The following is a 72,089-nucleotide window of genomic DNA, read 5'->3' on the forward strand; positions in this document are numbered from 1 at the left end:
CCTGCTTGGCATCATCGTGTCGCATTGTGTCCCTAAGGACAAGCAAATAACGATCATCATATTGTCGCTCCCTGATACGCTCAAACAAGTAAGACCGAGCGACTGTACAAGCTAAAACACGGCTGGGCTTAGAAACATCCAACCTCACAAACTGATTGGCCAAAGCCCTAACATCTAAAGCAAGTGGTCTCTCACCGACTGGAATATATGCGAGACTGCCCATACTAGCTGACTTCCTACTCAAAGCATCGACCACCATATTGGCCTTCCCAGGATGATACAAAATGGTGATATCATAGTCTTTTAATAGCTCCAACCACCTTCTCTGCCTCAAATTGAGCTCCTTCTGCTTGAACAAATACTGCAAACTCTTGTTATCCGTGAACACTTCACACGACACGCCATACAGATAATACCTCCAAATCTTCAGCCCCTGAACAATGGCTGCTAGCTCTAAGTCATGAACTGGATAATTCTTCTCGTGAATATTCAACTGTCGTGAAGCATATACAATAAGCTTGCCACCCTGCATCAATACCGCACCAAGTCCAATACGAGATGCGTCACAATATACTATATATTGCCCTGGACCTGTGGGCAACACCAACACTGGCACCGTAGTCAAAACGGTCTTGAGCTTCTGAAAGCTCACCTCACACTTATCCGACCACCTGAATGGGGCACCCTTCTGTGTTAACCTAGTCATCGGGGCTGCTATAGATGAAAACCCCTCCACAAACCGACAGTAATAACCCGCCAAACCCCAGAAAATGCGAATCTCAGTAGCTGATGTGGGTCTGGGCCAGTCCTTGACTTCCTCAATCTTCTTAGGATCCACCTGAATACCCTCTACTAATACAATATGACCCAAGAATGCAACTGAACTCAACCAAAACTCACATTTCAAAAACTTAGCATATAATTGGCTGTCTATCAAGGTCTGAACAAAAATCCGAAGATGCTGCTCATGCTCCTCTCGACTGCGGGAGTAGATCAAAATATCATCAATAAAGACAATCACAAAGGAATATAAGTAGGGTTCGAACACTCGGTTCATCAAGTCCATGAACGTTGCTGGGCATTTGTCAGCCCAAATGACATCACCAGGAACTCATAGTGCCCATATCGAGTCCGAAAAGCTATCTTAGGGACATCGGATGCCCTAATCCTCAACTGATGATAACCAGATCTTAAATAAATCTTTGAAAATACTTTGGCACCCTGAAGCTGATCAAATAAATCATCAATCCTTGGCAATGGGTACTTGTTCTTGATGGTGACTTTGTTCAACTACCGATAGTCTATGCACATCCTCATCGATCAGATCATTTTGACATACGGCATCGCAAGAATATTTCACTAGCAATATTTCGATCACACCAGATTTTGATCCATACAGATAGCCCCTCTAAGCGACTAAAATACGGGATTATAGCCTACCATCAACACCCCACACTTAAACTATTGCTCGTCCTCGAGCAATCAAACTACACTTTATATAAACGGGACCTTTTTAAACAACTCTCCTAACTCATCACACCAAGAATATTTAAAATAGACTAAGCACAATAGTGTAACATCTTCACCTTAATATTTGACTCACAAGTACCACACATTATTTATAACCCGCTCACTTACTCAAACATAGAGATCAACGATAGTACTTTTCCTTCATGAATCAAGTGCCTTCACACAAAAAAAAAGAGTAGTTCCACACAAAATAAAATTTAAGAACAATTAGGAACTCAATACAGAAAGAATTCACTCACTCTCAGAAACAACATTCATATGCCACAAAAGATGCACCATAGGCTTGCCCGTAGTGTACTACTCTACTAATTGAGTTCATTCAGTCAAAGATCAAGTAGGACTTTAATTGGTTGTAATGTAGGCTGCGGGACGGGTAGAATACATTTAGCTATAAGAGTGACTACACCTCCCTAAGCACTTTAATACATACATTTCAACATTCAAAACCCCACACTTATCTCAAACCAAAACTCTACCTTCACATCAATATACATCAACTCCCACATTATTTAAGCACAGTTACATCAAGAGTTACCACTTATCAATGAATATTTCTGCACAACAATATAACTATATTTTTTCTTTTTCAATTCAAGTGGCTCTTATTTTTTTCAAAACATTGAACCTTTCTCCATATTTCATCAATTCCACTCAAAAGCCAAACCAACCATCCCACACTTCAACTTTTACAAAGTTCATACAATTCAAGTGCTCACGAGAGGTACAAGTTTCAAATAGATAATCAATTCAAACAAATGGGTAAGACTTGTAATGTGATTGCCAACAAAACAGGATTACAGGCTCAACGGGGTTAACTAAGATACATAAAAATTAGGTGGGCAAAAGCATATATCTGGTTCAACAAAGAAATGCCTATATCACTTCCAAGACTGAACAAAACTACTATTTCATTTTGCGAACACACATGGCAAGTTCTAGACATCAAATGCAATGCACGGAATAACACACGCACACACACACATGGCACATAGCTAACTCCAGATTGGACTCATCAAGACACTCTAGTCAAAACAGTTAATCAAAGTTAAGATCATACCAATTAAGGCACTTACACAAGAGTCAAAAACTAAGACTAAGCATCACAACTAAAGCATTAACAACTCATGAGCATCATAACAACCTGTGCATAGCCTCAAAGCTCTCAGAAGTACAACTACTAAGCTAAAATGATTGAATATCTTTCCGCAAGGCGATGACAATAGCCCAATCAACTACGCAGGGAGAAACATCCCGCACCGCATTTGTAGTACCATAAAAATTCCTCAATTCTCGATCGATAGCAACCGCTTCACATTGCATAAGATTGAATGGGAAGGAAATGAAGGCATAAGCCTCAAAGGAATCAAATCGCGCGATGAGTAATCAAGAAGGGGAGTGCTCCTAACAGCCCTGTAGCCTCTCGAAGATAAGTACAGACATCTCTGTACTGATCTGCAAGACTATACTACGCTTGCTCATGACTCGTGAGACCTAAGTGAACCTATTGCTCTGATACTAGGTTGTTACGACCCAAAATCCATTAAAGATCGTGATGCCGCCGGACACCACTGTCAGGCTAGCCAACAGATGAACTTTACAAAATGAATAATAATGTTTCCCAAGCTCAAGACTGAATATCCCATAATCACCCTAGAACCCAGTGTCACAAGTGCATGAGCAATTGCTAAGAAATAAAATGAAATACAGCAACTGTCCGGAATATAAATTTGGATAGAACAAAAAATACAAATACTCTGAAGTTGACTCTGTTGGCTGCGGATCGTCTCAAGAGATGCAACTCGCCTAAGTCTCTGTATCAACCATGCTGTTGCGCCCACTAGGCCACTAGACATACATGTGCCTGCACAACAAAAATGTACAGCAAGAGTAGTATGAGTATGAAAACAACGCGTACCCAGTAAGTATCCAGTCTAACCTCAAAGAAGAGGTGACGAGTGGTCGACTTCGGCACTTACTAGTGGTCCAATAATATCAGGTACAGTAAATATGTGAATAAATATGAAACAGAGTAAATATGTGAAACAACAAGTATAAAATACGTGGTGCAATTCCTCTCTTTACAATTTACTCAAGCTCTCAACTAGCAAGTTCCCTCCGTAACCAGAGCATATATATAGATCTAATAGATTTCATCAAAGAGTTTGTCATAGTTCAAATTAGGGGAAAACCCTCAGATACACTAGCTTCTTGCCAAATATTACGCACGATTCCATGAGGATAATATATATATATATATATATATATATATATATATATAGGAAATGCCGAGANTATATATATATATATATATATATATAGGAAATGCCGAGACGGCCCGATCCAACATAAAAGTAAACTGTGCACTGCCGAGGGTCGAATGGCGCGAACCATAGATGCATCTATTAACCTACTGAGGCGATCGTCCCGCTCCCATGAGAGTATTAGAAAGAGATACCCCGCTCACGGATCATACTTGCGACGCGGTCAAATACAAGTTTAACAAATTACCCCACTCGTGGATCATACCTGCAATGCGGTCAATATAGGTTTAAAGAATTACCCCGCTTGGCGGATCATAGATGCGACGCGGTTACACATAGATTTCTTAAGTTATTAATGTATTCCTCAATTATTTTTAAATTACGAATTTCAAATGAAAACTTTTAAGTTCCCAGCCTTTCCTCAATTTCAACTCCTTTCAAATAATTTAATAAGCTAACTCAATCTCGCTTCTTCTCAAGACAAACAAAAACATAAATTAACAACAAAATCAACAAGGCATGATGTAAGCCTAAAACTACCCGGACATAGGCATAGCTAGTAGCTATGTACGGACTCTCGTCACCTCGTGCGTACGTAGCCCCCACAAATAGAAGCACATAATAATTTAGTTCACCTATGGGGTTAATTCCTTGTTACAATGTTAGAAAGGAGACTTACCTCGCTCTGAAGTTTCATAACCGGCTTCCAAGCCCTTCCGACGACTCAAACCGATGCTCAACGCTCCAAAACTAGCCAATAATTATGCAAACCTATTAATATACACTCAAATACTCATTTTAATCCAATTTATAAAAAGTTCCAACCCCGATCGAAAAGTCGATAAAAATCACTCTCAGGCCCAAGTTTCCGGATTCTGAAAATTTTCAAAATTAAACTTTACCCATGACACCAAGAACTCGAATATACAATTTATTCCAAATTCCTTGTCCAATTTCGTGTTCAAAATCAAAAAATATAATTTCTAGGGTTTTCTTCAAAAACCCCAAATTTCTACTAATTTCCATGATTAAATCCTGATACAAACAATGTATTTAACTTGTAATAAGCGGGAATAACTTACCTTGACATAGATGATGAAAATCACTTCCAAGAGCTCCAAAAATCGCCCAACCAAATGAAAAATGGAGGAAAAATGGCTAAATCCCGTCTTAAAAACAATATGTCCAGGCTAGGCCCTTCTTCGCGTTCGCAATCCCCTCCTCGCATTCGCGAAGGCCAAAAACCAGCTGCCTCAAATTCCTCTTCGCATTCGCGGTCCCACAGCCGCGTTCACGAAGGCTAAGCACCTCCAGGCCCAGCTCCCTTCCTTCTTTGCGTTCACGACCACTGCGTCGCGTTCGGGTAAGCTTGACAAGTTCCTGCCTCGCGTTCGCGTCCATTGCTTCGTGTTCGCAAAGGCCAAATCCCGTACCCCCAAAATTTCTTCTTTGCGAACACGGGACTTCCTTCGCGTTCGCGAATAAGGAAACCAGACACCAGAATTAGCAGTTCCAAAACAGCTCCAAATGATCCAAAACCACCCCGAAACACACCCGAGGCCCCGGGGACCTTAACTAATTATACTAACACATCCCAAAATACATTACGTACTTAGTCGAGCCTTCAAATCACATCAAACAACATCGAATTCAAGGATTGCACCTCATTCCATGCTTAATGAACTTTAGAATTTTGAACTTCTACATTCGATGCTAAAACCTATCAAATCACGTTCGATTGATCTCAAATTTTACACACAAGTCATAATCCACATTACGGACCTACTCCAACTTTCGGAATCGGAATCTGACCCGATATCAAAAAGTCCACTTCCGGTCAAACTCCTCAAAAACCTTCAAATTTCTAACTTTCGCCAAATGACCCCAAAATGACCTACGGACCTCTAAATCCACTTTCGGACGTGCTCCCAATACCAGAATCACCATACGGAGCTATTCTTAGACTCGGAATCCCAAACGGACATCGATAACATTGAAATGCACTTCAACCCAAATTTATGAGATTCTTCTAAAAATGCTAACTTCCACAATAGGCACCGAAACGCTCCCAGGTCACCAAAAACCCGTTCCGGACATACACCCAAGTCCAAAATCATCATACAAACCCGTTAGAACCTTCCAATCCCAATTCTAAGCCCGTTTACTCAACAATCCAATATTAGTCAATTCTTCCAACTTAAAGCTTTTAAAATGAGAATTTTCTTTCCAAATCAACTCCTAACTTCCCGAAATTCAATTCTGACCACGTGTACAAGTCATAATACCTGAAGTGAAGCTGCTCATGGACTCAAATCGCTGAACGGCATGCTAGATCTCAAAATGACCGGTCAGGTCCTTACACTTAATAATCCCCCTCAAGCTGGATCCTACAAGTTCAATGTCTAGACTTTCTACAAAATATTCAATACACGGACCTGTAAGGAATTTAATACAAACATCTGCAAGTTGGTAATTTGAGTTGGCTAAAGCAACGACAATACATCCAAATTTAATTTTCTATCAAATATAATGAAAATTCACCTTTAAGTTCTTACATGAAAAACCGGGGATGATCTATCAGAGAAAACAGATTAGTGACAATACTTTTTTCAGTTTCAAACATCTTGCTTTCTAACAAACCGCTGAATTAACAAAAATGTTGAACGTATAAAGATTTTCTCATAGCAAAATAGAACTATTAAAAGGATATTAATTGCAAGAACTCCAGGATGTATCACAATATGCGACATTGCAACATCATGACTTCTTACATAATACTTAACAATGAGTTATTTTCCAGCTAGATAATTGAAGTATAGAACAAAGAATAACAATTGCGTATATTTATCAAAATGGTAGGCCTCAAGAATATACTTATATTTACATAATGCATAATTTATTCAGAAACCTCAACATAAAGATCTAGCATTAGATTTAAACTTTTCAAAGGAAAGTTCAGATAGTATATATTATACTTATCATTCGTATCAACTATATCAATGTTCAAATGTTAGCCATATGATCTCTCTGGAAAGCAATTGGATATTGTAAATAAAGTGAGCCAAACTTCTGTTTGTTTCACAATATCAACTATCTTTTAAACTTAATAGAAGTAACTGTCTAACCACTCGATGCTTATTGACATTTTTAAGAGTCCTGGACTGTACATCTGAAGCCTTATTCTGTTATTGACCAACTACATAAGCAACCTCATGTTTTAACAGAGCAAACTTTGAACCTACAGATTGAATAATCGTAAAAATAGATTCCTCACCTCCATAATCTGTAATGCAAAAAGAAGAACATAGCAATCATACATACTCTATTCATAACTCTAAAGAACTTTCATCGGGTCCCTGATAGAGGAATAAGAAGCAGGAGCAGCTGAATATACGGACAGAAAGAGTGACGATAGCATTGTTCAAGAACTATCATCATTTCATATGTTCGTCAACTCAATGATGCAACTGAGAACTACTTCACATGTTTGTTGGAACTATTTAGCTGGATTTGAAGCTAAACTTCTATGTATAACTGAAATATTAAAGTAAATACACCAAGAGTGAGAAGAAGAATAAGAATGAAAAGAAACAGTGATGCGCTTATATTCCATCTGACATTAAGTCTTTCCAGCTGTAAGATTAGATTACAATAGGATTACCAAATGGAAAAGCCCTCATCAGCTGAAACATGGATTTAATAATACTTTTGCTGCCAAAGTAACAAAGAGCACAATCATGTAGCATAGCATATGGAAGAACATGACATAGCATAAATGCGACAGCTATTACATAAGTAATACTTCATTTATAAATGCCACAATATAAGGAACTTGCAATATAGTAATATTGCATAATATAAAATATAAAAAACAATACTAAGGCCTATAAAGACAAAAACTTTAGCACTATTTGTTAAAAAATAAAATATAATCTCTAATAAAGACAGACTTTCCACGAAGGATTCAAATTTGTTGATATCCTTCTCTTCCTATATGGGAACTGGACCTACAAATGTTTTAGGAATCGTCTCAGCAACTATTTTCTTAGTTTGTTCATCAATGTCAACAACAAAAGTAGTAAATTCAAGAAAAAGATATAATTATTTTTGCTATTTTGGAATCATCAATAGTAAATTTAACAGGTCATAGTGTGACCTATTACAGTAGATTCATAACTACTCATAAGATGAAAAGAAATAGAACAATAAATGATAGAAATTAAGAACTATCTTAAAAAGAATATATGTGTATGTTTACAAAGAATGTAAACCTGATATTTGTATATATTTTACTTTCCGAAGTTGTCTTTCCAACAGCCCAAAGGGATCGTGATTTCGATGTACCTGTAGAGAGATAAAATATTTTTAGCCAGGGCGTGCAAAGCTGTAAAAAGCAAAATGACATAAATCTATAATTAAGTTCAAAAGAATATCTGTATAAATATACAAAGAATCTGGATCTATTACTGTAGATCCAAAAGTTGTCTTTCCAACGGCATAAGCGGATCGTGGTTTCAACGTGTCTGCCGAGAAATATAATTTTTTTAGTCAGGACGCGCAAAGCTGTGAAAAGCAGAAAACTTGAAATTTGTAACTGAATTCAAAAGCATAACTGAATAAATCTACGAAGAATCTGGACCTGATATTTGTAGATATTATAGTTCTGTGGGTCATCTTTCCAATGGCACAAGCGGATCGTCATTTCGATGTGCCTATAGAGAGATAAAATATTTTTAGTCAGGGCGTGCAAAGTTGTAAAAAGCAAAATGACATAAATCTATAATTAAGTTCAAAAGAATATCTGTATAAATATACAAAGAATCTTGATCTGTTACTGTAGATCCAGAAGTCGCCTTTCCAACGGCATAAGCGGATCATTGTTTCAATGTGTCTTCCGAGAAATGTGATTTTTTTTGTCAGGACGCGCAAAGCTGTGAAAAGCAGAATACCTGAAATTTATAACTGAATTCAAAAGCGTAACTGAATAAATCTACGAAGAATATGGAGCTAATTTTTGTATATATTATAGTTCTACACGTCGTCTTTCCAACGGCACAAGCGGATCGTCATTTCGATGTGCCTATAGAGATAAAATATTTTTAGTCAGGGCATGCAAAGCTGTAAAAAGTAAAATGATAGAAATTCATAAGTAAGTTCAAGAGAATATATGTATAAATTTACAAAGAATATCGACCTGAATTTTTTATATAATGTAGCTCCAGAAATCATATTTCAACGGCAGAAGTGGATCGTGATTTTAACGCGTCTGCAGAGACATATAATGTTTTCATTCAAGACGCGCAAAGCTGTGAAAAAAGAATACATGAACTCTATAACTGAATTGAGATACATATCTGTATAAATCTACGAAGAATCTGTACCTAATTTTTGTATATATTATTGTTCCGGAAGTCATCTTTTTAAAGACAAGCGGGTCGTGATTTCGATGTGCCTATAGAGATATAAAATATTTTTAGTCAGGGCGTGGTATGCTGTAAAAAGCAAAATAACATAAATTCATAATTAAGTTCAAAAGAATATCTGCATAAATTTATAAATAATCTGGACCTGAATTTTGTATATATTGTAGCTCCAGAAGTTATCTTTCCAATGGCAGAAGCGGATCGTGGTTTCAATGTGTTTGCAAAGAGATATGCTTTTTTTTAGTCAGGACGCACAAAGCTGTGAAAAGCGGAATACCTGAAATTTATAATTGAATTCAAAAGCATAACTGTATAAATCTACGAAGAATCTAGACCTAATTTTCGTATATCATAGGTTCAGTAGTCGTCTTTCCAACGGCACAAGAAGATCGTGATTTCGATGTGCCTATAGAGAGATAAAAAAAATTAGTCAAGGCTTGTAAAGCTATAAAAAGCAAAATGACAGAAATTCATAAATAAGTTCAAAAGAATATTTGTATAAATTTACAAAGAATATAGACCTGAATTTTGTATATATTTTAGCTCCAGAAATTATCTTCCCAAACGGCAGAAGTGGATCGTGGATTCAACGCGTCTACAGCGCGATATGACTTTTTTAGTCAGGACATGCAAAGCTGTGAAAAATAGAATGTCTGGAATTTATAACTGAATTCAAATGCATATCTGTATAAATATATGAATAATCTTGACCTAAGTTTTGTATATATTTTTGTTCTAGAAGTTGTCTTTCCAACGGCATAAGGGGATCGTCGTTTCGATGTGCCTATAGAGAAATAAAATATTTTTTGTCAGGGCATGCAAAGCTTTAAAAAGCAAAATGACAAAAATTCATAACTAAGTTCAAAAGAATATCTATATAAATTTATAAAGAATTGTAGCTTTAGAAGTCATCTCTCCAACGGCACAAGCGGATCATGGTTTCAACACGTCTGCAGAGAGATATAATATTATTAGTAAGGACTCACAAAGCTGTGAAAAGCAGAATACCTAAAATTTATAACTGAATTCAAAAGCACATCTATATAAATCTACGAAGAATCTTGACCTCATTTTTATATACAATGTTGTTCCTGAAGTCCATTTTTTAATGGCACAAGCAGATCGCATTTTTGACATGAAAGTAGTGAGATATGATTTTTTTGTATATATTGTAGCTTCAGATCGCATTCTCAACTATGGAGCTTTAAATTTGAAAGAGTTGACCGAGTTTGGCTTTTTAGTATTTGACCTCTGATTGGAATTTTAAAGGTTCTGTTAGCTCCGTTGGGTGATTTTGGACTTAGGAGCGTGTCCGGATTGTGATTTGGAGGTCCTTAGTTGAATTTGGCTCGAAATGGCGAAAGTTGGATTTTGTGAAAAGTTTGACCGAGAGTGAAATTTTTGATATCGGTGTCGGATTTCAATTCCGGAAGTTGGAGCAGGCCCGTAATGTCAAATGTGACTTGTGTGCAAAATTTGAGGTAAATCGGACGTGATTTGATGGGTTACGGCATCGGTTGTGGAAGTTTCAAGTTTCAAGTTCATTGATTTTTGGATTGAGGTATGCTTCGTCGTTTCAATGTTTTTATATGTGTTTTGAGTCCTCGGATAAGTCCATATTATGTTATAGGACTTGTTGGTATGTTTGGACATGGTCTCGAGGGGCTCGGATGAGTTTCGGATAGGTTTGGATTGTATTGCGCTCGTTTTTTTATGTTTCAACGTTGTTTCTTCAAGCATAAATGATACTATATTAAGCAAATAAGCTCCAATTTCTGTTTTATTAAAGCACTAGATCTGTATCGTAATTACGGAGCCATAGAAAAAAGAATCATCAAATTTGGACATCGTATGAGGAGTTTATAGTCATTTTTCTAAGAATTGGGTTGCCAGATTTTTCAGATTAATTACGAAATTATCAGAGACTTCATATTTAATAATATGCACTATTTCCAAATATTGAAACCATCATATCTGCTTCAATAAAAGGTCAAATGGAGTGAGCCTAACTTGACTAGCATTTCACAAGAAATCCATTGGAGGCATCAAAAGTGAATTTCGAGATCATTTGGCACAAGAAACGAGGCAGAACAGTGTTAAAATGAGGGTTTTGTTTATTTAACATATTTTGAGTTTGGGAGCTCAGAATTGGGCAATTGTTTAGGCGATTTTCACCATATGAATTGGGGTAAGCTTTCTCTACTCGCTTTTGGTTTTATTCCATGAATCTATCTTCGATTTTAGCTTTTGGTTGATGAATTTTAAAGAGGAAATTGGGGGGTTTGGCCTAAAGTTTCATAATATGAATTTTTGAATTTTGAACATCGATTTGGAGTCGGAATTGAGTGAAACTAGTATGGTTGGACTCGTAATTGAATGGGTTGACGGATATTGTGAGTTTTGTTGCGTTTCGAGGTGTGGGCCCAGGTGTAATTTTGGGATTTTATTTAAGATTCGATCTTTATCATTTGGAATTGTTTTATTGGGCTTTATTTTATGTATTTGAGTTGCTTTTGGCTAGTTTTGAGCCATTCGGAGGTCACTACGCGCGTAATGGCATTTTTGGTGCATTGCTTGGCTTGCTCGGTATTGTAATTGGCTTGTTCGAGGTAAGTGTCTTGCCTAACTTTGTTGAGGAATTTTTTTCTCCTATTTGACATTGTTTGCTACATGAGGGGGTGATACATATATGAGATGACAAACGTATCTGTATGTGCCGGGGTTAATCATGTTCGGGGATAGATTATGTTATAATTATGTCTTGTAGAATAACGTCACCTTATTGATTCATGCCTCACTTGACTTCTAGATATTAAGAACATAGTATTAAATGTTAGAAATCAAGACTTAGCCAATTATAACTTGATCAAATTTGATGGAATTCTGAGAATACATTGATGTGTCTAATTCGGTCAACCCTATGCGTAATCATTAAAACATTGCTACAGCCGATGTTCTTGAGATACTAGATTTTTATACTTGTGTTGTGGATCATTTGTGAGATTTGTGGAAGTATTTGAATAATACAGTTCTTAAGGGTTTGTTTAACCATAGGAGATTTGCTACCAGCACCGGATTTCTTTTTGGGCAGTAATGGTGGTTATTAGTTCCTACTGTGAGTGCCAAAGTGATGGGGTATATCATATGAGTTCATCTTGGGTTATGGTTATGACTTGATATAGCTTTTTCAGGCTTATACAATGTGCAGATGAGGGATTCGGGTCTCGTAATGAATTATGGATGATAGAGATTGGGTTCTAGGGTTTAAGGACCAAGGTTGAAGTAAGGATCTCTAGTTATATTGTGTTGGCGGGCTTATATTGAGCAGGTGACGTGGGATCACCCCCGGGTTGATGCTTAGTAAGGTTACACCGTGATATGATAGCTTTGGAACGACTTCTAGCATGTTCGAAGACGAACGTATGTTTAAGTGATGGAGGATGTAACGACCCGACTGGTCATTTTGAGCATTTGCACTTCGCTCGGTAGTTTATGGGCGTGAGTAGCTCCATATGATGTATATTGAATTATTTGAATCGTCGATTTTGGTTTTCAGGTTATTCAGGACTAATTTGAAAAAATGATTCTCAATTAGGGAGCTTTAAATTTGAAAGAGTTGACCAAGTTTGACTTTTTAGTATTTGACCTCAAATTGGAATTTTTATGGTTCCGTTGCGTGATTTTGGACTTAGGAGCGTATCCGGATTGTGATTTGGAGGTCCGTAGTTGAATTTGGCTCGAAATGGCAAAAGTTGAATTTTTGGAAAGTTTGACCAAGAGTGGACTTTTTGATATCGGGGTCGGATTTCAATTCCGGAAGTTGGAGCAGGCCCGTAATGTCAAATGTGACTTGTGTGCAAAATTTGAGGTCAATCGGACGTAATTTGATGAGCTTCGGCAACGGTTGTAGTAGTTTGAAGTTTCAAGTTCATTGATTTTGGGATTGAGGTGTCATTTGTTGTTTCGATGTTGTTGTGTGTATTTTGAGGCCTCGAGTAAGTCCGTGTTATGTTATGGGACTTGTTGGTATGTTTGGATATGGTCCCGAGGGGCTCGGGTGAGTTTCAGATAGGTTTGGGTTGTGTTGCGCTCGTTTTTTTATGTTTCGACGTTGTTTCTTCAAGCGTAAATGGTACTATATTAAGCAAATGAGCTCCGATTTTTGTTTTCCGTATTGTAATTACGGAGCCATAGCAGAAAGAATCATCGAATTTGTACATCGTATGAGGAGTTTATGGTCATTTTACTAAGAATTGGGTTGCCAAATTTTTTTCAAATTAATTACGAAATTGCCACTGCCTTCGTATTTAAAAATCTGCACTATTTTGAAATATTGAAACCAACATACCTCCTTCAATATAAGGTCAAATGGAGTAATTTAAGAGTCTAACTTGACTAGAATTTCACAAAGGAATCCATTGGAGGCATCAAAAGTGAGTTTCGAGATCATTTGGCACAAGAAATAAGGTAGAACATTGTTAAAATGAGGGTTTTGTTCATTTAACATATTTTGAGTTGGCGAGCTCAGAATTGAGCAATTATTTAGGCGATTTTCACCAAATGAATTGGGGTAAGTTTTCTCTACTCGGTTTTGGTTATATTCCATGAATCTATCTTCGATTTTAGCTTTTGGTTGATGAATTTTAAAGAGGAAATTGGGGGGTTTGGCCTAAAGATTCATAATATGAATTTTTGAGGTTTGAACATCAATTTGGAGTCAGAATTGAGTGAAACTAGTATGGTTGGACTCGTAATTGAATGAGTTGTCGGATTTTTGAGTTTTGTTGGGTTTCTAGGCGTGGGCCCAGTGTGATTTTTGGCCGGATTTGGGATTTGATTTAGGATTCGATCTTTATCAATTGGAATTGTGTCATTGGGCTTTATTTGATGTATTTGAGTTGCTTTTGGCTATTTTTGAGCCGTTTGGAGGTCACTACGCGCGTGATGGCATTTTGGGAGCATCACTTGGCTTGCTCGGTATTGTAATTGGTTTGTTCGAGGTAAGTGTCTTTCCTAACTTTGTTGAGAAAGTTTTTCCTCCTATTTAACATTATTTGCTACATACAGGGGTGATACATATATGAGGTGACGAGCGTATATGTATGTGCTGGGGTAAACATGCGCGGGGGTAGATTATGTTATAATTATGTCTTGTAGAACTACGTGACCTTCTTGATTCATGCCTCACTTGACTTCTACATATTAAGAACATATTATTAAATGTTAGAAATCAAGACTTAGCCTATTATAACTTGATCGAATTTGATGGGATTCCGGAATACATTGATGTGTCTAATTCGGTCATCCCTATGCGTAATCATTAATACATTGCTACAGCCAATCTTCTTGAGATACTAGATTTTATACTTGTGTTGTGGATCATTTGTGAGAGTGTTGGAAGTATTTGAATAATACAGTTCCTGAGGGTTTATTTAACCATTGTTGGCTTGGAAAGTTGAGATTGGGATTTGTTTGGAATATCTATTAAAAACACTCCCCTTGATGTTATTTATGCTTCATGCCTTGTTTGTCATTGATATACATATGATTGCTAAGGAAGAGTATAAAGCACGATGGGTGATGCCGTGCCATTGTTTGTACATGTGAGGGAGAGTGTAAAGCACGAAGGGTGATGTCGTGCCATATTATTGAGAGTATAAGCACGAAGGGTGATGCCGTGCCATGTTATGTGAGTGTAAAGCACGAAGGGTGATGTCGTGCCATTTTATCTATACTGTTATGCTTTTATATCATCGTGAGGTCATGGCACGATGGGTGTTTCCGTGCAGGCGAGGATGAGGGACATGCATTATGTTGTGATATCTGTTTTCTCATGTATATAAATTTATATCTTTACCTTGAGCTGTTATTGTCGCAATTTCAGATCTGATGTGACTTGTTGCTATTGTTATGTCATTTATCTCTATATCGATTATTGTTGTGTCGCTCATATCTTCTGCAGGTTTAACTTGCAAATATCTTGCCTATTTTCCTACTTTTATAATTACACTTATGTCGTATCTAATCTGTTGCACTTGGTACAAGCCTTCCACCATGTTAGTCATTCATGCCTCTACTTGTTAACTTGTAAAGATCATGTGCTTCCTTCTTATTTGTTGTATCTGTACTGGCCTCCATCATGCTAGTTAGTTGAAGTTGATATTCCTTGTTTCCAATTGTTGTCATCACTCACATGCTTTCTGCCTAGTCTTTTACTGTTGCCCACATGTATATCCTCGTTCATTATAGCTACATGTATATTTCCTACTTTGTAATTCCTATTATCGGTATTTCTGACATCTGGTTGGTTCTGTTATACGTAAATTGGGTGAGGATGAGATAAAAGCACAAAGGGTGTTGTCGTGCAATTGACTTGATATCTGAGTGCATTCCTCATGCTTGGAAAGTTAAGAATTGACGGTTGTGGTTTATTGGTTTCATTCGAAGGAATGGATTGGTCGAGGTATTTGAAGATGCTAGATTGTGATCTCTGTTAATACTCGGTTATTGTTTTGCGTATCCATTTCATGTATTCATCTCTATTATATCGAAGTATTGTATTATTGCTTATTTACGGTGCGGGTTTTATCAGAAAGTATCTTTTAACAAAGAACAAAGCCTCGTCACTACTTCGACGAGGTTAGACAAAATACTTACCAGTACGTGGGATCGGTTGTACTGATACTACACTTCTGTACATTGCGTACATATTTTTTGAGTGGAGCTGCTGGTGATGTCGGGTGCTGACTCTTAAGATGCTCGTATATTCCGGATATAGCTGCCACTTGTCCTTGGTAGCTTAGATTTTGGAAATCTATTTATGTAAATTTCAAATAGGTCGTGTAATTATTTGTACCAGCTTTGTAAATTCCAAGTGTTGGAAGTTCATGAGTGGTACTACCAGTTCTTGGGTCAATTTGCAAATGTTTAGCTAATTCTTTACTATTTTCCTATAAACTCTTTTGGATTGTATTTTCTGTTAGTTGGCTTACCTAGCGGATCGAGTTAGGTGCCATCACGGCTAATGGTTTTTGAGTCGTGACAGGTACTTCCCACAGATAGACAACCCAAACTTTCAACTTGGATTGCATTTTCGAAATTGTTATATCCTTGATGAAGTTATTGTCAATGGCCATATTTTGCAAAAGCGATGTTACAACAAAAATCCAAAATGATGTTTAGCCATAAAGCGTGTAATCGCAAACCGAACATTAACAAAAGAAGTAGAAAAAACTTACCAAAAGAATTAACACGACCCAATTTCTATTACAGGCTGTGATGCCGACGGACACCGTTGTTAGGTAAGCCAACACTGATCAACTAGTGGTTTCCCGTTTTAATAAATTATTAAGTGGATATTACTTTCTCATTTATTAAAATGATTTAGAAATTTTTTTGCAAACATAACATAATTAAATGGAAACATGTGAGCACAAATCAAAAATCATGTAAACAAATCCAAAATCACAAGTCTACTAGTGTGTGTGCCAAGACCTGGTGTCACAAGCATGTGGGCTTCTAGTAGAATATTCAAAAGAATACTAGTCTACATAATCAATTAAAAATATAATCAAGTAATGGTGTCCACAAATGATGGTGTAAACCTAAAACTACCCGAACATAAACAGGAATAGTAGCCACGTACGAACTCTCGTCACTTCTGCGTATGTAGCCCCCCCCCCCCCCCCCGAAAAAAATAAAACACATATTAATTAAGTTCACCTATGGGAAAATTTTCCACTTACAATGTTAGAAAAGAGACTTATCTCGTCTCAAAACTTACTTCCAAATTCAAGAATGCGCTCAAACCCTCAAATCGGAGCCGAGCAATCCAAAACTCAAGGTGTTAGGTGAAATCCCCTCCCTAAGAGCTCCAAGAATCGCCCAAAAATGAAATAAATGAGCTCAAAAATGCCTAAGTCCCATATTAAATGAGGTTCTGCCTTCTGCGATTTTCGCACCTACGGTCACAAGGCAGCATCTGCGGTCTCGCACCTACGGCAAGACATTCGCAGGTGCACTTTTTCCTCACTTGGCCGGGTTCCGCATCCGCAGACACCAGGAGCCGCATCTGTGAGCCCTTTTCGCTCATCCGACCACAATGTTCGCATCTGCGGTCTCGCAGGTGCGTGAATTCCTCTGCACCTACTGTGGCCTGGCTTCCTTCGCATTTCTGCTTCTGCGGCTTATGGCTCGCACCTGCGGCTGGCCAAGCACAGGTCCGATTATGATAGATCTGGGGAGCTTCAGCTCTTGCTGCAAGTTCCAACTTGGTCCGAGCCTCGTCCGATTGACACTCGAGGCCCTTGGGGCCCCGCCCGAACATATCAACAAGTTTGGAATCATAACAGATTCGCTCGAACTCTCGGAACTCCCGAAACAACATTAGAACTAAGAATCACACCCCAAAACCAATTGAATCAAACTTAAGAACTTCAAGTTCTTCAATTTACTTCCAATGCGCCGAAACGTACTTAAACTACTCGGAATGATACCAAATTTTGTGTGCAAGTCTTATATGACATTACGGCGATCTCGAAATTCCATTTGGACCTCGATATCGCCAAAACCCGCTCCAAACCAAAATTTAAAAAACTTCTTAAACCTTCAAGAACCAACTTTCACTATTAGGTGCCAAAACCCTCCGGGTCATCCAAATCCCGATCCGAACATACGCCCAAGTCTGAAATTATCATATGAACCTATTGGAACCGTCAAATCCTGATTCTGAGGTCGTTCACTCAAAATGTTGACCAAAGTCAAACTTGGCCTTTTAAGTCAACCTTACGGAACCATGTGTTCTGATTTCAACCCGAACTCTTCCAAACCCCGAACAAACCATCCCCGCAAGTCATAAATCAGTCAAAGCAAGTACAAGAAGTCTCATTTAAGGGAACAGGGTTCTAGAAGGCAAAATAATCGGTCGGGTCGTTACATTCTCCACTTCTTAAACAGACTTTCGTCCTCGAACGGGTTTAGATTCATACCTGAAGTGCTGAATAAGTGTGGATGCTCTACATGTCCTCCTCGGACTCCCAGGTCGCCTCCTCGACTGGTTGGCCCCTCCGCTGAACCTTTACCGTGGAAATCCTCTTGGATCTCAACTGGAGATCCTATCTAGCAACAATGGGAAGTGGATCCTCCTCATAACCCAGCTCTCATCTAGCTGAATAGTGCTGAAGTCTAACACATGTGACAAGTCGGCGTGATACCTCCAGAGCATAGACACGTGAAAAACTAGATGAACCCCTGATAGGCTGGGAGGCAAAGCAAGCTCATAAACAACCTCCCCAACCCGCCTCAACACCTCAAATGGGCCTATAAACCTTGGGCTCAGCTTGCCCTTCTTACCGAATGTCCTAATGCCCTTCATCGGCGAGCCTTTTAGGATAACCTTCTCGCCTACCATGAATGATACATCACGCGCTTTCTGATCCGCGTAACTCTTATGTCTGGATTGTGCTGTGCGTGATCATTCCTGAATCAACTTTACCTTTTCCAAGGCATCCCTTACCAAATCAGTACCATATAACTTAGCCTCACCGAGCTCAAACCACCCGATGGGAGAAAGACATCGCCGACCATATAAAACCTCAAATGGAGCCATCTCGATGTTGGACTGATAATTATTATTGCAAGCAAACTCGGCCAAAGGCAAGAATTGATCCCACTGTCCCCCAAAGTCAATCACACATGCTTTGAGCATGTCCTCCAATATCTGAACTGTCCGCTCTCACTTCCCATCGGTCTGTGGGTGGAACGCAGTGCTGAGCTCTACACGGGTCCCCAACTCACTCTATACGGCTCTCAAGAAATGCGAAGTGAACTGAGGGCCTCTATCTGATATGATAGAAACAGGCACCCCGTGCAACCAAACTATCTCCCGAATGTAAATCTGGGCCAACCTCTCTGAAGTATAAGTGGTCACAACCGGAATGAAGTGTGCCGACTTGGTCAACATGTCGACAATGACCCAAACTGCATCAAACTCCCGCAAGGTTCGCGGCAACCCAACTACGAAGTCCATGGTAATGCGCTCCTATTTCCACTCTGGTATAGTCATCTGCTGGAGTAGGCCACCTGGCCTCTGGTGCTCATACTTAACCTACTGGAAATTTAGGCACCTAGCTACATACTCAACTATGTCTTTCTTCATTCGTCGTCACCAATAATGTTGTCTCAGGTCACGATACATCTTTGTAGCACCTGGATAAATGGAATACCGAGAATTGTGTGCCTCCTCTAGAATCTTCCCTCTCAAGCCATCGACATTAGGAACATATAGACGACCCTGGAGTCGTAGAATACCATCCTCTCCAATAGAAACCTCCTTGGCACCACCCTATAGTACCGTCTCTCTGAGAACTGCCAAGTGCGGATCATCAAACTGTCGAGCCTTGATCTGCTCCAATAGTAAAGACTGAGCAACAACACATGCGAGAATCCGGCTGGGCTCTGAAATATCCATAGTCACAAGTTTGTTAGCCAAGGACTGAATGTCCAAGGCTAGTGGCCTCTCCTCTGCTGAAATGAATGCCAAGCTACCCATACTCACTGCCTTTCTGCTCAAGGCATCCGCGACTACATTCACCTTGCCCGGATAGTAAAGAATAGTGATATCGTAATCTTTCAATAACTTGAGCCATCTGCGCTGCCTCAAATTGAGATCCCTTTGCGTGAACAAATGTTGTAAGTTGTGATGATCGGTGTAAACCTCACGACACCCCATAAAGATAATTCCTCCAGATCTTAAGAGTATGAACAATCGCGGCTAACTCTAGATCGTGCACATGTTAATTGTTCTCATGGATCTTCAGGTGACACGAAGCATATGCAATAACTCGCCGCTCCTGCATATACACAACCCAAGCAAAGGCGTGAAGCGTCACAATACACCGTATACATCCCCCAACTGGAAGGCAATACTAGAACCAATGTTGTAGTCAAAGTTGTCTCGAGCTTCTCAAAGCTTGCCTCACAATCATCGGACTAATAGAACACAGCACCCTTTTGGGTCAATCTAGTCAGAGGTGCTGCAATGGATGAAAAACCCTGCACAAACCGGCAATAATAACATGCTAACCCCAGGAAATTCCTGATCTTAGTCACCAAAGTGGGACGAGGCCAACTCTGAACTGCCTCAATCTTCCTGGGATCCACCTTAATACCCTTGCCTGATACCACATTCCCCAAGAATGCCACAGACTCTAGCCATAACTCACACTTGGAGAACTTAGTATCCAGCTTCTGTTCTCGCAGTGTCTGAAGCACCACTCTCAAATATTGCTCGTGCTCCCCCAGGATACATGAGTAGATCAAAATGTCATCAATGAAGACAATGACGAACGAATCAATATAAGTCCTGAACACCTTGTTCATCAAATCCATAAACGACGCTGGGGCATTAGTCAAGCCGAAGGACATCACCAGAAACTCATAATGATCATATCTAGTACGGAAAGCAGCCTTCGGAACATCTGAGTCCCGAATCTTCAGCTGATGGTACACTGACCTGAAGTCGATCTTAGTGAACGCCCTAGCACCTTGCAACTGATCAAACAAATCATCGATACGCGGCAACGAGTACTTGTTCTCGATGGTAACTTTGTTCAACTACCAATAATCAATGCACATCTGCAGAGTTCCATCTTTCTTCTTCACAAATAACACAGGTGCACCCCAAGGTGATACACTTGGTCTGACAAACCCCTTTGCTAGCAACTCCTCAAACTGCTCCTTTAACTCTTTCGGAGCCATACGGTGTGGTGGAATAGATATAGGCTGGGTACCTAGAGCCAAATCAATACAGAAATCAATATCACAATTTAGTCGCATGCCTGGAAGGTCAGAAGGAAACACATCAGCAAACTCCCGGACTACTGCACTGAATCAATTGTCGGAGACTCTGTGGTGGTATCCTGAACATAGTCTAGATAAGCGAAACAACCCTTCTCGACGATATGTCGACCCTTTAGAAAAGAGATAACCCTAATAGATGTACTGACATACGAGCCCTTCCATTCAAAATTAGGCAACTCTAGCATTGCTAAGGTAACAGTCTTGGAATGGCAATCAAGGATGGCGTGATATGGGGATAACCAGTCCATACCTAGGATGACCACAAAGTCGGTCATATCAAGTAATAGAAGGTCCGCTCTAGTCTCGTAACCATAGAATGTGACCACACAGGATAGATAGATTCGATCTAGAACCACACAATCTCCCACAGGGGTGGACACATAAACAGAAGTACCCAAGGACTCACGAGGAATAACCACGAATTGAGAAAACAGAGATGACACATATGAATAGGTAGATCCTAGATCAAATAACACCAAAGCATACCTACCGCAGACAGAATACCTGTGATCACGGCATCTGAGGCCACTGCATCTGGTCTGGATGGAAAGCATTGAATCAAGCTGGAGCGTCGGCTGGCTGGCCTCCACCTGACTGAACAATAGCTGGCTGACCTCCCCCTGCCTGGCCTCCACCTCTAGGACAGCCCCTACCTGCATGTCCCCCACCTCTGGGCAGTCGGACGGATGGTGCTGCAATCATAGGCTGATGAACCTGCTGTACTGCCGTGCCCCAAAGTCTAGGACATGTTCTCTTCATGTGACCAGGATCTCCACACTCGTAGCAACCTCTCCGTACCATATTCTACTGCCCCAAAGTCTGACCCTGATGGCCTAAATACCCACTAGAAGAACCCTGAATGGCTGGTGGGCAGTATGAACTCTCTGGCATGGCACTAAAATAGGCACTGGAAGAACCCTAATGAGCTGGTGGGCAATAAAAACTCTCCGACATAGCGCTAAAATAGGGTCGCGCTGGAGTACCTCGAGGAGGTGGTGGTGCTGGATATGTCGGCCTGCTAGGCTGAACCCTCCCAAACTGACCTCTGCCCCTAGCCGGGGCACCTCTAAACTCTCTTGAGAATCCGATCCTCTTGTCCTACTGCATCTGCTCTCTACCCCTCTGGCGGTAGCCCTCAATCCTCCAAGCAATCTCCACCACTAGCTGATAATCGGTACCCATCTCAACCTCCCGGGCCATACTAGCCCGAATACTGGGGTGCAACCCCGCAACAAACCTCTACACTCTCTCTGCGTCCATAGGAAATATCATAAGTGCATGGAGAGACAACTCCGAAAATCTCACCTCATAATCGGTCACTGACATCTGACCCTGCTCGAGCTGCTCAAACTGACACCGTAACTCTTCCCTATGGGAGGGTGGAATATACCTATCCAAGAAAATCCGCATAAACTGGTCCCAAGTCATGGGAGGAGAACCTACTGGCCTGCCAAGAAGATTAGACTGCCACCATCTAAAGGGCCCTGCCCTCCAACTGGAAAGTAGTGAAATCCACCCCATGCGACTCTAAATCCTCATGTCGTGCAGTCTGTCCCTATACCTATCAATGATGTCCTGGGACCCTCATGTCGCTCACCTCCGAAGACAGGAGGGTGTAGCCTAGTCTATCTGTACAAAGGCTTATGCGGCTCGCCGCCCGCAGCTGGTCTAGGCTCAAGTACAGCCGCTGCAACTGGCTGGGCTCCGCCCATGGGTAGTGTACCCGGAGTCTGATATACTGTAGCTGCATGTCACGACCCAAACCGAAGGGCCGAGACGGGCACCCGGTGCCTTACTCAACCGAGTACCGACGTAACATATCTTTCTTATCATACTATCATGAGTAAATGAGCCAGAAAACCCGTCATGAGATAACAAGAATAAAACATAAGGGAATACTCAACATATGAAGACCCAACATGATATATAAACTTATATATGTGACATACGGGCCTATAAGGCCGACATGACCATTTGTAAACTCAAAACGTAGGCCGACAAGGCCGTACAAGTATCCATACACCTGATATCTGTCTACAAGCCTCTAAGAGTACATAAAATCATAAAGGTCGGGACAGGTCCCCGCCATACCAATCAATACATATCCAAAGCATACTGACCAAATAGGTAACTCCGGAGCAAGTGGAGTGCACTAACACCTCCGCGGAGCTGATAGCCTACTAGGAAGATTGTCAACCTATCAATCGGGACCTGCGGGCATGAAATGCACGTCCCCAGGCAAAAGGGACATTGGTACAAATAAAGTACCGAGTATGTAAGGCGGGAAAGCATAAACAAGAACAGTAATGTAAAGAGAGATAGAGGAGATACAACCTGTAATATCTGAGTGCCTCTGGGGGCTACTGATATGAAATGCATAATACATATATATACATAAACTTTATAAAAACATTCGCCTCTGTAGGCATCATCATCATCATATCGTATCCAGCCTCAAAGAGGACTCGGTAAAAACGTACCCGGCCATCATAAGGCTCGGTAGAATCGTACCCGGCCACCTGAATTTCGGTAAACCCAACTGATCAGTGGTTGCACAATTGGTGCCGTACCCGGCCGACTATAGCGCTCGATAGAGTAAAATAGATACATATATATAATGCATGCTCGACTCATGGAATCACGTTTTAAACCTTTTGGAGTGACGTAAGGTCGTTGCACCTTCGATTAACATCATGGACATCATACCATCAATATGAATTTCACTAGGACTCAAGGATCATACATACTTTCTTAGAATAACTTTGTACGGAAAGAACAACATGAACAACCTTAGTTTCTAGGAGTAGATTCATTATGAAATAGCGTATCATTTATGTTCATTTCATTTTAGATCATGCCAAAAGAAAGAAGAAAGTGCCTTAACATACCTTAACTCCGTTGAGTCCTTAATGCCTTCCAAGCAATTCTTCAAACAACTCAATTTAATCTACCACGGCATAAGGAGATTCAAAATTAGTGCTGAGTAAAGGCTAAGTCCGCAACTTAAACTGGTAGCTTGTTTACGTGAATTTTGGCAGCATCTCCCCTATAACAAGGCCATCCTCCAATACCATATACCAACAATAGCAAGAACACAGTAATAACAACATGTATGCATCATATTCCAACCTTGTCTCCATCACAATATACCACAAAACAGCCTATACAACCTAATCACTTCATACATAAAACGACAACCAAAGTAGTGTCCAACAACCTAAAAAAAAGTAACAACGAACGACCAGCCAACCACCCTGCCATTATGTGGTGTTTCTCAATACTCTTTCTCCTCCCAAACTCCATAAAAACATTAGAAAAATTGACAACCCTACAGCAACACGAAACAACCCACAAAACAGTCTCATAAGTTCAACAACTCAAAACTGATTCTTCGGTTTACTAAAACATGTTTCGACTTGTCTTTTCATTCAAATTGAGCAACACAACCAACATTACATAATTAAGCCTCTTATCCTAAAAACCAGCCATCAATTCAACTTAGAAATAAGTTCACAACCAGCCAAAAGTGATGCAACAACAAACAACATACTACTCATTCGAAACTCGCTAGGTCTAGTCTTTACGGTCGAGTTACAACTCGTACAAGCACAGATAATGGAAGGAGAAGCATAAACTTACCTTGGAATGAGAAGAACCAAGAAACCTAGTCCTTCTCCATCAAAAATCATTCCCCCAACGCAGCTACATGGAGGAGAAAGAGAAACTAGCAAGCTGTCCAGGGTTTTCGGCACTAGAATCACATCGTAACATCCGAAATAACTTAGGATTTGTGTGGGATTTTTGGGGAGGAGTTGCAGGGGTTAACTCTGTTTTTATGGTCTGAAATATGAGTGAATTAAATGAGTTTATAAGCCTTTAAATGTCCCCTCTTGGCCGACTTTTGGAGGTTTAACTGAGGCCTCTCCTTTTGGCAAGTAGGTGATGCACCTACTTGTCACCTACCAGTCTGCGCTGTCTCGCGAAAACACGAATATCTCTCTTCTCCTATATCGTATCGACAAACGGTTTAATGTGTTAGAAAATAGACTCCTATGTCTTCGATTTTGTAGGTATATCATCCCCTAATTCGAAGTATATTGGGAGAGAAGCTCAGTTACATTTGACCTAATTTTCAGCATATTTATGAATGGAACTTGTGATGACCTTTTCCAACTTTTGTTCCACAACTTGGTTGACTTCAAAACATAACACCAACTATCATACGACTAGAATAACTCATAATATAATCTCCTTATAATGTTAATAACCCTAGTCTCACCCCAAAAGTACATGGTAAAACATTCCAACTTGTCGACTTTCGATGAAACTTATTTTCTTCAATTCGTTTAGCTTCTAAGCCTTCAAACCCTCTTGCTACTTGGTATTAATGATCTTAAATATTTGTAACCTCCACGTTAACATGACGAACTAACTTTGTAAACTTTTCAAAGATTTTTCCATTTCTGAGCTTAGATTAATTGACTTATGACATACTCTTACGTACGAAAATATGGGGTGTAACATCATTCCCCCCTTTGGAACATTTGTCATCGAATGTTGACTAATGCGCTTATCAGTCTCATAACCTGTAGCTCTTAAGAATACTTTAATATTGTCCTTGACATCTAGGAAACTGTTTTGTAAATAAATCCAAAGACCAGGGTATTCCCCCCTTTAGGCCTCTTTCTCATACCTCGACCTGTGGTCGGAATTTTTCCAATCTCGTAACTGTTGTTACCTTCTGACATACATCATGTACATCCGTGTACTTGTATATGTGACTATGCGACTCTACTCTCCTTTTTCCTCCAGCTTTTAGCCAATCTCTAGGCCTCACTTTGTGAACATATGCAGAACTATGATAAGACGTCCCTCAAGGCATCTATAGGTGTACTGTTGTCTTTCGCTTGGTACTTTATCGAACTTAAGACTATTGCTATCTCTTGTTTCATAGCCTTGTATATCCATTCTTATGGATTTACTACATCTAGGTAGGTTATACCATACCATAAAACTTACTTCGGTTTATTATTACCGAGGTTTGCTACCCAACTCCAGGTTACTCTCTCGCTGCTTATCCTATATGTATAAATCTAAGTCCTTTAGTGCTTCCTCATTATTATTCATCTTAAGAATAACAAACAAATCTCATCTCGTACTTTGGAACTTGTACCCATCTATTGTTTATTCACCTTAATGTAGATCTATAATCTATCACTGATAACTTGCAACCTCTTACGTAATACACTGTCACCAGGGCTCACATCTCATCAGGGAACATCTGCAGTGATTTTCCTGATCCACCTACGGATAATACTATACTTCAATAACTGTATTTCATTGCATCCCAATGCGATTCATCTTATGGGGGTATTCTAATCCCATGCAATTAATGAAATCCCTTTCTCGTTAAATCGTTACTCAATCAAAGGCCTAAGTGTCATCCTCTTATCTATCACAATTTCACCCTTATTCTACTGCCAGGGCAACATTCCATCTCTTCTAAATGCACCTAGTCTTAGACTCCTCTGAGTTCATTCAGCCTGTACCGAGCTTTCAATAACTTACAGATGCCATCAACTCTCTAATTTTGATGGGTTTAATCCCAAGGACGTACATATAATCTCGTCACCTCCTCAATCACCTTTTCATATCCTTACTCCTATCTACCTAAAAGCTTTTTACTCTACAATAATTTAACTTACGACCTACACCTATCTATTTATACTACTCGCAACCTTCCTTTAACTTGCTAGCACCATAAATTTCCTTTCGTGCCTTCTCAGTTGTCCTTAAATGTAAGCAATTACTTTTCCTGGTCGTTCTATCACTTGTTGCATGAATACTTGGCTTGTCTTATTGCCCACGAATACTGTAATTTCCTGTACCTCATATGATCTCAAACATCACCTTTGATGACTTTTTTTTCCATTCATTAGCCATGATAGGTGCCACTTTCTTATGGAGTGTATACAATATTGTAGTGAGACTGTTGTTACGAGATCATTTACTCTTTAGCTCACTATGCTTACGTGAAAACCTTCTTCCTTATTTCCTCAGCTAGTCTTTCGTTGTAGTACTTAGGGAGACCTTCTGGCTCTTATAAAGTTGCGAGCTTGTTATATCGTACATCCAAAGGAAATTTTCGTTATTCTTACTCACCTATAAAAATCCTTAGTTACATAACTTTGTGCCTTTGTGCTCGTAGGGTTACTTCTAAGCTCAAATTTTTATTGTCTCCTTAGTGGCACTCTCTCTTATTTTCATAAACCTTAAAAGCAGTACATTTAACTGCCTCAACTCCTATCTAAATTTTTTTCAGGGATTACGACGCCATATCTGCAAGACTGAATTCACTATGTTGGGGTTCACTAAGTTTACCTTGCACAATCTGCATGATTTGTCTGTATCCTCTTGTTTAGCCATAACTAGGCTCTTCCTGAATCAACTACTAACTACTCATTGGTCCATTCTCATATCTATGCTCCGCGTAATCTCTCTTGGTATATGTCCTTTGTCTTAACTTACCTCTTGCACTGGCTCTTAATGTATCAAGTGTCTATTCGCACTTTTTTATCAACAATATCCTGGCTGGTAACTCTTACTGCCTCTCCCTGGCGTCGTGCTTGCATAACTTTCTGGAGTCGCGACATATCGATAGGATCTGAATAAAGACAATCTCATACATTTCGCCTTTCTACCACATTCTTCTTCTACTATTCCATAGTTACCTGAACCAATAACTCCGACTTAATACCATATCACACCATATTTCCCCCTTTAGGGGAGTACTATGATTTAGTACTACGACGATCTACCTATAGATGTTTTACCTCTTCATCTTTGGCGTCTTTTCACATCATCAATGACCTTAATCGCCTTATGGTAACCTACTGTACCAGGGATAACTAAATTTCTTACGCACAAAGGTGACACCTAGTGTAACTGGCACACTTAGTCCCTTAAGATTAACTCTGCTCAGAGTGCTTGCTTTAGGTAAGTGACTTCCTAAATAACCTTTAAAGGTTATTCGTCTGTTGTCTATTATATTATTGTTGGAGCACGATCTCTGAAATTCTCACGATGTCGACCATTATCAAATCCTACGGTCCCTAATTCATGTTCGGTTTTATCTTGTTTACTAGACCATACTAATTTATGTTACTATAGGGGGTCTAACTTAGCCTTATGGTAATCGCGCTAGACTCAGCAACTCCTTTCTCGAAATGAGGATATGACCTTTGGCCTATACTCTATTATTGTCTCAAGGCCTGTCACTTCTTGTCTTTTCCTTCATTTGACTATAGACTCTGTCATTCTGTCATATTTTGATTTATCGTTATCATCCATTTATCACATCTTACTCATAATGCTTCAATTACTCTCTTCTTATTCTCCGGCTAATATTTATGTCTATCACTTTATTCTGATAACTTCAACAATACATTCTTTCACTTTTAGCGCCCCTTGCTTTATCTTACTGGCTCTTTAGGTCACCTAGCATTCTCTCTTTACTAGGAACGGGAGCCATACAAAGGTAAATATTTATCCCTTTTAGGATTCCAGTGCCAATCTTCTAAATTTTTCCAGACATTCTAGTATTCATATCTAAATGTACTATTTTATATCGCACTATCGGGGTGTCTCATAAGGAGAACTATTACCACCTTTGAAATATATATTTATCCTTTGGAAATGTTAGCTTATGATAATAATCTAACTACCATTTTGGTTACTCTAGCCCCACTTGGATCTTGCTATCCCCTTCTTCTCGTAAACTATATCTATCAACTCCCATAGGACATACTGAGATGGGCGTGGCCAATTGTACATACCTCTATTACTGTTGAAGGTAACTCAAAATACATATATTTCTCTGCCTGAATTGTAAAAACTCAAAACCTTCACTAACTGGTACCTCGAAACCTTCGCCACCTTGCTCCTTTTACTTGTTGAAACTTGTATCTATCTTCTGATTCTCTTGTTGATTTTAAAAAAATACGGGTGGATAGATACTCATGCCTTAGGCCTCCTTATCATGAAACTTACGTGTCTTAGTACACACATAATATACTGAAGACCTTACATTTACTCATCATAAGCATGATGCAAAATCGAGTTCCATTGACTCAACTCTTCCACAACAATATTTAATCTATTACCAACTATCTGTTTGGATGAGGTATCATTGTGTTATGAATAAAATAGAATTTAGAAGTTTGAATTCTTACAATTGAGCTCTACGACACGATCTAGAGTAAGAAGAAAGAGTGACAGTCCTAAATGTCCTGCAGCCTCCTGCTTATAAGTGTGGTGCACTACACACCCATAAACAAGACTCTATTAGACACGGCTTGTAGACTCCCTAGGATAGAACTTCTCTGATACCACTTTTATCACGACCCAAACCGAAGGACCGCGACGGGCACCCGGTGCCTTACTCAACCGAGTACCAACGTAACATATCTTTCTTATCATACTATCAATGAGTAAATGAGCCAGAAAACCCGTCATGAGATAACAAGAATAAAACATAAGGGAATGCTCAACATATGACCACCCAACATGATATACAAACTTATATATGTGACATACGGGTCTATAAGGCCAACATGACCATTTGTAAACTCAAAACATAGGCCGACAAGGACAAACAAGTATCCATACACCTGACATCTGTCTACAAACCTCAAAGAGTACATAAAATCATAAGGGTCGGGATAGGGCTCCGGCATACCAATCAATACATATCCAAAGCATACTAACCAAATAGGCAACTCCGGAGCAAGTGGAGTGCACTAACACCTCTGCTGAGCTGATAGACTACTAGGAAAAATGTCAACCTATCAATCGGGACCTGCGGGCATGAAACGCAGTGTCCCCAGGTAAAAGAGTCGTCAGTACAAATAAATTACCGAGTATGTAAGGCAGGAAAGCATAAATAAGAACAGTAATGTAAAGAGAGATAGAGGAGATACAACCTGTAACATCTGATTGCCTCTGGGGGCTACTGACATGAAATGCATAATACATATAGATACATAAACTTTTAAAAACATACGCCTCTGTGGGCATCATCATCATCATATCGTACCCGGCCTCAAAGAGGACTCAGTAAAAATGTACCCGGCCATCATAAGGCTCGGTAGAATCGTACCCGTCCACGTGGAGCTCGGTAAACCAACTGATCAGTGGTTGCACAATAGGTGCCGTACCTGACCGACTATAGCGCGGCTCGATAGAGTAAAATAGATACTATACATAATGCATGCTAGACTCATGGAATCACCTTCTAAACCTTTTGGAGTGACTTAAGATCATTATGGAAATACATACCCTCAATATGAACCTTTGTAGGATTCAAGGATCAAACACACTTGCTTAGAATAATTTTATCAGGAAAGAACAACATGGACAACCTTAGTTACTAGGAGTAGATCTGTTATGAAATAGCATATTCATTTCACTTTAGATCATGCCAAAAGAAAGAAGGAAGTGCCTTAACATACCTTAACTCCGTTGAGTGCTTAATGCCTTCCAAGCAATTCTTCAAACAACTCAATTTAATCTACCACGGCATAAGGAGATTCAAAGTCACTGCTGAGTAAAGGCTAAGTCCACAACTTAAACTAGTAGCTTGTTTACGTAAATTTTGGCAGCATCTCCCCTATAACAAGGCCATCCTCCAATACCATATACCAACAACAGAAAGAACACAACAACAACAACATGTATTCATCATATTGCAACCTTATCTCCATCACAATATACCACAAAATAGCCCACACAACCTAATCACTTCATACATAAAACGACAAACAAAGTAGTGTCCAACAACCTAAAAAAATATAACGACGAACGACCAGCAACCACCCTGCCATTATGTGGTATTTCTCCATACTCTTTCTCCTCCCAAACTCCATAAAAACATTAGCAAAATAGACAACCCAACAGCAACAAGAAACAGCCCACAAATAAGTCTCACAAGTTCAACAACTCAAAACTGATTCTTCGGTGTACTAAAACATGTTTCGACTTGTCTTTTCTTTCAAATTGAACAACACAACCAACAGTACATAATTAAGCCTCTTATCCTAAAAACCAGCCATTAATTCAACTTAAAAATATGTTCACAACCAGCCAACAATGATGCAACAACAAACAACATACTACTCATTCGAAACTCGCTAGGTCTAGTCTTTACGGTCGAGTTACAACTCGTACAAGCATAGATAATGGAAGGAGAAGCATAAACTTACCTTGGACTGAGTAGAACCACGAAAACTAGTCCTTATCCATCAAAATCATTCCCCCAACGCAAATACATGAAGGATAAAGAGAAACTAGCATGCTGTCCGAGGTTTTCGGCACTAGAATCACATCGTAGCATCTGAAATAACCTAGGGTTTGTGTAGGATTTTTAGGGAGGAGTTGCAGGGGATAACTCTGGTTTTATGGTCTGAAATATGAGTGAATTGAATGAGTTTATAAGCCTTTAAATTTCCCATCTTGGCCGACTTTAGGAGGTTTAATTGAGGCCTCTCCTTTTGGCAAGTAGGTGATGCACCTACTTGTCACCTACCAGTCTGCGTTGTCTCGCGAAAACACGAATATATCTCTACTACAATATTGTATCAACAAACGGTTTAATGTGTTAGAAAATAGACTCGTATATCTTCAATTTGGTAGGTAGATCATCCCCTAATTCGATGTATATTGGGAGAAAAGCTCAGCTACATTTGACCTAATTTTCAGCACATTTATGAATGGAACTTGTGATGACCTTTTCCAACTTTTGTTCCACTACTCGCTTGACTTCAAAACATAACACCAACTATCGTAGGACTAATATAACTCATAATATAATCTCCTTATAATGTTAATAACCCTAGTCTCACCCCAAAAGTGCATGGTAAAACATTCCAACTTGTCGACTTTCGACGAAACTTATTTTCTTCAATTCGTTTAGATTCTAAGCCTTCAAACCCTCTTGCTACTTGGTATTAATGATCTTAAATATTTGTAATCTCCACGTTAACAAGATGAACTAACTTTGTAAACTTTTCAAAGATGATTCATTTTTGATCTTACACTAATTGACTTATGACGTACTCTTACGTACGAAAACATGGGGTGTAACACAATCAATGCGTTTTAGAAAAATGGATTGACGACGATATTATTGTTCTGAAGAATAAAGGTCGATAGTGCAGCGAATAATTCTGGAAAAGTGGACTGATGGGACGTTTCGGTTATCACAAAGACTTACACCATCAATATGACATCATCACGGGAAGTTGGATGAGATGGATATCAAAGTCGTTTCATATCGTTCTACTCTAAGAAACGAGGGGACTATCTGTATACGGTAGTAATCGATGGCCCGATTTCACGAGCATCACGGCATCTCGAGGGCTTCCAGTGCTCGACTCCGAGAATCCTCGTTGGTCGATTTCGAGACAGTACGACTTCAGGACGTTATGAGTAATAACCGGCCCCGGGACAACATGAATCACCGGTCTCAGTGATTCAAGGTAGAGTTCCCAAGGCACGTGACTAGAGCTGACAAAGCCTAGTGAACTAGTCTGAAAACGAATCAAGGCATTATGTGGCAATACCTGCCCCATATCTTTATAATTAATGCTTTTGTACTATGTTCTCCCTCATATATAAAGGAGAACCCTTGTCATTTGTACATCATCGGTGGCTCCATACAAGAAATATACAAGAACACACACTCTCTCTAACACATTCTCTTGAGTTCATTACTTCATTCATTGCTAGTATTCATTGTGTGCTATCTATTGTTCATCATTTATTGCTCATTAGTGGCCATAAAGAGTCGTTATTGATCTCATTATAACTATTAGTCGCCCATCGACTACCCTGGTTAAGCTCCCAGCCGAGCATCCAACTCGACCTCGAGGCCCCAAATAAGTAGCCTCGAGCTCCCGATCGATAGTGATTCGATTTGGTTAATATCTCGTTTTCAAGATCTTATTTCGCTTCTAAGTCTTTCACATTGCATCAACTGCTTAACAACCGGCAAAAAAATAGATCACGTATTTTTAGAATCCCATAATCAAATTTAATTGTTATTACCTTTTTCACGGTAAACACCCAATCTATCGCTAATTAATGTAATTCCTCCCTGTGGCACTAGTGTTTGTACATAGTCTAATATGGACTCCCTGTTATCACTATGAATCTCCTTATGAACTTGCCTTGTTAGTATGTGACTGAGTTTAATTCTTAAAACTTGATTAGGTATGCTTAGGTTCAAATATGTCTACTACTTGTTTGTATATGTTCAATATGTGATTCAGTCCTTAAGTGGATTCCCAAACCCATTCTACTCCCTATTTTCCTTTACTATTTGATCCTTTTGAATCCTCATTCTTAGCCGGCTGAAAGCCAAGGCTATTTAGGTTATGTCCTCTGGCCTCCCTAGTGTGAGAACTGCTCAGGGTCCATGTGAGACCCTTGTGAACTCTAACACACTAGGACTTGGCCCCTAGTCTTTCCTTGAACTGCTTGTGATCAGTCTCTCTAATGTGAGAACTGCCCTGGGTTCTTGAAGCCCTTGAGAACTCCGACACACTAGGGATGTAGGTTCTGTATGTTCAGCATTGATATATGGGTGAATCACTCCACAACTGGTTATGTCGTATGAACATTGGTTTTGGAGCTATTATGAGTTGAAGGCCTAGCTTGTCTAGGTGATTTTGGGCCTGTTGTAGGCTCCCTAGAGTTTACTCACTTTGTAATTCATTACATCAATTTATGGTCTGTAATAATTATTTTTTAATAACAATTCTGGGCTGTTAGTGTAATTGGGAGGGGTTTCTTATTTTTTGCAATAAAAGTTGGGTAGAATTCATGCCTATAGGTCCAACAATGTGTTATTATATGTAATGTGTTAGAAATACTGCTTATAGGTCTAACAGTGTGCTATTATATGTGATATGTTAGAAATCATGCCTATAGGTACCTTATTATGTTTAATCATCCTATACGGGCAGCCATGCATATAGACTTAATTTTTGGTTCTGTTATGTTTTGCTTTGCTAGAAACCTTGCCTATAGTAAATGGTGTCATCCAATACGTGTGCAAAATGCCTGTTTACATACTGTTCTGTTCAAGTTGTAGAGATTATGCCTATAGGATCTAAAACTGGATGAAATTGTAGAGATTGCCTATAGGATCTAAAACTGGATCAAATTATAAGGATCATGCTTATAGGATCTAAAACTGGATCAAATCATAGAGATCATGCCTATAGGATCTAAAACTGGACCAAATTGTAGAATGCACATTTATAGGCCTGAATTTGTTTAATTATCAGTTCTGCCCGAGTTTCCAAATAATGTTTTGTTACCCTCACTAGAAAACATGCCTATAGGATTGAAATAAATAAATCTGGATCCGTTTCTGTGACCTGCCACTTTCTACTATCGCATAAAATACCTAGATACCATGCTAATGGGCTTAATCGTATTATGCTAAAATCAGTAGGCAAACCTATGTAGGTTTTACTTATCGCATTAAGAAACTGATTTTTTACATGACTGTTTGTTCGTTCATTTAATATCACATAGATATCCTCCCTATAGGATTATGAAATTAATAAAATCTGTCAATGTTAACCAATTTGGCGTGCGTTTGATGTCTAAATGCGGAGGCTAACTTGAGCCTATACTTGTTTCTGTTTGAAAGTCCTAACTGTTTTGTTTGTCTCTTGGTATTTTTCCCTTTTAAGCAACCTAATTTATGGTCTAAAACCACCCTGAAATAGAGGTCCAAATGCCTCCTAGACCATAGGCATGGGACGGGTAGTGCACGCATAAGGCACGATTTAGAATCAACTAGTGCGCTTTAGATAACAACTTAAAGATAGTAATCGGGTAGCAAGAGATGATAGTCTGTTCCCGCTGAATAATACGAGTAACACCCCATGTCGAGGGAGTTACGAAGTATTATTTACGTTGCACAGGGTGATCCTTTAGGCTAAAAAACTTAGGACCCCCCCCCCTTCTATTTAAAATAAATTGTTTATTTCATTTGTCCAAATTGCTTCCTTTCCCTTAGACTAATTCACTAGTTCATATAATTGAGTTCGGTCGGGACCCACAGTTGTGGACCTCGAAGAGTGCCAAACACCTTCTCTTCGAGGTAATTTCGAGCCCTTACCCGAACTTTGGTGATGTAAACTGGTCAAACAAAGTTATTTGCAAATAGGTGCGCTATCCCACCTTAATCCGTTAGGTGGGGACTCTCTCTTTTAAAACCCTTCCTTAAAAGAGTTGTCACGTGTTGAAACCCGATTTCGCGAGAAAAAGGGGCGCGCCAGCATGGCGACTCTGCTGTGGATATGTTTGGCTCTTACCATAAATGAACTTGATCTTTGTGAATTAGTCTTCTCATATAAGTGTGGCTTTGTTATTTTGCTGTTACTTGGATGTCCCGCACCCGTTTTCCCTTTTTATTGCTACATGCACCTCCTCTTCGCTATTTCCGCTATATATGAACTCATATGCAACTCTGCGTTTAATTACAACTTGGATTTCCACTTATTTCCTGATCAAGTTCACTTGCTCCAAACTTTTAATTTTGCTATATCATGTCTTTCCCCAACCCTTACCCCTTTATTTGCTTTCTTACAATTCTTTCATTACGCGAACTAACTTCTTCCATATTTTTCTTTCTTTATCTTTACGTCTTACTCAATACTGCATTTATTGCTTTCAACATAAAAATTCTTGACAACGTGTTATTTTGTCTTTGCATAAAGCATGCTCCACATCATATTCCACTCATGCGTATTAATACCATAGCGACACTTGATGAGTGTCCGTGCTCTTCCTTAAATAACCCTTTAAATTTGGAAAGGCTTATTTGCGGTAAAACTAGTCGATCAGCGGTGCAATCGACGATTTCGTGCCTTTCCCTCTCAAGTAGTCCGCTTGAGGGTACCAGTCTAGACTTTTCTAAAAACCACATTCTAAAATCGATTGTGCATGCATCATGTCTAAACCTAGTATGAGTTAGAACGTTGTCCGCGCAATAACTCACTAAGACAAACCTTATCCAAAGTTCGCTGGGATTTCCTTAAGCCCAATAGACATCATGATATGTGCATCATTTGGAGAAAAACATGCCAATGTGTTGATCATTAACGTGAAAATAGCCGAATCTAGAGGGGGCAAGGGCTAACTTTATCTGTTTTGCAGAAATGAGGCACGAGGTCCCCAAGTTCGGCATGCTTTGGAATATCCCACCTTTACTACTGGATTGGTGGGAAAATCTCGCACCAAGTGACAAAAACTACGTGAAAAGAGTTCTTGGGAATTTACCTTCTTTGCTAGACATTCAACCGAACAATATACTGATCGAGGCTGCTACTATGTTCTGGGATGAAAAGAGTGTTGTTTTCCATTTCGGGGATATAGAAATCACTCCCCTTCTAGAGGAAATAGGGTGCTTTGCTGGACTTCCCTGGGATAGCCCCGGTCTATTGGTACCAGAAAATCGCACTTCTCAAGGGTTTCTAAAGATGATGGGCTTTAGAAAGAATGATGAGTTAGTCTGCCTAAAGAAGTCTTACATACCGTTCGACTTTCTCTACAAACGTTATGGGCAAAACTAATCTTACCGCCTTTACCATGATGAGTTTGTTGGGTTGGACCCACCGTATGGTTTTCGTGTTCATTGTCCATTTTCTAGGAATGCTGGTATTCCCAATGCAAGGAGAAAGGATTCACACCCGTTTAGCTATGGTTACCAAGACCCTAATGGAAGGAATTGAGGGACAGACTTACATTATTGTCCGAATGATCGTGGAAGAAATATAGCGAGCTTTGGACCGCTGCAAAAAGGGATTCAGACATTTCGAGGGTTGTAATTTGTAAATGCAAATATGGTTGTTGGAGTATCTTCAAAGAGGACAGTACCGTCAGTAATTTTTGCGCCGACCATGGAATGACCACATAGCTTTTCACCATCCAAAAAGAATGACTTTCATCCCAGAAGGGTTTGAACAATCGGAAAACGATGTGCATTGGGTGCGCTTCTTTAGCAATTTGACGAATGACAAGGTCCATTGGATATTCGAGTGGTTCCTTACTAGCGAGTTTATCATCAGGTGAAGATATGTTCCTCATTTAGTGCTGATTGGGTTGAGGGGTATCTACCCTTATTCTCCTATCAGGGTCATGAGACAGGCTGGGAGGAAACAAGTCATACCCTTAGTCTCCAAGATGGTTCACTACAAAGCAGATTTCCAAGGTGATGCTATTCCATTCAAGTACGAGGCGCAACACATGTGATGTCTAAAGGTCATGCCGGAAAAGGATACCATCGAGCCAGATCGATACCATGCTGGCCATATGCACTTTTATCCATCATGGTTAGTCGATGACATAACAGGAGAAGTAAAGCCAGGGATTGATTTGGGAAAGGGTCATAGACGACGCTGCTGAGGCCCAAGTCAAACATAGGAGGTTACGCAAAAGGATTTTTTGAATCTGAGGCCAGACATTTGGAACAGCACAAAGCGGACATGGAACCAATCAATGAATGGAGATAAATCGCTACTAAATCAACAGAGAGGTTAGAGTATTTAGAGCAGGGATTGATGGAGCTGGAAGGGAAGATTAGAAATAGGGCTACTGGTTGTCAAAATATGGATGGAAATGAAGGTGGTCTCTTAGCAAGGGCGTATCTGCAGCTGGACATGCGCGACCTGGGGAACTTGATCGATGGAGCAAAGAAGGCCAAGCATGGAGAAGGTCCTTCTTGGACCAAATAGAAAGAAATTATGTGTTACTCGCTTTCTAGACTCGTTTTAGGCTTTAGTTGTAATAAGGCACATGCCATTAGTGACTCTTTATCATTAGTGTCGTTTTAGTAGAGATTCGGTTTATTTATCATATTAATGAAATGACGCAGTTATTGGTATCAATTTTCTCCAAATTATATGTCGTTTAGGCCTACATCGGGCATAATGAGGTCCCAAAATTAGGACGTGAATTTATAATTCCGCAATATGTGTTTAAATACCGGAAACAACCTTTTAATACTTCTCACTGACTTGTTTACCTTTTGTTTTTCTTTTCTTTACTTGTTTATTCCCATCCCCTAAGGTTGGTTTGTGCATACTGGCATCATCAGCTTATCATACTAGATCAAAAGGTCCTCCACCTCCTCCTCCTCCAAACGATCCTAAAAAGGCCAGAATGGACGATGCAAGCAATATCAGGAAAGACAATGCTACGCATGAAGAGAATGTCGAAACATCAGATGGTCGAAGCCCTCCAGCACCGAATGGCTTGGTTTTACGGTTGGAATAGAAGATATTGGAGTTACAAGGGAACTCGAGCAGGTCCGTAACTTGGCAAACCTCTCCCTCGCCTTGAACGTCCCCGATATCAGCCAACAAAACATAAAAAACCCAGCACCTCCCAAAAATACACCAAACCAGCATCAATAAAATCCTCCAACACCTCACCAATATGCCACACCGCCTCAAAATCCCAATCCTCCACTGTACCTTTCATGCCCCCTTTTTCCCCGCGGAGTCCGGATTTCGACATTTTCAACAACTCCTTTCCTTTTGGAATTGGGTAATTGATTTGAAGAGTCGCCACCTAACGGATTAAGGTGCGTTAGGGCACCTAGAACAATCAACTCATGAAACTAGTTTACGTCACCAGAGATAGAGTAAGGGCTAGAAATTACCTTGAGGGGAAGTTGTTAGGCACCCCTCGAGGTCCACAACGGTGGGTCTCGGCCAAACTCAATTAAGCGAATTAGTCTTAAAGCGTCATAAAATAGTTTAGAAAGACATCATTTCAAAACGGGAATAAAAAGGGTCCTAGGTATTTTTAGCCTATAGGATCATTTCCATGCAATACTTGGTAACTTTCCCCAAAATGGGGTGATACGCATAGCATTAGCGCACAGGTCATCATCTCCTTTACTACCCCACTACTATCTTTCAGTTGTTACCTAAGCGTTCTACTAGCTTCTAATGCGTACCTCATGCGTGCACAACCCGTCCCTTACCTATAGTCCTGGAGGTGTTTAGGACTTCTATTTTTGGATGGTCTAGACTCACCTACGTTGCTTAAAATGAGAAAACTAAGTGACAAAAAAATTCCTATAGGACGGTCACATAAGAAGCAAATAAAGGCTCATGTTGACCTCCACAAGTAGCCAACCAATGCACGCAATGCAAACGAACAAAGTTTTTATGGTTTAGGATCCTATAGACATGATATCTAGATGAGCATGAACAGAATATACAACAGCTTTATTAAAACGAGCATTGGGACCTACGGGCTTGCCTACTAATTTGATTAAGCTCTGAATCTGGCATGTTTCAAGCAGCATGAAATCACAGCTTTTTGGCCCGGAATTCTTAATAAACCTACAAGCTTGCCTACTGATAAGCAGAACAGAATGATATCTAAAAGTTGATTAAAGCTCCTATTTCATGATTTCTAAGCGAATTACTGATTTTTAACTCATGAAAATAGAATTTTATCTCCTTACATCCTATAGGCATGCTTTCTAATTTGCAGAATTAATTAGCTCCTATAGACATGATTTCTAGGTGTCGAAACTGATTGTTTTTGTTCCTATAGGCTTGGTATCTAAATTGAAACTGATTTAACCTCCTATAGGCATGATATCTAACTAATTGAGTTAAAAACCTTATAGGCATGATATCTAACTGATTGAGTTAAAACCCTATAGGCATGATATCTAACTGATTGAGTTAAAAAGCCTATAGGTATGATATCAATGAACCGGATATGGGCAGAAAACATACAGATTACCAGAAAATCAAACATAGAAATCCTATAGGCATAGTCATTAATGCACATTTAATTGAATCATGTGTAAATCCCATATGCATGATTGCTAATGGCAGAATTAACGGAAGACCTAGAGGCAGTATTTCTAGTAGGCCAAGAATGTGGAAATATAGAGTCGCAAACAGAATAATCCTATAGGCATGATCTCTAAACAAGTAATAACATTCACATAATTAAACCAAGGAACCTATAGGCAGAATTTCTACCCGAGTATAAAGATATAAGAAAAAAGCCCTTTGATTTTACTAGTAAGCCCCAAATCTGTTTATTACAAAGATTATTACAACCCAGAATGAATAAATTATAACAGTATCCATTACACTATAGGGAGCCTTAGCAGGCCCAATATAAAACTGGGAGCCAAGCCTTCAAACACAACAGCTCTGAAACAATAGCGGGGATCCACAACACCTTAAATCAGGCGTCTAGTGTGTCAAAGTTCCGAAAGAGCCTCAAGGACCCCGGGCAATGCTCACACTAGAACCACACTTTCAACACAGAATTCAGAAGAGATTGGAAAATCAGCCCCAATATGTCAGAGTTCCAAAGAGTCTCAAAGTAGACGTTTGAAATCCAGTATGTAGAGGGTAGGGGAACAGGCTTAGAAGACAGCTAATTGTCAAAAGGATAAGGGTAAGGGGATAGATTCAGAAACTAGTGCATACAGGATAGTAACAGAACTGCACAAACAAACTCATGTTCAGCATATAATTCAACTAAGTTAACATTGGTTCAGACTAGATACTCATACTAGCACTTAAAGTGATCACAAAAGCTAACATACAGGATTAGCCAAACCTTGCTTGCAGTATCTAACAAATGATCAGAACAGGAAGCATACAACTAAATTGGGTAGGGTTTCACATTATAGCTTAGTTCAGTATTGTCACTAAGTGGAATCACACAGTCAAATAACAAACAGAATCATGCTGAAATTTTAAACAAATAAGCACATAAGGTTGAATTAGAATAACAGAGACTAAAGCATGACAGTTGAGAAAGTGGTAACAGAAAACATGTTGAGGTTGAAATAAACTATAAAACAGATAACAGGAACTGAAACATGCCAATTGAGAAAAAAGTAAACAGGTATCATAGATCACACATAAACATGCTTAGGCTTGAAANAGGCAAAAACATGAAGCATTCAAGACAGTGGTGAAGGAGAACTGGAATGCAGATTTTAGTGCAAATCTATTTGTACTATTCAATCATAACTAAAAAAAACTGAAAAAAAGTGCTATCTACATGGAGTAAAGCAACATATGGGGACATTTTTCAGAAGATTGCAAGTCTGGAGGAGGTGGTCTTAGTCCATGAAAGACAATTTGAGGCATTCCCTTCTCAGATGAACAGAGAAAGGCTCCAGAGAGTACAGGCAGAAATGATTAGATACTTAGCACTTGAGGAGGAATTTTGGAAGCAAAAAGCAGGCATAAGAGCACTCAAATCCTTTGAGGAAAAGCAGCTGTTGAGTTGTAAAGTGAGAAAATTGTGAGAGTGCGTAAAGGTGAGTGTAAGTCTGTAAGCGTGTGTGAGCTTGTGTGTCTCAGCGTGTACGTGTCTGAGTCTGAGTGTGCCCTTTGAAAATTAGAACAATGAAGGGTTTTATAGCATATAGTAGAGTAAAACCAAATAAGTTAGCAGAATCAATAGTACGCAAATAAGGCAAGGATATCAGTTAATCAGTCAATTAGGGCTAACAGAAATCAATTCATAGGCAGAATCACGGAAGTATCACTTAAATTAAGACGGAATAAATCAGCAGTCAAGATTGAGGTCTAAATAAGGTAAGTAGTAAGTCCAGAGATCAATTAAAAGTCAGAACACAAAATTAGGCTAGTAGCATGGATAATTAATCGCATAAATAAGGTACAAACATGGTAAAATCTTAATAAGGAAATGCGGGTACTAAAAACCCTAATTTGGGTAATAAAAATCAATTAACACTTAATTGACAGAATTAAAGGTAAACGGGCAAAAGATTGTAGGATAAATAGTCAAATAATCAAAACCCTAAGAAACACAAAGACATATGCATGGAGCTTGATTAAATCAAGTAAAAATCAGTTGAAAAGTAAATAAGAGTGTCAGAGATGAAAACATTTGCAGAAATCTATCAGAATCAAAACCCTAGCTTTAGGGTGAACGAAGTCGGTCAATAATAATAGTAAAAAATAGAAAAATCTTAAAGGAAGAAATACCAAACAAGCGCAAAATCGTTTCAAGATCTAATGAGATCTAACGGATTCAACTAGAAAGTAGCTAGGTCATAAAAATAAGGTAGANCTTGCAGTATCTAACAAATGATCAGAACAGGAAGCATACAACTAAAGTTGGGTAGGGTTTCACATTATAGCTTAGTTCAGTATGTCACTAAGTGGAATCACACAGTCAAATAACAAACAGAATCATGCTGAAATTTTAAACAAATAAGCACATAAGGTTGAATTAGAATAACAGAGACTAAAGCATGACAGTTGAGAAAGTGGTAACAGAAAACATGTTGAGGTTGAAATAAACTATAAAACAGATAACAGGAACTGAAACATGCCAATTGAGAAAAAAGTAAACAGGTATCATAGATCACACATAAACATGCTTAGGCTTGAAATGAGCTAACCAAATAAGCACATAGAACAGAATAGAATAACAGGGGTTAACGCATACTAGTTAGGAAGAAAGTAAACTGGAATGTAATGGTAGTTTGGATCCAAAGAGTTCAGCCTTGGCTTCCAGTCGGCTAAACAATGTAGAAATAGGAGTAGTTGCACACAGAGAGCACTCAAATCCTTTGAGGAAAAGCAGCTGTTGAGTTGTAAAGTGAGAAAATTGTGAGAGTGCGTAAAGGTGAGTGTAAGTCTGTAAGCGTGTGTGAGCTTGTGTGTCTCAGCGTGTACGTGTCTGAGTCTGAGTGTGCCCTTTGAAAATTAGAACAATGAAGGGTTTTATAGCATATAGTAGAGTAAAACCAAATAAGTTAGCAGAATCAATAGTACGCAAATAAGGCAAGGATATCAGTTAATCAGTCAATTAGGGCTAACAGAAATCAATTCATAGGCAGAATCACGGAAGTATCACTTAAATTAAGACGGAATAAATCAGCAGTCAAGATTGAGGTCTAAATAAGGTAAGTAGTAAGTCCAGAGATCAATTAAAAGTCAGAACACAAAATTAGGCTAGTAGCATGGATAATTAATCGCATAAATAAGGTACAAACATGGTAAAATCTTAATAAGGAAATGCGGGTACTAAAAACCCTAATTTGGGTAATAAAAATCAATTAACACTTAATTGACAGAATTAAAGGTAAACGGGCAAAAGATTGTAGGATAAATAGTCAAATAATCAAAACCCTAAGAAACACAAAGACATATGCATGGAGCTTGATTAAATCAAGTAAAAATCAGTTGAAAAGTAAATAAGAGTGTCAGAGATGAAAACATTTGCAGAAATCTATCAGAATCAAAACCCTAGCTTTAGGGTGAACGAAGTCGGTCAATAATAATAGTAAAAATAGAAAATCTTAAGGAAGAAATACCAAACAAGCGCAAAATCGTTTCAGATCTAATGAGATCTAACGGATTCAACTAGAAAGTAGCTAGGTTCATAAAAAATAGGTAGAAGCGAATCAAATCTGGTTTGAACCCGAGGTATGAAACCCCAAAAAATACGAATATACTCATACTCACAGGTATCGGAGTGAACATAGACAGAATAATCGAGAAAGGTGAGACTTTGAACCAGATTTGGTTCGATTCTCTTGAGATTTACATCAAGCAGCATAGAAATCGTATAACCAGTAGAGATAGGGGTCCAGATAAGGCCCAAGATCGAAGAAAAACCCCATGGATTGAAGGGGTTCAGGTGACGGCGGGCTAGGGTTAGGGGAAGGTTGAGAGAGAAGAGAGGAGGAAGGGATTTAGGGGCGACGTGTTTTTAGAAATGAGGTAGGGTTTGGGGGGTTGGCGTAATAAAAATGGAAGGTGGATCCTGGACCGTTAATCTTCTGAGATCAACGGCCAGGATCAGTTAGGCCGGGGCGGGTTTAGACGGATTATGGTTTATGGGTTAATTTAATTGGGATGGAGTAGTAATTTGGGCCAGGGTCCGAAAATTAAAAGAGGCTATATGTTAAATACCCAATTAATTTAAAAAATAATTTATAAAAATAGCTAATAAATGTTAAAAATGTTATTTATGCATGGAATAATTTAAAATAATTAGTTAATATTATAAAAATATAAAAGGTCATTTTCCGTGCAAATAATGTAATTATGCATATATGGGCTATTATTGCAAAGTTATTGCAATTATAGCCTAATGATAAAAATATAATTATGCATAAAATTATTAAAGCTTAATATAAATATAAATGATAAAAATCAAGTAATAAATCATTATAAAATTATTTGTGATGCAATTAGTAATAATTTAGATAATAAAATGCTGGAATAAATCAATTAAATCCTTTTAAAAATTACAGAAAATTATGAAAAATACTGGTTGATGTTCATGCACTATTTTGAAAGTATATATGCATTTTAAAAATATATGAGGGAAAATTGGGTATCAAAAGCTGCCCCTCTTTAACCAGGAAGGATGAAAGAGTTGTAGGGTAAAGAAATGATGACCGATTTTCATCGAATGGGGTGTTTTGAAAAATATAGGCCGCACCCCGGTCTTTGAGCTGCCTACATATCCCCAGTTTTACGAGAATCAGGCCATGTGTAGTTTTGGACCCACCGGTGAATGATACTGATGGAATTGTTATAGGAATGGTAGTATGTTTCTGAAAAGGTTCTTTTGTGAAGGGTGGTATTGGATGAGTTTGTGCGGAATTATGAAGGCGAATCTGAATTGTAACGGACGTATCACAGGGCAGGTATCTGAACAGTCATGGATTGAAGGAGAGCAATTGATGGGAATCGGTTATATTTGAAATTGATGCAAGGTGCAAATGGTGTAAGCGAAAATCGGAGCGAAGGTTGCTCCTGTTTGAAGAACGGTCACCTCATGGGTTTCCTGCAAAACTTAAACACAATGCATGCGTGTACATAGATTACTGCGATAATTTAAACATGATGCAAATTCCCTTTGGACCATGAAGGTTTTCTTTGGACAGTGAAGATGACGTCCTTAGACCATGACGTCCTGGGCCATGAATCATGAGACAAGGGATTCGCAGGCCATGAAATGATGTTCTCGGGCCATGAAGATGGTGCCTCTGAACCATGACGCCTTTGAATAATGATGTGCAGTATTGAGAGATCCTCAGGCCATGACATGGTGTCTTCAGGCTATGAGGATGATGCCTTCAGACTATGACGCCTTCGGACATGTTGGCTATACATCAGCCCATGAAGCGTAGAGACATGATACCAAAGGTAATAATAAGACAGAGCTTAGCCTTGTGCAGATTTTTGGGGCAGAGCTTAGTGCCGAGAGAAGAAGATAATGCAAAGTTTAGAGCAACATTTATGTAGAGAGAGACAATGTAGTCTCACGAGAAGGCAGTGCTTAGACTTATGCAAATATGGAGGCAGGGCTTAGCCTCGTGTAAGATTTGTGACAGAGCTTAGTCTCATGCAAATATGGAGGCAAGGCTTAGCCTCATGCAAGATTTGAGACAGCGCTTAGTCTCATGCAAAGAGAAGGTAATGCTTAGCCTTATGCAAATATGGAGGTAGGGCTTAGCCTCATGTAAGATTTGAGATGGAGCTTAGTCTAATGCAGAGAGAAGGCAATGCTTAGCCTTATGCAGATATGGAGGTAGGGCTTAGCCTCATGCAAGATCGAGACAGAGCTTAGTCTCATGCAAAGAGAAGGCAGTGCTTAGCCTTGTACAAATATGGAGGCAGGGCTTAGCCTCATGCAAGATTTGAGACAGGGCTTAGTCTCATGCAAAGAGAAGGCAACGCTTACCCTTATGCAAATATGGAGGCAGGGCTTAGCCTCATGCAAGATTTGAGACAGGGCTTAGTCTCATGCAAAGGGAAGGCAATGCTTAGCCTTATCTAAATATGGAGGCAGTGCTTAGCCTCATGCAAGATTTGAGACAGCGCTTAGTCTCATGCAAAGAGAAGGCAACGCTTAGCCTTATGCAAATATGGAGGCAACGCTTAGCCTTATGAACAGGAGGCAATGCTTAGCCTCACGCAGTAGACAAATAGCAAATAGGAGCAGAATATTTCATAGCTAGAGATATATTTGCGCTTGGCGGCCCGATTGTTATGAAGGTAATGGTTTAATGGCATACGTACTTGTGGTTATTCTTTCTCGCTTCATTCAAAGAAATATCGTAATTTTTACGGGGAGGATGGTTCGTGCCTTTGTCTGCTTGCTTTGCTCTAAAGGCCTTATTCGAGTTACCCTAGGTAACACCTGGCTGTCACAGGAATAAAGTTTTCAAAAATGTGCATTTATTGATGAGATAGAGTTATTTAGAAAACATAGTGGTGTATAATATCAAGTAAATTAGATGAACTAATGATTGTAACACTTTTAGAGACATTGCAGCTTCCCTGCACTAGAATTTTGACGGTCCTCCTTGAAATTCTGCCCCAGTTTGGTGAATGATCCTTTGGTTGTTCTGCACGTAGCAACTTTGTTGGATCTGCTCCCAAATTTTGAGAATCCTTCTAAAAATTCTGCCCCAGTTACTTAACCGATTTCTGACTGTCTTGCATATGATAACGTCGGCTGGACTTGCTCCGGAATATTGAGGGTCCTCCTTAAAATTCTGCCCCAATTTCTGGTTTTGGGGAAATGAAGATTTTATTAAGTTATGACCGAACCCACAGGACTACCTACGTATCCCCTCTTAAATGGGAATCAGGTCAAGCGTAGTTCAGTTACATCAGATGAAGAAATGTAACAGTCTAAACATAGTGCCTCTTGACTGCGTTTGAATTGATAGGTTTTGGCCATACTTCTCCGTCCATTTCTGCAAGTATGAGTGCTCCTCCTGTTAGCACCCGGTGAACCATGTAAGGACCTTGCCAGTTGGGTGAAAATTTTCCTTTCGCTTCATCCTGATGCGGGAAGATCTGCTTCAGCACCAGCTGCCCCGGCGCGAATTGTTTTGGTCTGACCCTTTTGTTGAAAGTCCTGGACATTCTATTCTTATAAAGCTGACTGTGACATACTGCGTTCATTCTTTTCCGTCTATTAGGGCTAGTTTTTCATAGCGGCTCCTTATCCACTCTACATCACTGAGTTCGGCTTCTCGTATGATCCTTAAAGAAGGAATTTCTACCTCGGCTGGAATGACAGCTTCGGTACCATAAACCAGTAAATAGGGCAATGCCCCAGTTGATGTGCGGACTGGGGTGCGGTACCCCAATAGGGAAAAGGGTAACTTCTCATGCCATTGTTTGTGATTTTCTACCATCTTCCTCAGTATCTTCTTGATGTTCTTGTTGGCAGCTTCCATAGCTCCGTTCATTTGAGGCATGTATGCTATAGCATTTTTGTGCTTGATTTTGAACACACATGGCTTTCATCAGATCACTGTTGAGATTGGTGGCATTATCAGTGATGATAGTCTCGGGAACCCCGAATCGACAAACAATACGATCATTGACAAAATCTGCGACGACTTTCTTGGTTACAGCTTTGTAAGATGCAGCCTCTACCTATTTTGTGAAATAGTCGATAGCCACTATAATAAACCGATGCCCGTTAGAAGCGGTGGGCTCGATCGGACCGATGACATCCATTCCCCAGGCAACAAAAGGCCAAGGTGCACTTGTTGCATTGAGCTCATTTGGTGGTACCTTTATCATATCTGCATTTATCTGGCATTGGTGGCATTTCTAGACATACCGGATGCAATCGGTTTCCAAGGTCATTCAAAAATATCCTGCTCTGAGTATCTTTTTGGCTTGAACAAAACCGTTCATATGTGGTCCGTGAGTTCCGGCATGTATCTCCTCAAGCAATCTAGAATCCTCTTTTGCATCAACACACCTTAACAGCCCTAGATCAGGAGTTCTCTATACAGGGTCCCTCTAATTTAGAAGAAGTGATTGGACACCCTTCGCAGAGTGCGTTTCTGAATATGGTTTGCCTGTTCTGGGTATTCTCCTTTCACCAAATATTCTTTGATATCGCGGAACCAAGGTTTTCCATCCGTTTCTTCTTCAACATGAGCACAGTAAGCCGGTTGGTTATGGATTTTCACCAAGATAGGATCGATGAAATTCTTGTCCGGATGTTGTATCATGGATGACAAAGTAGCTAGCGCATCTGCAAATTCATTTTGAATTCTGGGCACATATTTGAATTCTATCTTTGTGAACCTCTTCATCAATTCTTGCACATGATATAAGCATGGTAGTATCTTGGTGTTTTTCGTAGCCCATTCTCCTTGAACCTAATGTACCAGAAGATCCGAAATGCCAATTACCAGCAACACTTGTATATTCATATCAATGGCCAAATTGAGCCCCATGATGAAGCCTTATATTTTGCCATATTGTTGGTGCACGGAAACCTAAGCTTTGCGGACACCGGATAATGTGGACCTATCTCTGATACCAAAACTGCTCCAATGCCCACTCCTTTGAAGTTTGCAGCCCCATCGAAGAACATTCTCCATTCGTCGTAGACTTCAGCAATGTCCTCTCCTACGAATGATACTTCATCATCATGAAAATACGTTTTTAGTGGTTCGTATTCTCCTCCCACGGGATTCTCAGCAAGATGGTCTGCCAATGCTTGTCCTTTGACTGCCTTCTGAGTTACATAGATGATATCGAACTCACTTAACAATATCTACCACTTGGCTAACTTCCTGGTTGGCATGGGCTTCTGAAAGATGTACTTTAGAGGGTCCATCCTGGATATGAGATATGTGGTATAGGCACAGAAGTAATGCCTCAACTTCTGACTTGTCCATGTCAAAGCACCACAAGTGCGTTCTAGCAAAGAAAACTGTGCTTCGTAAGGTGTAAAGTTCTTACTCAAGTAATATATGGCTTGCTCCTTTCTTCATGTCTCGTCATGCTGTCCCAAAACACATCCGAAAGCTCGATCTAATACGGACAGATAGAGTAGCAAAGGTCTCCTAGGTTCTGGCGGGAGTAGGATTGGTGGCGTGGACAGGTATTCCTTGATTTTTTCAAAAGCCTTCTGACAATCCTCGGTCCAACTGGTTTCAGCATCTTTCCTCAATATTTTGAAGATGGGTTCACATATTACTGTGGACTGTGCTGTGAAGCGACTGAGGTAGTTGAGGCGTCCTAGGAAGCTCATCATGTCTTTTTTGCTCTTTGGTGGTGGTAACTCTTGGATAGCCTTAACTTGGACGGGTCCAACTCGATTCCTCGGCGGCTGACAATGAATCCCAACAGCTTTCCTATGGGAACCCCGAATGCACATTTTGTGGGATTTAGTCTTAGATTGTACCTCCTTAGCCTGTCAAAGAACATTCTCAAATCTGCTATGTGATTTGCAGCCCTCTTGGATTTGATGATGACGTCGTCAACATACACCTCTATTTCCTTTTGTATCATGTCATGGAAGATGGTCGTCATGGCTCTTATGTAGGTAGCCCCAACATTCTTTAGACCGAATGGCATCATTTTGTAGCAGTACACTCCTCATGGTGTAATGAAGGCTATTTTCTCTGCGTCTTCTTCGTCCATCCAGATCTAATGATATCCCGCAAAGCAATCTACAAAGGACTGGAGTTCATCCTTGGCACAATTGTCGGTCAAGATGTGTATATATTACAGTAGGAAATCGTCCTTGGGACTTGCTATGTTTAAATCCCGATAGTCAACACACACCTTGACTTTCCCAACTTTCTTCGAAACTGGTACAATGTTGGCTAACCAGGTTGGGTATTCAATTACCCTGAGGACTTTGGCTTTGATTTGCTTAGTGACTTCTTCCTTGATCTTTAAGCTCATGTCTGGTTTGAACTTTCTGAGTTTCTGCTTTACCGGCGGACACATTGGATTGGTAGGCAACTTATGAGCCACTATGGATGTGCTCAGACCGGTCATGTCATCATATGGCCATGAAAAAATATCCTCTTACTCTTTTAGGAAATGAGTGTATTCTTCCTTCTCTGTCGGTGATAAGTGAATGCTTATGCGAGTCTCTTTGACGGTTTCGGAATCTCCCAAATTGATTGCTTCGGTTTCGTCCAGATTGGACTTAGGTTTGTTCTCAAAGTTCTCAACTTCTTTGACAACTTCCTCAGGTATTTCATCCTCTTCTTCTGAGTCACTATACTTATATTGCATTGTCTCATTACATGTCACAGTCATCGGTTCATCAAGAAAAGTAATAATAATGATGTAGAAGAAAAAAATGAAAGATAATAATGAATGATAAATAGCAATGCATAAATTAAATTTGAAAATATCCAAAATAGGTACGGCTCGATGGCTGGAGAAAATATTTCGAAACAAAATGCGTCGTTGAAACAAAATTACTGAAAATACCTTAAATGCCTAGCATGGCTATTAAAACAAGTTAGGCTAATGGCCAAGCTACCCAGGAACTCGACGGGACCGGGATGGTGTGGCAGTCCAATTCTTGAGAACAACTCCCTTCTCTACGGTCTGAATGGTGAGGCCTTCTTCCTCCTCCTCCTCAACTATTGCATTGCAATCCATATTCTCATCTTCTAGGAACAAATTTCTCAACCCAGCCCAAGCTTCTTCTTCTGCAGATCCCCATATTGTGTTGGCCTGGTGAGAAGTCTGACTTAGGTGTGGCACTCGATGCTCGAGAGGGTAATAAGGACCACGCCATGGTGGCGATCGATTATTATATTCTTGCCAGGTGTATGGATATCCCAGCTCGAAAGTTGTGCCATGACGTTTCAACTGTATTGGTTTGGTAATGCCCTAGAGTTTCTTCCTAAGCCCTTTGTCGGGTTCATACCCAGACCATGCCAATATGCTTTCTATTTTGTTACTCCACCACTTGTCCTTCTCAATTGCGTTGACATGTTCAATGTGATGATAAGTTTCTCCACCCAACCTTCTTCTATTATCGATAACCGGGATAGTTTGACTAGTGTAAATGGGGTTACTTCCATCCCCGTGAATGATTACCTCCTAATGGTTCCATTCGAATTTCACTACCTGGTGTAGTGTGGAAGCCACAGCCCCAGCAACATGTATCCAAGGTCGTCCCAATAGAAGATTGTATGTAGCTGATATGTCTTGTACTTGGAACTCATCATCGAACCAAGTTGGTCCCATCTGCAGACAAAGGTTATTCTCCCCATCGTGGCCCTTTGAGACCCATTAAATGCTTTCACGTTCATGCTCCCTGCTCGTATCTCATGGAAATCTTTGCCCAGCCTTTTCAAAGTAGTCAATGGACAAATGTTGAGGCTTGAACCCCCATCTATTAAGACCCTGGCGATGAATTTGTCATCGAACTGTACTGTGATATGCAATGCCCTGTTGTGACTTAATCCTTCAGGTGGTAGTTCATCCTCGTGGAAGGTGATCTTGTGACTCTCCATTACTTGCCCTACCATGTTGGCCATCTCTCCATTGGTGATATTGTTGGGCACATAAGATTCATTCAACACCTTCATCAGATCACTCTTATGCGCTTTAGAATTTTGCAATAGCGACAGGATGGATATCTGGGCGGGAGTCTTGTTTAAATGATCAATGACAGAGTATTCTCTCGCCTGTACTTTCCTCTGAAGACTGGTCCAGTTTCAATGACAAGTTGTTTGGTAGCAGCCTCCTTGCTTGATCCTCCCAAATTTTTGGGTGTATAGATCCTTCCAGTTCTGGTCATCCCTTGTGCAGCACCAAATTCTTCCATCATTGCTTTTCCCTTTCGCCTAGCTTCGGCAACGTAAGCCCAAGGTATGGTGTTGGTCTTGAAAGGAGGTATGGTTGCTACTGTCACTGTGAAAGGTGTGGCTACTTCTACGTCAAATGGAATAGGTGTTGCTGCAGGTGGTGTTACTTCTACCTCAAATGGAACTGATGTGGTTACCTCAACCTCAACTAGCGGCTGTACCTGCACCACAATATCATTGAGTGTGACTGCGATCTTCTTAGGATCATCACCCTCTTTGATAAGTCCAATTGATCCCTTGGGATCCTACTCCTCGTCAGTTTCTATCACACGGATCCCTTCACCTCTGTTGGGTGCAGCTTCCTTCGCATGTATAACCTTATTATCAATCAATGTCTGGATCTTGTCTTTCAATGTCTGGTACTCATCAATAGTGTGCCTTTTCTTACCGGAATGATATGCACAGGTTTTATTCGGGTTGACCTATTGAGATGAATTCTCCATTGCCTTAGCGGGAATAGCGGTGATATAACCAGCAGCTTTCAACCTTTTGTACAGCTGGTCGATGGGTTCAGCTATGGCAGTGTACTGTTTGGGTGGTTTGCGATCAAAGTTAGGTCTGGGTTTTTGATAGTTTTGACGGGTTGGAGGCGAATGGTAATAGGCTTGTTGGGTGTTATAAGTGTAATAGGTGGTGGCGGGTTGAGAATATCTAGGAGGTGAGGGTTGGTACGTAGGTGGAGGTGTTTGGTATGTGAGTGGAGATTTTGGGCCTTGGGCCACCATTACTGCCCTCTTCTTTCTTCTTTGATATGCCACCTAATTGTAATGTTCTGTTCGTGGCCTGCACTGCCTCAAAATTTGTCACCATCCCACTTTTAATACCCTCTTTAATCCTTTCTCCGAGTTTGATGATATCGGAGAACTCATGGTTCTCAATAACCATTAGCCTTTCATAATATTGTGGTCCTGTGCCCTCAAAGAACTTGTTCATCTGTTCCTTGTCTAATGTTGGTCTGACCTTGGCTGCTTCCGACCTCCACCGAGTAGCATACTCGCAGAAAGTCTCAGTTGGCTTTTTCTTTCGGTTCTGGATATAGAAGACATCCGGTGCGTTCTCCGTATTAAACCTGAACTGGTCCATAAAATCTGATGTCATGCTCACCCAATTGGCCCACTTCTTAGGATTTTGGCTTATGTACCAGGACAGGGCATCTCCGGTAAGACTTCTCATGAAGAGCTTCATTCTAATCCTTTCATCTTTTCCGACCCCCACGAGCTTATCACAATAAGTTCTCAGATGAACCTTGGGATCACCCGCTCCGTCAAACATTTCGAACTTGGGAGGTTTGTAACCCTCCGACAATTCTATATCTGGTTGTATGCACAAATCATCATAGTTTAGACCTCATATCCCTTTATCTCCTTTAACTCCCTGAACTCGACTTGTCAACTTCTTCAGCTCCTCAGCCATGTTCTTGATGAGCAGGTCCTTCTCAGCGGATTCTGGTGTATAGGAGATTGGTTGAGTGGAGTGAGGTAGGGTTTCTAAGTATATGTGGTTGTTTTGGTGGGTGCCAGGGATTTGGGTGTAGTAGTGGTCCTTAGTCGAGTTTTGAGGATCGGGTATAGGTTGTGGTGTGTTCTGAGGAGTGTGATAGGTAGTGGTTTGTGGATACTGGGTTGGTTGATGATGGTGTTGTGGAGGAGTTGGTACAGGTAGAGGATTGGGATTCTGAGGCGGTGTGGCGTATTGATGGGGTGCAGGGGGATTTTGTGGACGTTGGTTTGGTGTATTTTGAGGAGGTGCTGGGTTTTGAGAATTTTGTTGGTTAACGTCTGGGACGTTTAGGGTGAGGGAGAGGTTTGCCAAGTTGCGGACCTGCTCAGGTTCTCCTTGTAACTCTAGTATTTTCTGCTCCAATCGTAGGACCAGATCATTTTGGGCTGGAGTACTCCGACCGTCTGAAGTTTCAATATTCTTAGCATTTTCTTTTCGGATACCACTCAAATCATCCATCTTAGTTTTCCTCTGCTTTTTGGATTACTCGGAGGAGGAGGAGATAGAGGGCCTCCAGATCTGGTGTAATATGTTGATGATGCCAGTATGTGCGAACCAACCTTAGTGGATGGGAGTAATAAAAATAAAGAAAAACATAAGGTAAACAAGTCAGTAAGGGTTCTAAAATGTTTGCAGTATTTAAACACATATTACAGGAATGAAAATTCGCGTCCTAATTTGGGAGCCTCGTTGTGCCCGAGGTAGGCCTAGCGACACGTTGATTTGGAGAATTTCAGTATAGTTGCCTCATTTCATTAATGTAAAAGTAGATGAATCTAAAACGAAACTAAATAAGATAAGTTACTGATGGCACTTGGCCATATTATATTTGAAAAGGTAAATAAACTTATTCTACTTGGTCCCAGAAGGACCTTCTCCAGCCTTGATATTTTTGGCTTCGTCGATCAAATTCCCTAGTTCGTGCAGGTTCATCAATAGGTATGCCCTTGCTAAATGTCCTCCTTCATTTCCTTCGGTGTTCTGGCAGTCGGTGACCTCTTCCTCATTTTTCCTTCCAATTCCATCAGACTGTACTCCAGATATTCCAACCTTTCACTTGATCTAACAGCCATCTCCCTCCATTCATTAATTAGTTGCATATCGGTCTTATGTCGCTCCAGATGCTCGGCCTCGGACTCGTGAACTCTTTTGTGCAGTTTGTTATATTCAACTTGCGCTTCGGCAATTTCATCTATGACTCTATTTCCTTGACCAACCATTGGCTCGAATATTCCTGCTATGTTATCTTCTAACCATGATGGGTAGAAGTATACATGACCGGCGTGATATCGATCTGGCTCGATGGTATCCTTTTCCACGATAATTTTCAAATGCCATATATGTTGCGCTTCATATCTGTATGGGACGTTGTTATCCTGAAAATCTGCCGTGTAGTGACTCATTTTAGAAACTTGCGGTATGACCTGCTCTCTGCCTGCCTGTCTCATAACCCTAATGGGAGCATAAGGGTATATGCCCAATCAACCCAATTAGTACCAAGCGCGGAACATCCCTAGATCTGATGATGAACTTGTTGGTAGGGAACCATTCGAACATCCATTGAACCTGATCCTCTATCAAATTGCTAAAAACTGTGCCCATCCTGTAGCATTTTTGGGTTGAGCAAACATGTCTGGGATATAGGTCATTCTCTTAGTATTATGGAAAGCTATGTGATCATTCCACGGCCTTCGTGGAAGCTCTTGATGGTATTGACCTCTTTGGAGATGCTCTAGCAACCAAACATCTAGCAACAGATTACAACCTTTGAAGTATTTGTACCCCTTCTGACAGCGTTCTAAGGCCCGGTATATGTCTGCCCCTCGATCCCATCCATCATGGTTTTGGATACCATGACCAGTCTGGTGTGGATTCTATCCCCTTGGATCGGGAATACTATCATACCCAAGAAGCAGAGGATGAACACAAAAACCCTGCGGTGAATCCAACCCAAGGAAGTGATGTAGAATTCGTCATGAAAAATACGATAAGATCTGCTGTGACCGTAACATTCATAGAGGAAGTCAAAGGGTATGTAAGACTTCTTCAGCCACTCCAGGTCCTCATTCTTTCTCAGACCCGTCATCTTCAGAAACCCCCTAGGAGTGCGATTTTCTGGCACCATTAAACCAGGACCATCCCAAGGTAGCCCAGCGAATCCCCCTATTTCTTCCAAGAGAGGGGTCATTTCTATGTTTGCAAAGAGAAACACGGCTCTTTCTTTGTCCTAGAACATTGTGGCAGCTTCGATCAACATGTTGTTCGGTTGGAGGTCCAATAGAGAAGGCAAACTTCCCAAGACCCTTTTCACATGATTTTTAACACTTGATGGAAGATCCTCCCACCAATCTAACAGCAGTGGTGGTATGTTACGGACCATGCCGAACCTGGGGACTTCGTACCTCATTTTCTGCAAAACAAATATGGTTAGGCCCTTTTCCCCTCTAGATTCGACTATTTATACATCAATGATTAGCATATTGACACTTATTTCTCCAAAATTAATGCACAAAATTGTGGTTGCGTCCGTTGGGATTATGAAACCCCGGTGGACTTTTGGACGAGGCTTGTCTTAAAGAGTTATTATGTGGACAACATATTAACCCGGCTAGGTTTGACCATGATGCATGTACAATTAATTAGAGTAAGGTTTTTATATAGGTCTAGACTATTACCCTCAAGTGGACAACTTGAGGGGGAAAGGCACGGAACCGTCGACTACACCGCTGATCGACTAGTTTTACCGCAAATAAGCATTTACGAATTTAAAGGGTGATATATAGGAAGGGCGCAAACACTCATCAAGCGTTGCTATAGGATTAATTACGCACGAATGGAATATGATGTTGAGCATGACTTATGCAACAATAAATAGCATGTTGTCACGTATTTGCACGTTAAAAATGATAAATGCGGTATTTAATAATTGAAAGGCGTTTAATAAAGAAAACAAGGAGACAAGTCAGTTTCTGTAATAAAAGAAATCATAAATGCTTGAAAATAGGCAGTTAAATCCAAATAAAGGGGAAAGGGAAAAGGGTGCGCACGTATTAACAGAATAAAGCATGCTCAAGACTAATTCACAAAAAGCAAGTTTGTTATGGTAAGGGCCTAATTGTCCCCAGCAGAGTCGCCATGCTGTCGCGCCCCCTATTTCCTCGCGGAGTCCGGGTTTCGACATTTTGGACAACTCCTTTCCTTTCGGAATTAAGTAATGGATTTGAAGAGTCGCCACCTAATGGATTAAGGTGCGTTAGGGAACTTAGAACAATTAACTCATGAAACCAGTTTACGTCACCAGAGATTGGGTAAGGGCTTAAAATTAACTTAAAGGGAAGGTGTTAGGCACCCCTCAAGGTCCACAACGGTGGGTCCCGGCAAAACTCAATTAAGGGAATTAGTCTTAAAGTTGTATAAAACAGTTTAGACAGACATCATTTCAAAACGGGACAACAAAGGGTCCTAGGTTTTTTTTAGCCTATAAGATCATTTCCATGCAATACTTTGTAACTTTCCCCAAATTGGAGTGTTACGCATAGCATTAGCGCACAGGTTATCATCTCTTTTACTATCCCACTACTATCTTTCGGTTGTTACCAAAGAGTTCTAGCAGCTTCTAATGTGTACCTTATGTGTGCACTACCCGTCCCTTACCTATAGTCCTGAGGTGTTTAGGACTTCTATTTTTGGATGGATCTAGACTCACATACGTTGTTTGAAATGAGAAAACTAAGCGCCAAACAAAATTCATATAGCACTGCCACATAAGAAGCAAATAAAGGCTCATGTTGACCTCCACAAGTAGCCAACCAATGAACGCAATTCAAACGAACAAAGTTTTTATAGTTTAGGATCCTACAGACAAGATATCTAGATGAGCATGAACAAAATATACTACGGCTTTATTAAAACGAGCATTGGGTCCTATGGGTTTGCCTACTAATTTGATTAAGCTCTGAATCTAGGCATGTTTCAAGCAGCATGAGATCACAGTTTTTTGGCCCAGAATTCTTAATAAACCTACACGTTTGCCTACTGATAACCAGAACAGAATGATATCTAAAACTTGATTAAAGCCCCTATAACATGATTTCTAAGCGAATTACTAATTTTTAACTCATGAAAACAGATTTTTATCTCCTTACATCCTATAGGCATGCTTTCTGATTTGCAGAATTAATTAGCTCCTATAGACATGATTTCTAGTTGTCGAAACAGATTGCTTTTGTTCCTACAGGCATGGTATCTAAATTAAAACTGATTTAACCTCCTATAGGCATGATATCTAACTGATTGAGTCGAAAACCCTATAGGCATGATATCTAACTGATTGAATTAAAAACCATATAGGCAAGATATCTATGAACCGGATATGGGCAGAAATCATATAGATTACCAGAAAATCAAACATAGAAATCCTATAGGCATAGTCACTAATGCACATTTAATTGAAACATGTGTAAATCCCATATGCATGATTGCTAATGGTAGAATTAACGGAGACCTAGAGGCAGTATTTCTAGTAGGACAAGAATGTGGAAATATAGAGTCGCAAACAGAATAATCCTATAGGCATGATCTCTAAACAAGTAATAACATTCCCATAATTAAATCAAGGAACCTATAGGCAGCTTTTCTACCCGAGTTTAAAGATATGAGAAAAAAAACCCTTTGATTTTGCAAGTAAGCCCCAAATTTGTTAATTACAAAGATTATTACAGCCCAGAATCAATAAATAATAACAGTATCCGTTACACAATAGAAAGCCTTAGCAGGCCCAATACAAACCTGGTAGCCAGGCCTTGAAACACAACAGCTCTGAAATAATAGCAGCGATCCACAACACCTTAAAATAGGCTTCCAATGTGTCAAAGTTCCCAAAGAGCCTTAAGGACACCGGGCAATGCTCACACTTGAACAACTTATTCAACACAGAATTCAGAAGAGATCAGAAAACCATCCCCAATATGTCAGAGTTCCAAGAAGTCTCAGGGACCCTAGGCAGTGCTCACACTGGGGGTGGTAAAAACCTAGGTAACTAAGAGTAGACATTTGAAATCCAATATGTAGAGGGTAGGGGAACGGGTTAAGAAGACAGCTAATTTTCAAAAGGATAAGGGTAAGGGGACAGATTCAGAAACTAGTGCATACATGATAGTAACAGAACTGCACAAACAAACTCATGTTCAGCATATAATTCAACTAAGTTGACATTGGTTTAGACTAGATACTCATACTAGCACTTAAAGTGATCACAAAAGCTAACATACAGGATTAGCCACACCTTGCTTGCAGTATCTAACAAATGATCAAAACAGGAAGCATACAGCTGAATTGGGTAGGGTTTCACATTATAGCTTAGTTCAGTATTGTCACTAAGTGGAATCACATAGTCAAATAACAAACAGAATCACGCTGAAATTTTAAACTAATAAGCACATAGGGTTGAATAGAATAACAGAGACTAAAGCATGCCAGTTGAGAAAGCAGTAACCTGAAACATGCCAATTGAGAAAAAAGTAAACAGGAATCATAGATCACACAGAAACATGTTGAGGCTTGAAATAAGCTAACCAAATAAGCACATAGAACAGAATAGAATAACCAGAGTTAACACATACAAGTTAGGAAGAAAGTAAATAGGAATGTATTGGTAATTTGGATCCAAAGAGTTCAGTCTTGGCTTCCAGCCGGCTAAACAATGTAGAAATCAGATTAGTTGCACACAGAAGAACTCAAATTCTTTGAGGAAAAGAAGAGAGCTATTGAGTTGTAAAGTGAGGAAATTGTGAGAGTGCGTAAAGGTGAGTGTAAGTCTGTAAGCGTGTGTGAGCTTGTGTGTCTCAGCGTGTATGTGTTTGAGTCTGAGTGTATCCTTTGAAAATTAGAACAATGAAGGGTTTTATAGCATATAGTAGAGTAAAATCAAATAAGGTAGGATGGTACACAAATAAGGCAAGGAGATCAGTTAATCAGTCAACTAGCGTTAACAGGAATCAATTAATAGGCAGAATCACAGAAGTATCACTTCAATTAACACGGAATAAATCAGCAGCAAGATTGAGGTCTAAATAAGGTAAGTAGTAAGTCCAGAGATCAATTAAAAGTCAGAACACAAAATTAGGCTATTAGCACGATTAATTAATCACATAAATAAGGTAAAAACATGGTAAAATCTTAATAAGGAAATGCCGGTACTAAATTCAAACCCTAATTTGGGTAATAAAAATTAATTAACACTTTATTGGTAGAATTAAAGGTAAACGGGCAAATGACAGTAGGATAAATAGTCAAATAATCAAAACACTAAGAAATACAAAGACATATACATGGAGCTTGATTAAATCAAGTAAAAATCAGTCGAAAAGTAAATAAAAAAGTCAGAGATGAAAACATTTGAAGAAATCCATCAGAAATCAAAACCCTAGCTTTAGGGTGAACGAAATCGATCAATAATAATAGTAAGAACAGAAAATCTTAAGGGAGAAATACAAAACAAGCACAAAATTGATTCAGATCTAAAGAGATCTAATGGATTCAACCAGAAAGTAGCTATGTTCATATATAAGCATGTACAAGCATTTTTATTATTTTTTCCATAATTTTTAAGGGTTTTTGAATTGATTTATTTCCCTTTTTCATCCATAAAATCCCCAATAATTATTTTCAAAATTATTATTTTGGTAATTCATCTTTTGGATTCTCATGTTTATGCCAAAATATGGCTGAGGTAATTTTTACATATTTTTACAATTTTATTTAGTATTATTAAAGCTAAATTGCATATAATTGCAATATTAGCCCTTTCAAGGTTTAATTAGGTTTTATATTTATAAAATGAGGTCCTGTATTTTTAAATTGTTAATTATATGTTATAAATCATTTTAGCTTTTTTAAATTAATCTTCAGAAGCCATTTACTATTTCTTATAATTTAAAAAGTGGAAAATTGGCTATTTAAATAACAGCCCATTTGTATTTCAATTTTAGCCTAAATTGAACCCCAATTCCCCAGCCCAATTTTAATTTAAACCCGACCTTACCCAATTAAATCCTACCCAAACCCGGATCCCCACCTACCCCTTTTAATCTAGGTCGTTGATCATTCAGATCAATGGCCACCATTGCCCCTTACCATTTTTAACCCCTAAACGTCCCCTTACCCTAAATCATTTTCTCACCACCCGCCGCCCTTGAATCCCTTCCTCTAAAACTCTCTTTGCAACATCACCTAAACCCTAGCCGCCGCCACCCAAATCTACCCTAATTCCCTTCAATTCCCGCCCAATCCATGGACTCCCATGGCGGTTTGAGGCGTGTACTCGTCTCCTATGTCTACTGGTTACCTATTTTCGTGATTCCATAGACAGATCTCGAAGAGATCTGGTCTAGTCCATGCTCAACCTCTATCTCTAGTTTTTTTCGGCCACCCATGACCGTTAAAGTCGGATCCATGGCTTTTCCGGCTAGATCGGTAACCTTTCGAAGTCTTTCTCACTTTTCTGTGTTCTCTGAAACCCTAGCTTTAAGAGTTTTCCGATTTTTCCATCAGATCTATCTTAGATCTATGCATGTTATGAACTCCTTAGTGTTTTCTCAAAGGTTCTTCAATTTTCTGTCAAAATAACTCTTCATTTTCAAATTAGGGTTTCCTAAACTTTTCTTCGATTTTCAGTGTGTTTTATGATTTTACTATGTTTAAACAATTTGTCCATGTTTTCTGATACCTGGTTCATCGTGTTAAAACCCCTAAGTGTTTTGGTTCTATCTAGGTTTCTGAAACTCTCTCTTTGTTTATTTTATACGCATGTTTGGTTCGATTAAGTTCTTTGTGTTTGAATCTTTTTTTTTTCTTTCTTGTTTGACTTATTTGATTCTGAGTTCTTACCTTTTTCAACTCAGCTCTGTCAAAACCCTAATTCCTTATAAATGTTTTCTTCACTTATTGCTATGAGTTTAAAGACTTTTCTTGTTTCTGTGTGTTGATCTCCTTTACCTGTTACTATGGTTTCTTCGTTTCTGATACTATGTGACCACTTGACTTTGCTAACTACTGTGCTCCGATTAGGTTTCTTTTACCACTGAATCATAGCCTACTCCTGCTACTACTATATGTTTGTGTTGCTTCTTTTGTCAACATGTTTGACCCTGCATGTCTAATACGCATGTTCATTCCTTGCTATTTATATGTTGAAGTGCAGAATCGTCACCACTTCTTGATTGATCTTGCTTTCCTTAAGTGACGATTTAATTGCAAGGTTTTCTTATAAGCCCTAAATTTTACTCATTTGTTTAAATTGATTGATTCCCTTCCTTTAATTACTGTATGTTTTACCTTGAATCCTTTCCCAAAGTTAAGTATATATTGTACTTAGACTCAATTATTTACTCTATACTTTTACTACCCCCTTATATGGCAAGAATCAATCTGTCTCAAACTGATTTCTTTCCTTAATTAACCCTGTTAGCATCCGTTTGAGTAGTAATCCCTTGATTAAATGAAAGTACTTGTGTTGATTGATTCTGATTGTGATTATTTCCATGTCTGTGATAAAACCTTACTTGTTACCTTATTCTCTACTCGTTTTTAAAGCTATAAATACCCTAATGTTTTTATTAGAAAAGGACACGAACAACTGAGTTCAAAACACACACTCACACATTCAAACTCTCCTTCTTTCTCTACTACTTATGCTACTGCTTTGTCTGGCCGGCTGAAAGCCAAGGCTAGACTGTGGAATTCTAATTGCTTTACTTTTCTTTTCCTGCACTTTGTTTCTTCAACTGGTATGTCCCTAGTTTAAATTCTGAAACTCAAACCTATGTGTTCCCTTGTCGTCAATCACTGTCCCTTTCTGCAATGACTTAATGACTCATGCTGTTGCACTTTTGTTTACTGCTTTACTCAGCATGCTTAAAATTCTGCCCTCTTTTGTTCAAATGTAATTAGTACGTTTACTTGTTCCTGTTATGTCCTTCAACGAGCATGTCTCCTAATGCATTTGATTCATGACTAATTATGTGTTTAATTTAGACCCTCTGTGTCCCCAACCCCTACTTCCTTGGTTGAAACTCCTTAAACTGCACTGCTATTTGAACCTATTATGCATGTGTTGTTGTTGCCCCTATCCCCTTTCTCTTTCAAAAAAACTATTTTTCACTAAGCAATCCTTCTGCTGTTTTTACAAACTTATTTCAAACGTGCTGTTTTAAAGATTGTTTTCCAACTCTGCTCCTTTGAGTCTATGTCAAGCACTTTCACTATACACTTACGTTATTAGGTTCTGCCCCTTTTGTGTGAGCCTTGCTTTGGGACCCTTGAGCTCCCTCTGAACTTGGAAGCATGAAAGTTGGCCTAGTCCGCACTGCATTTACTCTGTCTTAGCCATAAAATCTGGGTGTGAGCACTGCCCGGGACTCCTTGAGGTCCTTAAGGAACTCTGGCACACCCAGATATGAGGGAAAACTTGAACAATATTAGCATTTGAGGTGGTTTATTACGTAACTCAGAGAGGAAGTCAGAATCATGCTTCCTATAGTTGTAACCTCTTATTTCTCATTTATGTTTATGTAATTCAATCACATGGTCTGTAATAATTTGTAAACAAGTATTGGGGTGGCTAGTGAATAGGGATGGGACAATATGCATGCTATAGTTGTTAAAGAGTAGAAAGCATGTTATTAGGTTTATATTTCAAGTTGTGCAATAGAAATCATGTTTAGAATTCATACAATGCATTAGAAACCATGTTCCTAGGATTCAGGCTTCCTGCTTCAGCATCTCATTCATTAACCAATGCTTCGTATCCATCACCTAGAAATCATGCTTCTAGGACGAATAAATGAAACAAAAACTGTTACTCGTGAAGTTGTTCCTTAATAATTCTGCAACTCTTTCATCTAGCAACCATTCCTTAAGAAGTCTGTCATCTGCATGTGCATATTAGAAAACATGTTCTAGGATCCTGTTTGCATTTTGCTTAAAAACGCCTAGTTAATTATCAACTCATGAAATAGGCAGTAAAGTAATAATTTTCATACTGTGTTGTTTTACAACGATCTCTGCAACTAGAACCGCATTCTCTTAGGGTAAAATAATCTCCAACTGTCTCAACAACTCTAAACAACTACTGCATATTGCTTTACGCCTGGTAATACCCTTAACTGGAATTGCCTTTGTTTAACTATCAACTGTTAAAATCAGTAAGCAAACCTGATTCGAACTTCTTTTTTGAGTCATATGATAAATCTGGTTCTGATGTTATTACTCAAACACCCTGCTTTAAGATTTTAAATTCAGACCTTAATTATGTATAAGTCATGCTGTTTATGTGCATTATCTGGGGAGGTATATCTGAACCACCTATTCGTTTTCTGTGTTTTCCCCTTTAAATGCAGTCCTACCTGTTTTGTATGTCGCCTTAGTATTTTGCCTTTAAACCTGAGGGTCTGCCTAGAACCTCCTTCTTATAGGATAGGAGTCCTAACCTCCGGGACTGATAGGAAGGGACGGGTAACAGCATGCAATAAGAATCGAGACCAAACCTCGCTTTAATTACCTTTACGGGTGGGAAAGGGTAGATATGGATATGATGACCGGTGCGCTAATGCCACGCGTATCCCCTTTCTAAGGAGTGATTACCGGGCATTGTACTGATGTGATCCATATTACAGACAAACCTAGGACCCCTCTACACTCATAAGCATGCTTAGATTATAACTCTTTTCAAAACCTTGCTTTTATCGATCGCTTTTCAAACGCTTGTGTATTTCTACCTAAATCCCCTACAATGTGATCCTTACTTATCTACTTGCTAATTGCACAAATTCACAATAAACTGTTTGGCCGGGAACCACACTAGTGGATCCTGAGGGGTGCCTAACACCTTCCCCTTCGGATAATTTCAAGCCCTTACCCTATCTCTGGTTACTAAATGTAATTGTAGATGAACCCTGTAGGTGCCCTAACGCACCTTTAAAATCGTTAGGTGGCGACTCTTAAAAACGTAATACCCGATTCCCAAAAGAAAAAGAGTCATTACACCTCCATGAATGTCGAAACTCGGACTCCTCTTCGCGGAAAGAAAAAGGGGCCGCGACACTCACAGGTATCGGAGTGAACATAGATGGAATAATCGAGAAAGGAGAGACTTTGAACCAGATTTGGTTCGAGTCTCTTGCGATTTACATCAAGCAGCATAGAAATCGTATAACCAGTAGAGATAGGAGGCCAAATAAGGCCCAAGATCGAAGAGAAACCCCATGGATTGAAGGGGTTCAGGTGACGGCGGGCTAGGGTTAGGGGAAAGTTGGGAGAGAAGAGAGGAAGAAGGGATTCAGGGGCGGCGGATTTTTAGAAATGAGGTAGGGTTTAGGGAGTTGGAGTAATAAAAATGGAAGGTGGATCCTAGACCGTTGATCTTCTTAGATCAACGGCCAGGATCAGTTTAGGCCGGGGCGGGTTTAGACAAGTTATAGGTTATGGGTTAATTTAATTGGGCTGGGATGGTAATTTGGGCCAGGGTCCGAAAATTAAAAGAGGCTATATGTTAAATACCCAATTAATTTGATAAAATAATTTATAAAAATAGCTAATAAATGATAAAAAAAATATTATTTATGCATGGACATTATTTAAAATAATTAATTAATATTATAAAAATATAAAAGGTCATTTTCCGTGCAAATAATATAATTATTCATATATGGGCTATTATTGCAAAGTTATTGTAATTATAGCCTAAAGATACAAATATAATTATTCATAAAATGATTAAAGCTTATTATAAATATAAATGATAAAAATCAAGTAATAAATCATTATAAAATTATTTGTGATGCAATTAGTAATAATTTAGATAATAAAATGTTGGAATAAATTAATTAAAATCCTTTTAAAATTTACAAAAAATTATGAAAAATACTGGTTGATGTTCATGCACTATTTTGAAAGTATATATGAATTTTAAAAATATATGAGGGAAAATTGGATATCAACAGTACCAACTCCTCCACAACATCATCAGCAACCAACCCAGTATCCACAAACCACTACCTATCACACTCCTCATAACGCACCACAACCTATCCCCGATCCTCAAAACTCAACCAATGATCAACACTACACCCAAATCCCTAGAGTCCATCAAAGTAACCCCATATATGTGAAAACCTTACCCAACACTCCACAACAAACCCTATACATACCTGAATCCGCCAAGAAGGACTTGCAAATCAAGAACATGGCAGAGGAACTCAAGAAGCGTACTAGTCGAGTCCAAGGTTTTGAAGCTGGTAAAGGCATCGAGGGTTTGAATTATGAATATTTGTGTATCCAGGCGGACGTAGAATTAACAAAAGGTTACAAACCTCCTAAGTTTGAAATGTTCGACGGAACAGGTGATCCGAAGGTACATCTGAGAACATATTGTGACAAGCTCGTAGGGGTTGGTAAAGACGAAAGAATCCGCATGAAGTTATTTATGAAGAGTCTCACTGGAGACGCCCTGTCTTGGTATATCAGCCAAAATCCAAAGAAGTGGGTTAACTGGGTAAGCATGGCGTCAGATTTCATGGATCGGTTCAGAATCAACATAGAGAATGCACCAGCTGTCTTCTATATACAGAATCTCAAGAAAAAACCAACATAAACTTTCCGCGAGTATGCTACTCGGTGGAGATCAGAAGCTGTGAAAGTAAGGCCGGCATTAGAGGAAGAGCAAATGAACAAATTCATTGTTCGGGCCCAAGATCCACAATACTATGAGAGGTTGATGGTTATTGAAAACCATAAATTTTCTTACATTATGAAATTGGGAAAAAGAATAGAAGAAAGGATTAAAAGTGGGATGATGACAAATTTTGAGGCACTCCAAGCTACAAACAAAGCCTTGCAGTCGGGAGGTATATCTAAAAAGAATGAAATTGGTGCAGTAATGGTAGCCCAAGGTCCGAAAACTCCTCTTACATACTAAACCCCACCACCCACATATCAGCCTTCGCCTCCCAGATACCAACAACCCGCCAACACTTACCCTACTATAACACCCAACCTGTATATTACAACTCACCACCACCAGCTCGCCAAAACTACCAGAAACCCAAACAAAATTTTGACCGTAGACCACCCACACAATACACTCCTATTGCTGAACCCATTGATCAACTTTATGAAAGACTGAAGGCTGCTGGTTATGTCACGCCCATTCCCGATGTCACAATGGAAAACTCTTCCCAGTGGGTTAATCCGAACAAGACATGTGCCTATCACTCGGAAAAGAAGGGACACACTATTGATGAATGTCGCACTTTGAAGGATAAGATCCAGTCGTTGATTGACACCGAAGTCATACAAGCAAAAGAGGTTGCACCAAGTGTCCGCAATAACCCCCTCCCGGATCACAGGGGCGAGGGGGTACATACGATCGAAACCGATGAAGAATGGGATTCGGAAGGATCAATTGGACTCATTCGTGAAGGGTCACTCTCACACCCATTTTAGAGCAAATTCAGTCACCAATTGAGGTTGAAATGGCCACGCTAACTCCGTTTGAGGTTAAAACAACAATGCGCACAGTCGCACCAGCTCTGTTAGAGGTGGAAGTAACCACACCTTTCACTATGATGGTAGCACCCATACCATCATTTAATTCCAATGCTAAACTATGGGACTATGTTGCAGAGGCGAGAAGAAAAGGAAAAGGGAAAATAGAAGAAACAGGTGTCGCACAAGGCATGACCAGGACCGGTAGAGTTTACACACCTGAGCATTTGGGAGGAAAAAGTAAAAAAGCCTCCCCCAAGTAGCCTATCATTGAAACAGGCTCGGATGATCTTTGGAGGAAGGTGCAAGTAAAAGAATATTCTGTGGTTGATCATCTGAACAAAACCCCTGCTCAAATATCCATTCTATCACTACTACAGATCCTGAGACGCATAATAATATAGTGAAAGTGTTGAACGAATCTTACGTGCCTAACAACATCACCAGTGGAGAGATGGCCAACATGGTATGGAAAGTATTGGAAAGCCACAAGATCACTTTTCACGAAGATGAGTTGCCACCAGAAGGGTTGAGTCATAACAGAGCACTGCACATTAAAGTACAATTTGAAGACAAATTCATCGCCAGGGTCCTGATAGATGGGGGTTCAAGTCTCAACATCTGTCCATTAACCACTTTGAAAAGGTTAGGTAAGAATTTCCATGAGATACGAGCAAGGAGTATGAATGTGAAAGCATTTGATGTGTCTCAAAGGGCCAGAATTGGAGAAATCAACTTGTGTCTGCAGATGGGTCCAACTTGGTTTGATGTGGAGTTTCAAGTATTGGACATATCCGCCACATACAATCTGTTGTTGGGATGACCTTGGATACATGCTGCTGGAGCCGTAGTTTCTACGCTACACCAGGCCGTGAAGTTTGAATGGAATCATCAGGGAGTGATCATTCATAGAGACGAGAGTAACCCCATTTACACCAATCAAACTATTCTGGTTTTCGAGAATAGAAGGAAGTTGGGTGGAGAAACATACCATCGCATCGAGCGTGTCAATGCAATTGAAAAGGACAAACAATGGAGTAACAAGATTGAAAGCATATTGTTATGGACGGGGTATGAACCCGACAAGGGTCTCGGCAAGAATCTACAGAGTATCACTAAACCAATACAACCAAAGCGTAACGGCAAAACCTTTGGGCTTGGATACCAGTATACCTGGTAGGAGTATGACGATTGGTCGCCACCATAGTGTGGTCCTTATTACCCTCTTGAACAGCCAATATCGCATTTGCACCAGACATTTCAACAAACTGACATGATATGGGGATCTAAAGAAGATGAAGCTTTAGCTGGCCTAAGGAACCTATTTCTGGATGATGAAGACATGGACTGCAATGCAATAGTTGAGGAGGAGGAGGAAGAAGACCTCACCATTCAGACCATGGAGAAAGGAGCCATTCTCAAGAATTGGACTGCTGCACCATCCTAGGCCTGTCGAGTTCCTGGGTAGCCTGGCAATTAGCATGATCTATTTTTAAGCAATTTTATGCATTTAAGACATTTTCAGTATTTTGTTTTAAGATGCATTTTATTTTGAAATAATTGCTCGAGTCACCCACACTTGTTTTGATGTTTTCAAGAATTAACTAATGCATTGTTATTTTAGTATTTATTATTATCCTTTACATTTTCTCTCAATAGCATTATTATTACTTTTCCTGATTAACTGACGACTGTGACATGTAATGAGACAACGCAATATATGGATAGTGATTTAGAGGAAATAGAAGAAGAAGATATAATCCATGAGGAAATTGTCAGAGAGGTGGAAAATTTTAAGAATAAGGCTAAGTCCAACCTGGACGAAACTGAGATAGTCAACTTGGGAGATTCCGAAACAGCCAAAGAAACCCGCATAAGTATCCACTTGTCACCATTAGAAAAAGAAGAATACCCTTGTTTCCTAAATAAGTATGAGGACATTTTCGCATGGTCTTGATGATATGACTGGTTTGAGCACGTCTATAGTGGCTCATCAACTACCTACCAATCCAATGTGTCCGCCTATGAAACAGAAACTCAGAAAGTTCAAACCTGATATGAGTCTGAAAATCAAAAAGGAAGTCACCAAGTAGATCAAAGCTAAGGTTCTTAGAGTCTTTGAATACCCTACTTGATTGGCCAACATTGTGCTAGTTTCGAAGAAGGATGGGAAGGTTAGAGTTTGTGTCGACTATCGAGATTTAAACAAAGCAAGTCCCAAAGATGATTTCTTGTTACCAAATATACACATACTTATTGACAACTGTGCCAAGCATGAACTCCAATCCTTTGTGGATTGCTTCGCGGGATACCATCATATCTAAATGGATGAGGAAGATGCCGAGAAAATAGCCTTTATCACTCCGTGGGGGGTGTATTGTTATAAAATGATGCCGTTTGGCCTGAAGAATGCTGGAGCCATATATATGAGAGCCATGACGACCATTTTTCATGACATGATTCAAAAAGAAATAGAGGTTTACGCGGATGACGTCATTATCAAATCCAGAAGAAGCGCAGATCATATAGAAGATTTAAGAAATTCTTTAATCGGCTTCGAAGGTACAATCTGAAACTGAATCCTACAAAGTGTGCCTTCGGAGTCCCTGCTAGAAAATTGCTAGGTTTCATCGTCAGTCGCCGGGGGATTGAATTGGACCCTTCAAAGGTCAAAGCCATACAAGATTTGCCACCTCCGAAGAGAAAGAAAGATGTGATGAGCTTCTTAGGGCGCCTCAATTACGTCAGCCGATTCATAGCACAATCGACCGTGATCTGTGAGCCAATCTTCAAAATGTTGAAGAAAGATGTTGCAGCAAAATGGACTGAAGAATGTCAGAAAGCCATTGACAGAATCAAGGAATACCTATCCACACCACCAGTCTTGGTCCCGCCGGAACCTGGTAGACTTTTGCTACTCTATTTTTCCGTACTAGATGGAGCTTTCGGTTGTGTTTTAGGATAACAGGACGGGACGGGAATAAAAGAATAGGCCATATATTACTTGAGTAAGAAGTTCACACCCTACGAGGCACGGTATTCTTGGCTGGAACGCACCTGCTGTGCCATGACGTGGATAGCTCAAAAATTGAGGCACTACTTCTGTGCCTACACTACATATCTCATATCAAGGATGGATCCCCTGAAATACATCTTTCAGAAACCAATGCCTACAGGGAAACTAGCAAAATGGCAGATATTGTTGAGTGAGTTTGATATCGTCTATGCGACTCAAAATGCGGTCAAAGGACAGGCTTTAACAGATCACCTCGCAGAAAATCCTAATGGAGGGAATATGAACCATTGAAAACGTATTTTCTCGATAAAAAAGTATCGTTTGTAGGAGTAGATATTACTGAAGCCTACGACAGTTGGAGAATGTTCTTCGACGGAGCTGCAAATTTCAAAGGAGTGGGTATTGGAGCGGTGTTGGTGTCAGAGACAGGTCAACATTATCCGGTATCCGCAAAGCTTAGGCTTTTGTGCACCAATAATATGGCAGAATATGAGGCTTGCATCATGGGACTCAATTTGGCCATCAGCATGAATATACAGCAGTTGCTGGTAATTAGTGATTCAGATCTTCTGGTACATCAGGTTGTAGGAGAGTGGGCTACCAAGAATACCAAAATATTTCCATATCTATATCATGTACAAGAGTTGATGAAAAGATTCACAAAGATAGAATTCAAACATGTTCCGAGAATCTAGAATGAGTTTGCAGATGCACTGGCCACCTTGTCCTCCATGATACAACACCCGGACAAGAATTTCATCGATCTTGTGGAAGAAGAAACAGATGGGAATCCATGGTACCATGATATCAAGGAATACTTGGGAAAAGGAGAATATCTGGGGCATGTAAATCATACTCAGAAACGCACGCTCTGGAGATTGTCCAATCATTTCTTCCAAAGTGGAGGAATTCTGTATAAAAGGACTCCAGACCTAGGGTTATTGCGGTATGTTGACGCCAAAGAAGCTTCCAAACTACTCGAGGAAATACACGCTGGAACATGCGGGCCGCACATGAATGGTTTGGTTCTAGCCAAGAAGATATTAAGAGCAGGATACTTTTGGATGACTATGGAAACAGACTGCATCAGGTATGTCCAGAAATGTCATCAGTGCCAGATACACGCAGATATGATACGGGTACCTCCAAATGAACTCAATGCAATAAGTGCACCTTGGCCTTTTGCCGCTTGGGGAATGGATGTCATCGGTCCGATCGAGCCCACCGCTTCAAACGGGCACAGGTTCATTTTAGTAGCCATAGACTACTTCACAAAATAGGTTGAGGCTGCATCTTATAACGCTGTAACCAAGAAAGTCATCGCAGATTTTGTGAGGGATCGTATTGTTTGCCGATTCGGGGTACCAGAATCCATCATTACCGACGATGCGGCCAACCTCAACAGCGATTTAATGAAAGCTATGTGTGAAACCTTCAAGATCAAGCATAAGAATTCCACAGCATGCAGACCTCAAATGAATGGAGCCGTAGAGGCCGCCAACAAAAACATCAAGAAATTAAAATGGTAGACAACCACAAGCAATGGCACGGGAAATTACCATTTGCCTTATTGGGATATCGTACCACAGTTCGCACATCAACCGGAGCAACTCCCTACATGCTGGTTTACGATATTAAAGTTGTCATTCCCGTTGAGGTCAAAATTCCTTCTTGGAGAATAATACAAGAAGCAGAACTCAGTGATGCAGAATGGATAAGGAGTCACTATGAACAATTGGCTCTTATCGACGGAAAAAGAATGAATGCAGTATGTCATGGTCAACTTTATCAGAACAGAATGTCCAAATCTTTCAACAAAAGGGTCAAACCTAGACAGTTCACACCGGGGCAGCTGGTGTTAAAACGAATCTTCCCGCATCAAGACGAAGCCAAAGGAAAGTTTTCGCCCAATTGGCAAGGGCGCTACATGGTTCACATAGTACTAATAGGAGGAGCACTCATACTTGTAGAAATGGACGGAGAAGTTTGGCCAAAGCCTATCAATTCGGATGCAGTCAAGAGATACTATATTTAATCATTTACATTTCTTCATTTGATATAACTGAACTACGCTTGACCTGATTCCCGTTTAAGAGGGGATACGTTGGCAGCCTTGTGGGTTCGCTCACATCTCAATAAAATTTTCATTTTTCCCACAACCTGAAACTGGGGCAGAATTTGAGGAAGACCCTAAAAATTCCGGAGCAAGTCCAGCGGACGTCATCATATAC

The sequence above is a fragment of the Nicotiana attenuata genome, unplaced genomic scaffold, assembly GCF_001879085.1.
Source record: "Nicotiana attenuata strain UT unplaced genomic scaffold, NIATTr2, whole genome shotgun sequence".
NCBI lineage: Eukaryota > Viridiplantae > Streptophyta > Magnoliopsida > Solanales > Solanaceae > Nicotiana > Nicotiana attenuata.